Source organism: Sphaeramia orbicularis, chromosome 16 (assembly GCF_902148855.1).
Source record: "Sphaeramia orbicularis chromosome 16, fSphaOr1.1, whole genome shotgun sequence".
Taxonomy (NCBI): Eukaryota; Metazoa; Chordata; class Actinopteri; order Kurtiformes; family Apogonidae; genus Sphaeramia; species Sphaeramia orbicularis.
This window is the reverse complement of record NC_043972.1, coordinates 40,865,014-40,937,102: the sequence shown is the minus strand read 5'-3', so window position 1 is coordinate 40,937,102 and position 72,089 is coordinate 40,865,014. Positions and strand designations below refer to the sequence as shown.

The 72,089-nt window shown below is 38.5% G+C and overlaps 1 protein-coding gene across 1 annotated transcript; it reads right to left on the bottom strand.

Annotated features, from left to right (window-relative positions):
• Positions 1–49,533: 49,533 nt before the first annotated feature.
• Positions 49,534–70,931, bottom strand: stk40 (serine/threonine kinase 40). Its single transcript, XM_030158278.1, has 11 exons — positions 70,722–70,931; positions 65,687–65,811; positions 65,148–65,233; positions 64,339–64,482; positions 62,506–62,730; positions 61,436–61,488; positions 55,870–55,985; positions 54,489–54,633; positions 54,212–54,331; positions 53,906–53,990; positions 49,534–53,091 (listed from the first exon to the last, which is right to left on the bottom strand). The coding sequence occupies exons 2-11, from the start codon at positions 65,802–65,804 to the stop codon at positions 52,873–52,875; spliced, it is 1,311 nt and encodes a 436-aa protein (XP_030014138.1). The 5' UTR covers positions 65,805–65,811; positions 70,722–70,931; the 3' UTR covers positions 49,534–52,872.
• Positions 70,932–72,089: the final 1,158 nt, after the last annotated feature.

Sequence of the window (72,089 nt, the reverse complement as noted above, 5' to 3'; positions counted from 1 at the left end):
TTAAATCAAATATAGCTGTAGTTTTTACAGAAAGAATATGTGAACAAACCAGATTTGGATGTAGAAATTATGTATTTCTATTGTTTTTAGAAAATAAAACTGTAAATTGAAAAACAATTTGGTGCCGTTTAAATTGTAAGACTATAATGTTGAAATAACAGCCTATTTTTTTTTTTTTTTTTAATAAAAAAGTTATAAAAAAGTAAACATTTAACAATGTAACATTTTAAATTTGTAAAGGAATGGGTTGATAGAGTTGGTAGAGCAGCTTGTCCAGTAATCAAAGGGTTGGTGGTTCGAATCCTGGCTCAGACTGTCCATATGTCAGACCATATGTCAAACCCTAAATTGACATGGTGGTTTTGGATACCATGAAGGTGTATAAAATGCACTGAATAAGTGCAGACCATTTACCATTTAAATCCAGTGTTAAATCTACATGTTTAAAATGTTAAATCTACATGTTACTCCGTAAATATGTTTATAGTTGGATGTGTTTTTTACAGTATTGTTCTGGAAACCACAGCTGCCAGTTTTTTTCCATAAAAACAACAGTGTACTTTTCCCAGAATGTAACCACAGCCATTCTGGGTCACTGGCAATCTATAACCCCAATTTGGTTTGAATTCAACCAATAGTTTTGCTGCTACAGACATGTGAAATTTCACCCAGCATAAGTAAATGGGGAAAAAAAAAAGATTTAAAAAAAATGTATTTAAAAAATTTGAACTTTGACCAAATTTTCCCAAAATGTAATCAGATCTATTCTGGGTCACTGGCAATCTATAAACCCAATTTGGTATGAATTCAACCAATAGTTTTTTTCTGCTGGAGTGTTAACAAACAAACCGAACCAAAAACAATACCCCTTGCCTCCCCTTCGGGGGGAGGGGTAATTGGAGTCACACAATCCTGGCATGTCACGGTGCTTGGTGTTTTCTATAAGAGCTCCTCATCCCGCAGAGGTCTCACTCTGAGGATATCTCGTTTTTTGCTTCATTGGGTGAAACGTAATAAACATCTCCTGAGAGAATGAAATTCCAGGGCTGCAGCTGCAGCGTCTGAGCACAAAGCAACAGAGAAAGACTGTGTAATATCCCCCCACAGACGCTTCACCTCTTTCACAGCACGAAATCCACACTCGCTGCTTTTTCAACCAGATTTCTTCGTGGATTGAACACGAGGAGCGGCGGCATCGGCTGTAACATGAGGACGGAGCCAGTGCATTAAGGGGAAATTAAATGGAAGGACAGAAATATGCTTTTAAAGTCCAAGAAAAATGTCTCCATACATTGGACATTCCTCTGTTTGGAGTCCAAACCAAACAGCTCCCTCTGATTAGGTTTCTGCATCGACTGTTAATTAAATATAAAGACTTGTGATTTAATACAGGAGTTGTAAAAATAATCAGGTTTCATTTGCTTTTCCAGCTTTTAAATGATATCCGTATGGCTGCAGAAAAGGGTTTTACACAAACTAAAACTGAAGCAGTGAACACAAACTTAGCTGTAACGGACTGAATATTTTATATCTAGAGTTAAATGTTCTGCTGTTTGGGAAGTTCAGTTTAAACCCACAGATAAGTGTCTTTTATGTAAGTGTTCATCTTTGTTTGTATTGTATAACACCTTTGTCTTGCTTCCTCTTATATGACATTTCTTTTTTGTCTTTTACATTGTTGTCAAGTTTTATTTTCTGTAATTTTGGTCCTGTAGCATCTGTTATAACATTCTTTATCCTGCATTGTTCTCATTTTGTTTCACTACATTATCTTCATCTTTCACAATATTAAGTCTTGGGTCATCTTTTATGTCTTATTGCATCTTTTAGTTTTCATTTATTTACTTTTTTGTCCTGTTTTGTCCCTGTAACCTTTCGTCTTATTTTGTGTTTGATATTAGTTTTGTCACATCACATCAAAGCTCATAAGAATTTCATCTTGTTTCATCTTTTTATATAGTTTATTACATTTCCATTTAGAGTCATCTTTCTTGATATTTTTGTCATGTAACATGGATGGATGGATGGATGGATGGATGGATGGATGGATGGATGGATGGATGGATGGATAGATAGATAGATAGATAGATAGATAGATAGATAGATAGATAGATAGATAGATAGATAGATAGATAGATAGATAGATAGATAGATAGATAGATAGATAGATAGATAGATAGATAGATAGATAGATAGATAGATGAGCTATTTTACAGTGAGATTATGTGTGGCCAAAAAAAAACTTGTTTTACCTTTCACAAATTGTTGCATCTTTTTTGCCTTTTTTCTTTTCTTCTTGTTTGTCTTTTCATCATTTTTGCCTTGTTTTCATCTTTGTGTGTCTTGTACAAGTAACTGTCGTTTTCCCTCCCAACTACAAATCAAAAGGGATTAAACTTAAACTACACAGAAATCGTTTCCATAGGGTTAATTATCAGTATTGACTGACATGAAACTGTTTTTTTATGATGACATGTCCCTATTTTCATCCGTCATAGACAGCAAGGTTATAATAGTTTTGGATTTATTTACTTTTGACTTTTTTTTCTCCTCTATTTCAGTTAGTTTTAATTAGTTTTTAGAGCAGGTTTGCTAGTTTTTATTAGTTGTCGTTTTTTCTGAATGCTTAGTTTTAGTTTAGTTTAGTCAGTTTTAGTATTAGTTTCAGTTTTTTCATATATTTTATCTTCTTCGCCATCCTATTCAAAGAAATAAGTGAGGTTACCCTGGACACTTTATTTGGGGGTCAGGTTAGGGCGGCTCTGACTGAGCAGAGATATAAACATATGTACAGTACCATGGACAAATTCCCTATAGCAGGTTGGAGGGTGTTATGTAGGTGGGGGTGTGATCCATACTCAACGCCACTTACGTGAAAACGAAACTGAAACTTTCCATACTTTCACCGTTGGCCTCCTGACTTCTATACCTCTCTTATACCGATGATCTTAGACGAAATTTTCACATGTTCTATCCTATATCAATATTGACAAAGACGAAAACTAAGGGAATTTTATCCATAATTTTTATACGTTTTGGTTAGTTTTGTAAGCACACAATACAGTTTCAGTTAGTTATCGTTTTTTTTCTTTTAATTATACTTTTTATTTATTTCAGTTAACAAAAATGTTTTTTCAATTTTAGTTTTTGTCATTTCGTTCGTTTTCGTTAACAATAATAACCTTGATAGACAGAGCCAGTGGTTGTGTGTGCTTGGACGGCCCAGTCCTGGTCTGGAGGTAATGTTTAGCCTGGAGGCTCTGTGAGGCCAGAGAGTGCAATCTGTTAGACTGCTGAGTTCACCCCAGAACACCCCAGCGGAGAAAATAAACTACAGACTCACAAAGTATTCACTTTAACCAGCTGGCCAGTGTGTGTGTGTGTGTGTGTGTGTGTGTGTGTGTGTGTGTGTGTGTGAGAGAGAGTAAGAGAGATGATGCATGCAAGTGTGTAGTGGGAACAATAAACACAGCTTGAAGCCTTGATCTCTAAACCAGCGGTTGTTGTGCCAGTTTTAATATGTACTGGAGCATAAACACAGCTGACACCTTGTCAAAGCTGGAATAAATCCACAGAGCAGCCATCACACAATTTGTTCAATTTGCTTTCCAGATAAACATGGAGATTATGAGAAATAAGCAAATAAATATAACAATGCATTATATGAAACCATAAAGTACAAAGAAAGCCACTGATTTTCATGGGATATTCAAAGACTTTTTTTTTTTTCATGCTTTCTCACACACTTGCCTTCGTGTTGATCCGTTTCCACTCACTTGTAACTGAACCTTAAATACCCGCCGTGGACAATAATCTCTCCCAATCCTGTCCGAGGCCCTGGGCGCCTCCCCCTGGACCAGGTGTTTGGAATAAAGGCCTCTTTGCTGCTGCTGCTGAGGTGGCCAGTGTATAGAAGAAGCCTAATAAATAACAGAGAGGCCCTTTCAAAACCTATTTTACAGTACAGTGATTCAATTACAGCAACGAAAATGTAATTCTAGGCTTTAATATAAAGAATTACCAGAGGTAGAAAAGATACTGCAGACATTTCACATTCTGTTTCAATGCATTCATACTGTACGTACATATACATTTCAACACAGGCTAAAAAACACCTGGAAATAACAAAACATATGAAGCCATAATATGGATACTTAATGTTCAAGACCAAAAAGCATGTTTGAGCAGATGTAAAACAGTTAAAAAAAAAAAGTTGAAAGTTTCATTTTCTACATTTACAGTTGTTTCTGATAATAAATATGCTAAAAACTTCAAGTCTGTTTTTTCTTTTTTACTAAAACACACTGTTTTAAGCATTTATTATTTATAATAATAATTAAGGGCCGGATATTAAAAGTTAAGTTCATCCTGAAAACAAAGGTGCAAAAGAATTGGCAAAAAAAGACATTTTCTGACACTTTTATTGCAAAGAAAATATGAAGACACCTGTTATCATGGCAGTCTTAAAAGGGTTCAACACAGTAAAGAAGTCTTGTCACCCATGAAATACTACAAACCAAGAAATAAGAGTTTTGCATGTGAAAAAATACCACTTGTTGAATGTTTTGAGTTTTTCCTCCACTCATTTCTCATTAATATTTCTCTTTCCTTTCCAGTATGTACTTTTTCCATCATTTCTGTCACATTTCGAAAGGCCTTTAATAAAAGCCATGTTCCCAGAGTTGAAATGGCTCTGGCATTTGATTTTTATTAACACAGGAAGAGATATTATCAGTGTAATGTGTGTAAGGCTTCTGAAACTGCTCCTTTATCAGTGTTATTTCAGTCTACTTTGCACAGAACACCTCCCAAAAAATAAAATCATATAGGTTTGCCGCCACATTTTTCAAATACATTCATTATCTCAGGGGTAAATGATAGCCTGTCAAGAACTTCAGCCGCTGCTGCCTTTAAAAAGGATTGTAAGAGGCAGAACCCATTTTTAAAGGAGGAATGAAAGGAGCAGGTCTTAATTTTCTAAATCTAAACAGAGCCTCAGTGCACACCCTGTGAATGTGCAGTAATTCATTCTGTCATCCATTTCTGTCAGGATGTTTAATGATTTTCGTGTGCTTCTTATGAATAATACATGGAATACGGCTTGATGCATGGACGGAAATTGTGATAACGGTGTGGTAATTGCATTACCGTTAGCAAAGTTTGACAGGAGATATTAAGTTTTATTGCATTTTCACATGAAACAGCTGCAGAATACAAACAGAACATAAAAGCACTAAAAACTGCTTTAAGACTCAATGTCATAACACAGTCCAGACTGACTCCTGAGTAACCGATGTTTTATAATTATGGGCAGCCATGACCGAAACCCCCGACGACCCACGGAACAAGTAGCAATGCAGCCGCACAGGTAGCGACCACAGCCCACCTCCAAATATAGGCATGATGTGGAGTGATGACGGTCTTCTCTGTACAACTGTTACAGCACCGCACAAAAACATGAGAAAGATTATGACATTAACATAAATGAGATCCATGAAGTTAACCCTTCGGTATCCTGTCCAGCAAGGCCCTTACTAAGCACCAAGTGTGCCTTTTTCACACACTTGTGGAATAATGTCAATAAAATTTTCATACAGTTTATTTTTAATTCTTTTACACTTTTTTTCTATTTCATCAACTTGAGCCATAAATAAAAATACCAAATACTCAAGAATTGTCTCACTTTTTAACCCTTAGAAGGCCGTGTTTGTAATGTAAACAAACCATTTTTTTGGATGCAAAAAACACAAAAAATGATTTTTTTTCAATATACCACATAAAAAGTGGATCACATATTATTTGATTTTTGCAGTCTGGCACATGTCAATGATTAACAGCAACATTGGTTAATTTGCATTATTATTTTTGGCGCTAGGTCAAATGTACAAAAATACTAGCATCTGTCCCTAAGTGAACGAAAAATGCAGACCAATAAATCAAACTATTAAATATTATAAATTGATTTATTTTTCTGCTGTAATTTGATTTTATTTTTGTAACTCAAGGTCAGCCCTAATCATACATATCAAATAATCATTAATTTTACATTTTTTTTAACCCTTTAACCTAGATCAGGGGTGTCAAACTCATTTTAGTTCAGGGGCCGCACTCAGCTAAATTTGATCTTAGAGTAAAATTCTAATATAATAATATTTAGATAATGTCAACTCCAAACTTTTCTCTATGTTTTAGAGTGAAAAAGTAAAATTACATTATGAAAATGTTTGCATTTACAAACTATCCTTTCAAACAATGTGAATAATATGAACAAACTGAAAAAAAATTGTTATTTTAATAATATTATGCTTCAGGTTATCATTTACACATGTACATTGTAACTTACAGATCACAGTGGATCTACAAACACACAAAACATTTAGTAACAGGTGGAATATTATTAAAATTGTACTTACTTCTCTTAAGACATTTCAGGTTATTCAGATATTTTTGCAATATTATAGTTTGTTTTAGTGTAAATACATAAAACATTTATATTTGCAAAGAGAAAAAAATGGAGTTGTGAGTATTTATAGGTTGACCCACCTGAGATTGAATTGGTCTGAATGTGGAACCTGAACTCAAAGGATTGTTAATATCTTAGTATAATTTTTGCATTTCACAAATTCATCCCAAGGGCCGGACTGGACCCTTTGACGGGCTGGATTTGGCCCCCGGGCCACATGTTTGACACCTGTGACCTAGATAGATCGAAATCAACTTTCTGGAACTAATTGGACATGTAGGCTATTGTGACACAAACTCCCACTGACTCACATGGACTTATGCTGCAGCCACTCACCAGGTGGAGACTGCGATATTTGGGTTCTACTGTCATGGAGCTGTCATTGTGTTTACGTTTGTATAAAGTCTACGTTCACAAACTTGTATGACAGGTTTGCTAGTATGAGGCTAACTTTCATTTCTGATTACTGGATGATAACGGTATAACAACCTTCCTGTTATTTTAATACAGTGGTTCTTAACCTGGGGTGCACACCCCCCACAAGGGGGACCAGAGATCCCGGGGGGGCGTGAGGCTTTGTCTGCATTGAGGTTACAAGTTGTGAAAAATATATTTGTGCATGCTAAAGAAAAAATACTTATACACCCAATAAGATAATTACGATGGTGTATTAGGTCCACATAAGAGAATAAAAATGCTTGTCACTATGAGAATAAAGTTGTAATATTTTGAGAAGTCATTATATGAGAATAAAGACGTAGTTTTTTTTTAAAAAAAAATCATTATTTAATGAGAATAAAGTCGTACTTTTATGAGACTGAAGTTGTAATATTTTGAAAATTCAACTGAGTTTCCGGTTTTACAGCGAATGCAGCAAGCGAAGCAGCAACTTTCACTTCTGTTGGACTCCAAAAAAATCAGTTTGGTTCTTACGACGAAACAAACCCAAAAGAGTGCAAACTTGCATCAAAGTCCTTAGACTAATGATAATGTGTTGATAGGGGTTAGACTCGGTATTTGGCCGTGCATAAACCCCAAATGAAAGTATAACTTCACAAAATGTTCCAAGTTCTACATTATTCGATGAGTGGGTACGACTTTATTCTCATTATATTATGACTTTATTCTCAAAATATTATGACTTTATTCTCCTTAAATAATGAGTTTTTTAAAACTACAACTTTAATCTCATTATTTTATGACTTTATTCTCAAAATATTCTGACTTTATTCTCAGTATATTATGACTTTATTCTCAAAATATTCTGACTTTATTCTCATTATATTATGACTTTATTCTCAAAATATTACGACTTTATTCTCATTATATTATGACTTTATTCTCAAAATATTACGACTTTATTGTCATTATATTATGACTTTATTCTCATTATATTATGACTTTATTTTCATTATATTATGACTTTATTCTTAAAATATTATGACTTTATTCTCATTATATTATGACTTTATTCCTGAAATATTACAACTTTATTCTCGTAGTGGCAAGTGTTTTTATTTTCTTATGTGGCCCTAATACGCCGTCGTAGATAATCAAAAGTCTGTATGAACCGACTTAAAACATAATTTGTCCAAATTTAAAAATATCAAGCTATTTAGTAGCCACACCCTCTTGACCCCTGAAAATTCGTGACCCCCCCACAGCCAGAGCAACAGTCTCGTCAGGTCAGGTCTTTCTTGTTGTCACCAGTGTTGTGTAGGTTACTTCCAAACTGTAATACATGACAAGTAATTGGTTACCTTACAATATTACTGTCTCAGAATTGTAATGCGTTACATGTCTCCTGTGTTACTTTTGAGTTACAAACAGACCGTCATCATAAATGGCATGTGTGCAATTGAACCCCCCCCTGCCATACACACACACACACACATACACACACCTACACACACACACACACACACACACACACACACAAAGTCAACTAATAAACCCCCTCCCCAATACAACAGACAGGAGAGCCTTGGTATGCATAAATTTGCACACTGAAGTACATGTGGACGGATAAGTAATGCTACAGTCTATGATGTTCGAATTTCAGCTGGTGCGCTTGCATTTTTTTCAACATTTTACACGTTCAAACAGGGGGCGCGGTGCTGAGGACGCCAAGAGATGAATCCACAAATAATCCAATCCAACTTTATTTGTAAAGCACTTTAAAACAACTGCAGTGGACCAAAGGGCTGTACAGAAGAATAATTAAAACCAAAACAGAAGAATAAAATACAGAATGGATTTAAAGACATAGAAACTGTACAAAAAAGAAAAAAGTGCTATACAGGAGAATAAATAAAACCCAAATAAAAGAATAACCCCATTTGAATTCCATGCGACCCCACGTGGGGTCCCGACCCCAAGGTTGAAAAACACTGCTGTGCACATTGAGCTCTGTGATGCTATTGAGGCACTGGGGGTTTCGGTTAGCCACAACCAAAACCCCCAACGTCCCGCTAGCAGCTGCACAGGTAGAAACCACAGCACACCTCCAAACATGGGCATGATGTGGACTGATGACAGTCCTCTGGAAACTTCAGTCCATCTCTCTACAACTGTTACAGCACCGCACAAAAATATGAAACTGCAAAACAAACCAGCAGCCACGATGGGAACGATCCCAAACCAAACCCCTGAGGAATTTCCATCTGGGCCAGCGCGTAGACCGAGTTTGGTCCAGACTTGTTTCTTCTTCATGGGTGCCTGGCACCACTCGGTAAAACCTGGTCTGGTTTTTAGTAAGTGGCACTCCACCCATGCCTCATTGGGTTTGAGGATACTGCCGCAAGAATTACAGCCTTATATGAATGTTTGTCACCCAGTATCGACTAAGAACCACTGTGTGCACCCACTTCATCCTGACGGAGCAGGAATAGACCTGAGAAGGCAGTCAAGCATCGCTCTGGGAAGCCTGTAATGACAACCTCCAGCTCTATTTGGCTTTCTGTGGGAGCGGTGACGGCTCATAAAGAAACAGAAACAGTAGGTAAAGAGAATATGACACTGTAGGAGGTGGGATTTTTGTTTCCTGTTCTGACTTTTCACTTTTTCCCCTTCTCATGCTCTAAATTTGGACATGTCTGTGGTGTAAGCGGATGTCAGGGATGTTCAGAATGCACCGGTTTGTAATCAACATGTAACACAAGAACACACAGCTGCAGAGTGCACACAAACACAGGACTGTCTTCAATTAAAGGTGGACGCTGCAAGGTTGAAATTCCACAGCCTCGAACCAGTCCGTTTGCAAGATTTATCTAATGAACTAGAATCGCTGTATGCATTAAATTGCTGTCAATAACATGTAAAGTGTCAGATTTTTTGTTCAATATGATGGAGTTTAGATGAACACTTGAACACTATTGTTGAATTTTTATCTTTTGTTTAATTCAGTGATTTTAATAAAAGTTTTTAAGCAATAGACAAGAGAATTGGGCAAGTACGAAGTGTAAAAACTTTTTTGTCAGTTATTTTATTGCACACATGGATAAAAAAAGAATACAGCTAACCATCCTAAAACTAAATCAACATAATGCTGAATAATGTTAGTCCAATACATCACAATTAACTACCCAAATCATAATGAACTAGAAAAGCACTCGGAGAGCGCAGACCTCCCCCAAGGCAGATCAGCGCCCCCCCCAGTCACCACCAAATTGTAATCCTTTGTTCCCTGTGCCAGTATCAACATTTGCTAATTCTGTCAAACACTTGTCATTGTTATTATATTAACTGCCAAGTTTCATTTCTGATCATCCAGTAATCAGAATTGAAAGTTAGCCTCACACTAGCAAACCTCTCATACAAGTCTGTGAACATAGTTATACAAAGATAAATACCATGACAGTTCCCTGAAAGTAAAACCCAACTAGAAAAGCACTCAGAGAGCGCAGACCTCCGCCAAGGCAGATCAGCCCCCCATGTCATATGAGCAACCAGGAACCACTTTAGTGACTCTGAGTCTAAAGAGCATCACACAAGCACCACAGTAATAAAATTTTCTTTCAATTTTTGTACAAAACTTGAGAAAACACCATTGGAGAATCCATCTTTACATACATTCCATCTTTCATTGTACCCTCAATACACCAGATTAACATAGACAGCTGTTAAACAAAAAAAAAGTTAACATTTTATCTCCAAAACAAAAACCTAGAACACAGGTGTCAAACATAAAACCGAAGGGTCCAATCCAACCCATGGGATGAATTTGTAAATGTAAAAATTTCACTGGAAACAATCATTTTAGTTCCTGTTCCACATACAGACCATTTCATTCTCATTTGCCTCAGATCAGTGAAATACTATCATAATAACCTATAAATAATGACAACTACAAATTTTTGTCTTTGTTTAAGTGCAAATAATTAAAACTACATGAAAATGTTTACATTTACAAACAATCCTTTTACACAAAATGTGAATAACCTGAACAAATATGAACAACCTGAAATGTCTTAAGAGAATTAAGTACAATTTAACAATATTCTATGTGTTACTAAATGTTTTGTGTATTTGTAGATCCACTGTGGTCTGTAAGTTGTAATGAAGAATGAGAAGCTGAGGCATAATATTGTTAAAATTGCACATATTTTTATATCCCTGAAATTGAGTTTCGGGGATATAATCGTTTTACCCTGAATGAAGCTGGATATCCTTTGTGTGAACTCAATAACTTAATAACTTTGGTTGTATTTCTTATCTCTTGATAACCAACATAGGGGACCCATAGTGACAGAACCCTATCAATTTCAGCTTCTCCATGAGTATTATAAGTCATCCAAATGGGGGTACTTTAGAAGAAAATAAGTTTTTTTGACATAAATCAAACAATAATAGGCCGATTGAGAAAAAATTTGGTTCATGTTGATCATCTTACAAATGTCCATTTTCTGTCTACCATCCAGAGTTCATATGGTGTCATTGTTATTCACTAGGTGGAGTTTTGTGGAGAAAAATTGGTTCTCTGACCATTATTCTACCACTATAAGGTCAATGTTGCTCAAATTGAGTTCATATCGATTGTCTAACAATTATCGTGAATAGATTTATATATAGCAGAGGATTAGGGGAATTTTGGGGAAAGCCTTGCTGTTGGACCCCAACAGCGTCAGCCTTGTTCTTACTAAATTTTAGTTTGTTCATATTATTCACATTTCAGTGTTTCTATGAAACTGGGTTCATTTTGGTACCTGGCACTTTACCAGCTTTTTAGACCCAATAATAAAAGGGAAATTTAGACATACCCCCCAGGATGTACCTAATGATGACCTCAGAAAAATGCAAAAAAAAAAAAAAAATACTCTCTTGCTCTGAGCCATCCCAAAATTAATGAATTTTTAATCAAATATTGGGGCCAAAAATAGGAACAAAACTGGGACAGGAAACGCTACCTAGGTGTCAGTGCATTTGATCTGGAAAACATGGCTTGAAATGGTCTTATATACCGCTATAAATAAAGACTCTGTGTTAAATTTGACGATCCTAGTGGTTTTTCTAATCCAGACATGAGGGCTTTTCATGAATCTCAGTCTCATTCCAGGTTTTGTGTTTAATCCATCGTGTCCACTGGCATTACATGCAGAACCTGCCCATTTAAACAAATATAAATCGCAAGTGATTTTGCAACAGCAGTCATTTTTGTGAAACACTCTGCCTTGCATAATTAGTGTAATTCCCAAAATGTACTTGTGAGAGAATAAAAAGATATTCAAAAAAACAGTAGCGCATAATTTTCACACTCTTTTTACCGTGTTACATGTTGATTTTTGTATAAAAATAATATAAAAAACATAAAAATAGTTTCTCTTTTATCTCAGTAAATAGCAATTTTTAAAATAGACCCAAAGTGCTTCCGAACTTGCTTCATAACATTAGTCTACGTCTGGTTTGAATATTTAGCCCCTCTGCCCTGTTTATAGGGACCAGTTTCATAGAAGCAGAATTTGTAGATGTAAACATTTTCATAATATAATTGTACCTTTTTTCACTCAAAAACATAGAAGTTAGATCAGTGGTTCTTAACCTGGGTTCGATTGAACCCTAGGGGGAGTCAGTCTCAGGGGTTCGGCGGAGGTCAAGACACACACTCGACAACAGCAGATGTCACACTGATTTGCAGTAAATATCCATTATTATTGTAGCCTGATGGAAATTAGGTGATGGGTGTGTGTTAAAATGTTACAAATGATAAATAGCATAAATACAATAAGTTCATTATTGGAATACATAAGGTTAAAAATGAAAACCATTTCAGTGTGGTAGTATTAAAAAAGGTCATGTCTTTGTGAAAAGGTATGCAATTTGTTGTGAGTTCATGCAGCTCACTCTGTGAGTTTGTTCTTTGAACACAGTGATGTTAATGCACGGTTCATTTTGTGCACCAGTAAAACATACCTGTGTCCTGAATTTGAAAAAAAATCATATTTTATTTTTTAATAAAGAAGGGTTCGGTGAATGCACATATGAAACTGGTGGGGTTCATTACCTCCAACCAGGTTAAGAACCACTGAGTTAGATATAAAAACTTTGGAATTGACATTATTTACATATTAAGATGTTATTATTTTACTGGTCTGGCCCACTTCAGATCATATTGAGTTGAATGTGGCCCCTGAGCTAAAATGAGTTTGACACCCCTGACTTAGACCCTATTGGTTATGACTTTTAACCTATTGTACAGCCATATGTCATATCTAGCAACTGTATCTATTTTATCATACATTAATTCAGTTTATTTCACTCCATTTAGTTCCCATTCCTGCTCTATTTGATCTAAATTCAGTATTTTGAGGAATAAAACATTGTCCTGTAATGTGTTGAGTGCATGTAGATGTAAAGTAAAGGGCTGTTATGGTAAAATCCATGTTTGTGCATTCAGGATTACACATAATTAAACCATAAACTATACAAACAGAGCACAAAGTGGTTGAGACGTGCACTCTCGCCGTCTCTCCCTAAAGTCATCTGTTTCATCCTGTACTTTGATGTGAGTCTTAGTGATGGGTTTCCACAGATTAGCCCGAGCTCTGAAGTTTGACTCTTTGATTGGACACAATATTTACAGCACACACACACACACACACACACACACACATACACATGGAAAGAAAAAGAAGTGTCTTTGCTAAAGCAGGCTTTGAAGGAGCTTCTAGAGGAAATCCACAGGCTGTTCGTTATCAAAAGACATGACAGGATGAAGGAGTGGGAGGCACTACAGAAGAAGAGGAGGATGTGAGAGTCTGAATTTATTCAAGGTTTTGGTAAATCTGGTGTCTTTACTGGCATAATGACGAGCTTGTGGCCTTGTGGTTTCCTTTGTATCACGCTGCTGGTGGGCTTCAGTTTCCATGTTCTCCTGTGTCAGGTGAAATCGCTGGGTTTCTGTAAATGACTCAACCCACACACCTGACACTAAAACGCATCTTTTTATGCACTTTCACACAATAAGTGAGTCATGTGAAATGCAGAAACATAATCATGTAGCGATGGCGCTGGTGATGAGGATCTGTTCTGCACTGTTTTTGCAGGTGTTGAAAGCTGTGGATGCAAGTCAAACCCTCAGGCCTGAAGAGGTACTTTTAAGGAATAAAACTTCCACTGTGTTCTGCTCTACAGCCATCCTGTATATTCATAAAAATAGGACTAATGTCCCTGTATCTCACCAGCATGTTCTGTCAAGAATCAATAACAAGTTGAATTTGCGAGTTTTGCCGCAATGTTAGAGTACTGTGGTCTTGATACAGAAGAGCAGTCTCCCAATAGAAGTGGGTGGTACTTTGACTGGAGGAGAACTCAACTAATTAAATGAAAGTCCACATATGACTTCCTATCAGTGATCAATAGTAACTATATTGATATCTGTAACCATTTACGTTAACAATCAAAATATGGATCATTATAAGTAAAGGCACATTTGTAATATTTGAAAAAACTTAAAAACCACAATTTCTCAAAACTGTGATCAAACTTTGTAGACATTGTACCAGTTAAGCTACATATAAATTTTTAAATGAATCCGACCAGTTGTTTTAAGAAGATGGTTGAAGAACTTGCTAACAAAGACGACGATGACAAAGACAAGAAGGATGGCAATGACGACAAGGACAATGATAATGAAGATGACGATGACAAACGCAACAATGATGACGAAGACAACAACAAAGATGATAAAGACGCTGAAGAGGAAGACAGAGATGACAGAGACGAAGATGACAACAAAGACAACGACGAAGACAAAGATGACGACAAAGACAGCGCTGAAAACAGCGACGAAGATGGCAACGATGACGACGACAAAGACGCCGATGATTACAACGACAGTGACAAAGACAACAAAGACAACCTGAAAAGCACTCAGAGAGTGCAGATCTCCACCAAGGCAGATCAGTTGGGCCCCCCACCCCTGATCACCACCAAAATTTAATCATTTCTTCCTTGTGCCAGTAACATTTCCTGAAAATTTCATGAAAATCCGTCCATAACTTTTTGAGTTATCTTGCTAACAAACAAACAAACACGCAAACATGCACGCACGCACGCAAACACACAAAGCAAAGTGATCACAATACCTCTTGGTGGAGGTAAAAATGAAGATGACATAGACGACGATGACGATAACAAAGATGATGAAGATGACGATGATGACGATGATGAAGATGACGATGAAGACGATGATGATGAGGACAACGATGATGAAGACAACAATGATGATGAGGACAACGATGATGACGAAGACAACAGCAAAGACAATGAAGACGGTGAAGAAGACGACAGAGATGAAGATGACGACAAAGACAGCACTGAAGACAATGACAAAGACGGCAACGATGACAACGACAAAGATGCCAATGATGACAACGACAATGACGAAGACGACAAAGACAAAAATGAAGATGACAAAGACGATGATGATGAAGGCGACAATGACGAAGGTGACCATGACGAAGGTGACCATGACGAAGGCCACGATGATGATGAAGACAACGCTGAAGACAATGACAAAGACAACGACAAAGACGACGAACATAATGACTATGACGCTGAAGAGGACGGCGATGAAGATGACAACAAAGACAACAGCAAAGATGGCGACAAAGATGGGGACAAAGATAGCAACAAAGACGGCGACGAAGACGGCGACGAAGACGGCGACGAAGACGGCGACGAAGACGGCGACGAAGACGGCGACGAAGATGCCGATGATAACAACAAAGATGAAGGCAATGATGAAGATGATGATGAAGACGATGATGAAGAAGACAACACATGACAGCTCACAGCCTATCGGCTGGTGTGCCATAAATACCAAAAACACACTCTGCTCTTTTCATATACATTTTAATGCTATAGAACAGACCCTTGAGATGCATTATGTCTGTCTAAGAGACAACAGACGACAGATATATAACAATAAATGATAATAATAATGGGTTAGTATTTTTTTTGGCATCAGTGACGTCTGAAACAGCCTCACTAGAATCTAAGTGGAACCCTAACAGATCTGCAGTTGGAGTCGAGTACAGTATGTGATTTAATAATGTGTCTGTGCTGTTTATGTCTGTGTGTCAAACAGGAATGTGGTGTGAGCTCTAACATCATCAGGGACACCGAGGTGCAGACAGACAGCTGAATTCACCCCAGCTTTTCCACAGCTTTAACCGAGTGGCTGCAGTTGTTTTTGTGCTGACTGTGCTGAGTGGGGACAGCTGTGAGTGTGGAATCACTACTGATGGACACGGGACGCTTTTTTTTTTATTTTCCCCAAAATAAAATTCCCACTACCCGCAACTGGTCAATGTGGGATTGGTGTGAAAGTATGTATTTGGCTCAGTGGTGGAACAAGTATTCCGATCCAACCCCCTTCTTACTAGAACACCACGCTCTTGAACATTCCACTGTACAATGACAAGATGGGCTTTCAGAACCGTCATGTTCAGTCCAACCCATTTTAGTTCAGGGGCCACAGTCAGACCTCCAGTAAAATAATGACATAATAACATATAAGTAATGACATTTCCAAGCTTTTCTCTAAGTTTTACAATGGAAAAAAAAAAAAAAAAAAGTTTATTTATGCAAACTATCCTTTAAAAAACGGGAATTTTTTTCAACTTCAACTTTATTATTTGTTCCTTGAAGGATGATTTGTTATACAGCAGTTACACAAGTGTTCACAGTTAACAAACAATAAAACACAGTAAAATACAACAAAAACAATAAAAATATCACACAAACATAAAAAAAATCTGTCAATGGAACAAGTGAAAATTATCTTGGTAAAATTTCTTAAAATAAGATTTTCAAGATCTATTGTCTAAACGTAAGTTCTTATATCTCACTGAAAAGTTACTCTTTAGGTGATTATGTCTTATTTTAAGTGTGATGAGATATTTTGATTAGAAATGAGAAAAATACACTCAGTGAGATTTTGATGTTTTCCAGTGTAGTATCCATTAAACACTGCACAAATGCCAACTCTGTGTAATAATTACCCCATTTGAAGCTTATATTATCGCTGGTATGTTAGGGTGTTGCTGGATTTCTCTTGATAAGGAGAAACAACAGGATGGAGATGGATTAACGTTGGAAAGCAGACAAGTGTTAGAGTCCAGCCTCACAGCTGCATCCTGAGTCCTGAATCCTAGGTGACCAGATTCAGAAGAAGATGTGCTGAGGGAAATGGTTGTGAAGCAGAAGCAGATTCAGTGGTTATTATTCAGCTCTTTTAACCCTTAAAGACCCAAATATTCACAGCCAACCAAAAGCATCTCCTGTTCAACCTCTAATATTGTCAATACATGTAAATAATTGGTGTAAAATACAGTTTGTCTTCTTTTCATTGTCATCAGATGTGGTCCATTTGGACATTCAGAGGCTCCGTAGTGAGCGTGGAAACACCGTCATCTCCTGAACCCATGTAGTCTGACAAATAACATTGGATGGAGACACTTGTTTTTTGTTCAGCTATTGATATCTTTGATGAAAAAGTCACCTTTTCTTCAGTTTTGTCAACGTTACTCTGAGTTTTTATGAACATCTACATGATCAGTAAATTAAAAATAGAAAAATACCTGATTTTCACTGAAAAAACAAACAAACAAACCCCCCCCCCCCCACACACACAAAATATAGAGGATAAAACTATGATAAATGGTGATAAATTACTTCAGAAAATTTAGAGAAAAATCCATTTGGGAACTGCCATCAAAAGTAACAGTGGGTCTTTATGAGTTAAAGAACTCACTCTCATATTGAAACTTTTGAGTATAAAAATAGTAAATGCATTAACTTGGCTCAAATACATCAGTAAAAAGGAATTTACTTGACATTTGAACCTTACATTAGTGTCAGCCCACAGACCCAAACATTCCCAGATGACTAAAAGTATCGACTGATGTTAAATGTTTAATACCTGTTGATCCCCTAATTCTATCAATACATGTAAATAATTGGTGTAAAATACAGTTTGTCGTCTTTTCATGGTCATCAGATATGACCCATTTGGACGTTCAGAGGCTCCGTAGTTACCATGGAAACACTGTCATCTTCTACAACATTGATTCACCGGTAAAACCCATGGAGTTGGATTAATGACAGTGGATGGAGACACTTGTTTTTGTTCAGTTCTTTATATTTTTACTGAAAAAGTCACTTTTTCATCAGTTTTGTCTGTTCTGATATAATAACCCTCAACTTTAATCTGAGCATCTACATGAGCAGTAAATTAAATATAGGAAAATACATGATTTACATCAGTGGTTCCTGACCTTTTTTGGCTCGTGACCCCATTTTAACATCACAAACGTGGCGACCCCAGACATTCAAAACAAAGACTTTTTTTTGCAAAAATTAATTTGTTTTTGATCATGTAATAGTTTTCTATACTATGTCGCAAATAAACGTTAATTTTAGACAACATTTAGTCTATATAATGTATATTATTATGGATGGAGGCAGAAAATCCAGGAGTAGATTACTGCACAAAGTGAGAATTTGATTTTCCTTGGTCAGGATATGTACAGTCAGTCCACCTTGGATTTACAAGGCTGATAATTAATACTGAACAAACAAGAACTCAAACTATGAATTATGAAAGAGCTGCAGCATCTGAAACCGACCACAATGAACATTTGACAGATAAACAGTACCACAGTGCTTCAGTTTCAGCTTCACAGTTTGTCATGTCTTTTATGGATTGGGATTGTCTCTGTCAACTCACCATATATTTTTTATTAGTAAGTTTTTATTTTTTATTTTTATCAATTACGAGAAATTTCAGGCAACCCCATTTGAATTCCAGGTGATCCCATGTGGGGTCCCGACCCCAAGGTTGAAAAACACTGATTTACACTGAAAACCCCCCACAAAAAATAGAATAGAATAGAATAGAATATGGCAAATGGACTGAACTTATATAACGCAATTTCTATACCTTAATGGTGCCCAAAGCGCTTTACATTCTCACACACATTCACACACCAGTGGGCGGCTGCTGCTATGCAAGGTGCTGCCAGACCTACTGGGAGCAATGTAGGGTTCAGTGTCTTGCCCAAGGACACTTCAACATGTGAACAGTCGGAGCCAGGATTTGAACCACCGACCCTTTAGTCATTGGACGACCCGCTCCACAAACTGAGCCATAGCTGCCCAGTTGAATAGAATAAAATAGAATAGAATAGAATAGAATAGAATAGAATAGAATAGAATAGAATAGAATAGAATAGAATAGAATTACACCGGTTGTGCAAGGATATTCCAGGTGGTCTCTACACTTACATCTAAACACCAACACAGTAAGGTATAGACATACTGTATATTTGAAAAATATAAGATATATAGTTGTGTGCAATTGAAATATGTACAAATTAGAGATAGACTGTATGAAAGGGTAGAATTTTAAAAGACCTAGAACTAGTTTTGTTGCTACCTCCAAATGCAGAGGGAATATTCTGGTGTTTTTCCTTCATGGTTCCAACTCCTGCAGCTTTAACACCATAACATCTTTCACAGATATAAACAGTGATGGTCAGAGGCAGAAGCATTTGATTTTGTATTTTCTCTGATTGAGTCTCATATGTCCTTTCCCCGGTGCTCCTTGTCTTCCTTTTTGCTTTCAGTATTGACAGCAGCTGTCAGTCCAGGTTCACTGAGGGCTTCCTTTGGTTTCTGCTCCCAAACTGTCATAAGTCAGACAGATGTGTATGTGCAGACCCACGACAGCACAAGTTTCAGCTACTTTGCATGAAAACCTCACATCTCTTTTCATGCACACCAATACTCTGATCAATATTGGATTTTTGGAGTTGTCAAGTGGTTCAAGTGACCGTGTAAATAGTATAATCTGATATGTTTTATCAGATAACAGCAGTAATCTGATTATGACAAATCGGATTAACACACCTAGATTTCTCCCCTATACGCCGATGTCTTTCTGCATGTACACAGGTTAATCTGATTTATTTCATTCTTTTACATCTGTGTGTATGTAAAAATAATTAAAATCATAGAGACAGAAAGTTACGCAGTCCAATGTGAGCAGAAGACGACAGGAAGTTTGATTCTACCGATAATCCGATAATGGACTGGAGCGTCTAAACCAGGGTTTTTCCATTATCGCATTTCTTAAGTGCATGTAAATGCGTTAGATCTGATTATCACAATTATCCAATTACTTCCAATTATCAGACTTTTATGGTCATGTTAACAGGCTCAGTGTCTTGAGTGAAAACAGCCTGATGCAACCATTTTTTCAGGGACATTTCAACATGATATCATGACTCTCGTAAATACACACACCACTTTTAATTGCTGTGTTATCTGTACACATTATAAGCTTTCAGCATGTATGTTCCTGCTGTTATTAGCCCCCTGTCCAACTTAAATCGATGCATCAAATACCACCATACTGAGGGTTAGGGTTATGGTTATGTGAACCGGAGATCTTGGCGTAAATTTACATGCAATCAAATGCCGTTGAATAACACGCAAAGGGTCGAAAATGCGTACATATATAGCACGCCAAATGCCATAAGAACTGACGTGACATACAACGCTATTTCATGAAATCAGCCTCAACATTTTGAATTGTATGTATTTTTTAAATAAAGTTGTGAAACTCCTGTTCAAACAGAAAACAGAAAACCCGTAGCTGGGTCTTTGGAGGTTGAAGTGAGACCTGTGAGAGCATACATATCCTGCAGCACTCACTCTCTTGGCATCATTCTTTACCTTTTTTGTGGTTAGTTTCCAACTCACAGTGTCCTATTCAACTCCTAGTGGAGGGAGATAACCACCCACCCAGACCCTGCTGACTTTTCTTTTTTCTTCATGTTGAAGGACTTACTTTTGGAGGATTTGTTTGGATATTCTCTGTATAAGAATTATAAGATGAGATTAATTTGTGCTATTCGTCAATAGTTTATTTTTTTGTAGACGGGAACTTTACTATGTGTGAATTAAGAGGCTGAATTAGAGCTACGCCTTGTGATGACTTACACTGGCAGAGTTATAAGCCTTATAAGCCTGTGTGGAGTATAGAATGTCCAAGTTTCCTCATCATTGTAACAGCCCACTAAAGTTACGACTCCGTTAGGTTGGAAGTCCACTGAATGTGCTGTAGAATATTATATGGTGTTTAGATTAGATTACATTACATTAGATAGAACTTTATGGATCCTTTGGGCAGAGCCGTCAGGAAACTGAGGTTCCAAAAGCAGCACAATACTGAGTATACACACAAGTAATACCACAAGAAAAAAGCAAAAAACAAGCAATACAATAGCTATTAAAAAAAAAAAAAAAAAAAAAAAAAACAGTAGTGAAAAATTGCAGATTGGAAAATACTAGTAGAAACAAGTGGCAAAGTAGAAACAACAACAACAACAATAATAATAATAATAATAATAATAATGATATGCAGCTGTAAGAGAACTAAATTACCAACCGCAAGAAAACAAACATTGCACCCTGAAATAAACAACATTGCACCACAGAACTGTGCTGCATAAGTAAAACTGAACTGAATTGTATTTGCAGTGTTAGTTAGCATGTTAACATGTCATAGCAGAATACGTCACATATCAGGCACGTGCATACATAGGGCCCAAAGGGGGCTTGAGCCCCTGCCCTTTTTGCCTCTTAGAAAAAGTGCCATTTTTACTTTTAAAAGAAAACGGCTGTATAAAAACGCCACGGTTATCTACCGTACACATTTCCTTGTAATAGCACATCATGGTATTGTACGTGTGTTGAGTTTGATGCCGCAGAGAGAGAGAGAGAGAGAGAGAGAGAGAGAGAGAGAGAGAGAGAGAGAGAGAGAGAGAGAGCAAGAGAAGTACTAAGCCGCGGTCACATCTCCACTGTGTAGTTCCTGTACAGATGAGACAGGACAGTGGATTGACTCCAACCTTTGTGGCTTATCAAGCCAGCCCCCCTCTAACATTACTTGAATGTATTGAATCACAGCGGAAACAGGAGGAATCATTCACTCCGCTTGATTTTACTGACAATTTACATTTGTTTCCAGATACTGAGTTTCTTGTGCCTTTGCTGCTGTGAATGTTTCAACAGTAGGAACAGGAAACTCCAACAGCAGTCACAGTAGGACTGTTTTATGTGCAGCCTGGACTATTTTTTTTAAATGACAGCTGCGTTAATGTGCACCTTGGGAAAAATATCATATTAGCCTTAGCTTATCAGTTTGGAGGTTATGATTCGGTTTTGGGGGGTCGAGAAATTGTTCTAGTTTATTGTGTAGCTCATCTCAGGTCTCAGACTATGTTAGCTATGCTACATCAACAACAAATCATTGAGATCAACATGTTGACTGCAGTCCTGTAGGCATGCAGGCTGAACTACAGACTAAACAGGACTGTTTTTCTAGTATTTATTTCTATATTTTTGTCAATGTTCAATGTTTCACAGTTGAATGTTCATGTGTTACAATCTTTATCTTCAACAATACATAGCCTGATAAAAAGCCAATGTTTTATTGCTTTTTAGAATTGCAGCTGAATCGCATGTCCTCCAAACCTCAGTATTATGATACATTTTGACAATAATTTGATGACACAAGAGAAACAGCAATTGCATCACTCACAACTATACAATATACACAGCAATGTTGTTGTTGTTGCTATCTATGGCTATTTTATTAATTTTACATTAAGCCACATATTGTGTTATTAAGGCCTGAAAAAAATTTGGCGCACACATACTACCCTTTTGTGACTTTGAGCCCCTGCCCCTCTACAATCCTATGCACGTCCCTGTCACATATGCAATAATAATAAAATGCATGAGTACAATCATTCATACTCTTGAATTTTAGTACAAATTTGGAACAATATTATTTACCTCTCAGAAGCAGTGAAGTGCAAGTGCAAGTGTAAAATAAAAGAAAAATATGGAGTACAGAATCTAAAATTCATACTTTAATGCAGTCAAAGTACATAGTCACTGTCCACCACTGGTTTGGGACAGTGAACATTTTTAGCTAAAATACAGGAAAATCATTTTCATCAAGTACTCTGTTTTTAAATCAAGCTGAAAATGATAGTTTTTGCTGTATTCTAGTTGCATTTGAATGAATGAATGAACAAACAAATGGATGAAGCAAATAAAAAGAACTTTATATGATTGTAAGCGAAATATTTAGTGCAGTTTAAGTGTTATTAACACATCTATCTATCTATCTATCTATCTATCTATCTATCTATCTATCTATCTATCTATCTATCTATCTATCTATCTATCTATCTATCTATCTATCTATCTATGTAATTTTACTGATTTTTTTTAACAGGGACATTGTACATTAACTCACATTGCTGTAAATGTACCACAGTTAGCATAATGGTTATTTTTCAATCTGCAGTCCCTGGACAGATGTTAAATTGTCACCCTAAAAGGTAGTACAAGGTTATAAACATACAATTTTTAAACATAAATTTAAAATACACAAACACAGACAAGTACAATACAAGTTTTGCAATACAAAATTTACAATTAATAACACAAATTGGACAAAGTAAGTAAAAACTTATATATTAGAAAATACAATGTCTAATGCTGGCAGCTCCAATTATTAATGTACCAGTTTTTAGATCCATTTTGAATTCATTATAAGATGTCAGTTCTCTGATTGCCACAGAAATAGAGTTCCACTCATCCAACACTATGGGAAAGAAGTCAATACTTGTTTAGTCCCAGTCCTGTTCTGTTTACTCTGAAAATAAAGATTCTGATGCATCCACATCATTCTCACAGGTGTTACTTTTCTTTCAAACTCAAATTTATTGAGACAAACACTGTTGTTAATGAAATGTACTCCATTCATTTTGGGAGTGTCATTAGTCACTTTCCCATTGACCCTCCAATTGTGCAAACATAACTTGCACATAAAAAGTTACTTAATGGAAAAACAATAATTTCACCAAAAGTCTAATTTTTCAATTAAAAGTTTTTGCGCTGGCAAGAGGTGGTTTTTCGGGCATAGTGCAAATGGTATATCACACAAAACTGCAATAGAAAGACCTTGTCGTGGAGGCGTAAACGACAAAGAAATTCGTGGAGAATGGTTGTCAGTCAGGCCTTCCTTTATTGTGCACAAGTGAGAAACTGACAAAAGAAGCTTCGCCCTCTCTCAGAAGTCAGTTCTGACCCATCCTGGAAGTCAGTCTAACTTATAGCAGCCTGCGCTAAGCTTAAATGTGATTGGTTAATATGATGTATGATGCTGTCGCTAAGCAGAAGAAAGAAAATAAGATACAAACGGACAGAATGTAAGACCTTGGAGTTGTTCTGGGAAGTTTTAGGGAGTTGGGTTATGCTGAATCTTGTGGTATCGTTAGAGACAAAGTAGCTTAAAAACATGCAGAATTGAGAAACTGACTGAGAGTAAACATTCATATCTAGGCCTGTGGTTAGAAAGAGAATGAAAACTGAAGCGCTATCATAGGTGTCTTATAAACTAATACAAGACTTATGGTCAGTATTAACAACCTTTTTTCGCAACTAGAGTCAGGTGAATTAAAAACAGATGTTGACGTACGTTATAACAAGCGAAGAAGAAGAAGAAACATGTCGCGGTATGTGTGGGCACACCAGGAAACCCAGTCATTTTTAATTTAGTACGAGATAGAGGGGTAACATATAATAATATAATAATGAATATATCTGTAAATCAACACCATATTTACGTTGGTCGCCATGTTTATGGAATGACTTCTCGTGTCATCTTGCAATAATAAATAAACAAATCATCACATTTGTGAATTAATGGAAAAAACAACATTACGCACTTCTGTTTTTTCGACATTTAATAAATATCGGTAAAGTTTTGCACAGATGTCCAATTGAAAAGCAACTATTGACAAATGAGTTCAGAGCTAACCAGGTAAAAAATAAAACCTCATACTGAGACTTTCTTTTCTCATTTGTACTCCATGTGAAGGTTATATCTTAAAATCTCAACTCTTATTACTGTTTTTTATTAGCTTACTGGCCAATAGGCATGACTGTCATCATGCGGCGTCTGGCGTCATCGGCGTCTGGCGTCGTCGTCTATCATCGTCGTCTGTCATCATCTGTCATCATCTGTCGTCCATTACAAAACTTTCAATCGTCTTCTTCTCCGAAACTACAATTCTGGTTGACTTCAAACTTGGTATACAGCTTCTTTATGATGATGTCAACACAAGGTATGGAAATTATTTCGATCCAGATCTGATTCTGGATTTGGTGCGACTTTAAAAAATTTTCCCATTATAAGAGATAGGAAGTGGATTGATACAACGAATCAGTAAGTGTCAATGATATCAAGTTGGAATTTGAATTTTTTACAGATCTGATTGGAATATGACCAAAACATGGGCTATTTCTGTGATATAATAAATACACATGACTGGGTGATAATCAATGGCATCTGGATACATTTCCCAAAGCTTTTAATTTGGCCGGTAAGCTACAGGGCCATTGGTCCTATTTTTTCTCATGTTAAAGGAATGATGTTATGATGTCATCACACACAACAGACTTTTCCATTTCAAACACAAACATCCCACCCATCACCTCATCAAATGTGCTATCTGTCAGGAAATCTGGCTGCACAGAGGTTTAAAATCATTATACAACACAAAACAAAGAAAACTTTATAATCGTAGTTCATAACAGCCCCATGGCCTTTTCCGTTCAGATTTCACGCACATGATTAGAGGGATCTGTTTTATCCTGTTGTGTATAAAATAAGACAATCTCCATCAAATTGTAATAGTATGAGTATAAAGTGAACATGTGAAGAAATAGCCTTGAAAGCAGGACAACAAAGCCTTTATAGCTTTCATTCACAGGTGGCAACAATAAATATGCACTGAACCAATGAGACAACAAGATGCAGCTGGTGCCATAAACATAGAAACATGGAGCCACAAGATCCAGCAGAAAATAAAACAGATCAGGTTTAATCCAGACTTAACTGATTCAGTGTGGAACTCATGAAATGCCTCCTTTACATTACAAACAGAACATGAGCATTATTCACTATATAAGCCTATTAAATGTCTTTGTCCAAATGCTGAGGTTGTTTAGTGAAGTACACATGTCTGTGGGTTATTAACGCCTGAATCTCTGTGTGTGGTCGGATATTAAAGATGTACTATGTGCTAGAACATGTGAACTGAATTATGACTCTATCACTGCTGGTGTTAATAGTACATTTTGCCAGACTACATAAATGGAAGAAAATGGCTCAATTCATCTCCTTCCTGTTACACAATCGTCTTGAAATTTGCTGAATGATGCTGAAGTAGAGGCAGATGTTTGGGTCTCATGTACATCATGAACGTACGCCCTGTCTACACTAATACACAGGGTTTTATAACAGGTATTGTCCTCTTTTTTGCAAAACACCTCTCTCCACCCTACAACACAATAAAAAAAATAGGACCAATGGCCCTGTAGCTTACCGGCCAAATTAAAAGCTTTGGGAAATGTATCCAGATGCCATTTATTCTCACCCAGTCATGTGTATTTATTATATTACAGAAATAGCCCATGTTTTGGTCATATTCCAATCAGATCTGTCAAAAATTCAAATTCCAACTTGATATCATTGATACTTAATGATTTATTGGATCAATCCACTTCCTATCTCTTATAATGGGAAAATTTTTCAAAGAGGCACCAAATCCAGAATCAGATCCGGATCGAAATAATTTCAATACCTCATGTTGACATCATCATACAGAAGCTGTATACCAAGTTTGAAGTCAATCAGAACTGGAGTTTGGGAGAAGAAGACGATTGAAATTTTTTCCCCATAAGAGCCCATGTTAAATTTTCCATAAGTTCCTGGATCCAGAAGAAGATCCTGATCAGCATGTGGCCAGTATGTTTTGGTCATCTCCCCATCAGGGCTGGACTGTAGAAATTTACACTGGACATAATTTATATTTACTGAGTTATTGCATCCATCCACTTCCTATCTCTTATAATGGGGAAATTTTTCAAAGTCGCACCAAATCCAGAATCAGATCTGGATCCAAATAATTTTACTAACTTTTGTTGACATCATCATAAAGAAGCTGTATACCAAGTTTGAAGTCAATCGGAATTGTAGTTTCAGAGAAGAAGATGATTGAAATTTTTGTAACGGACGACGACAGACGACAACGACAGACGCCGCATGACGACAATACATCAACAATACAACATGACGTCGGCCGGTAAGCTAAAAATGGAGTCCAATGGCCGATATTGAATAAAATCAATATATCAGCCCAATATATCAGTCTACCATTAGTTTTATGTATGTGGCCCCTGAGCTAAAAAGTGTTTGACACCCCTGATTGTTAATATCTTCAACGTAAGTTTTGCATTTCACAGATTCATCCTCCAAAGGGTCAGGAATCAGATTCTTTGGGGGGTCGGTTTTTGCCCACAGGTCATAGGTTTGACACCCCTGCCCTATAAGGTCCTCATGTAATATTAACCTTGTGTGAATAGGGATAAAGTCATGGGATATTTTGAATATAGCATAGATTTAAACTGATGCAGATTTTTGTTGTAGGGTCTTTTTAGGCTGAAAGTACTAGAAAAAACCCAAACTAATCCTCTCTGATCCTCATGTGTATTCTGATAGCTGTTTTCCAATTCTCTGGCCTTTTAGGACTTTTCAGAAGTCACGTGAGTTCAGCCCAGAGCTAAGAGTTCCACTTCAATACTTCACAAGTTTGATGCTCTCTAACCTTTGAACCAAGCCTGAAAAATAAGCTTCACAAAATACTGAAGTCTGTTACAGTCTGAAGAAAAATGTCTTTCCAAACTACAGTAATCGCTTCCATAAATGCACAGTTTTCATGAATCTTAACATTGCCTGTTGAACATCAGTCTTGTATGAACAGCATCAATAAAACACACACACACACACACACACCTCCTTGTTCACCTTGTGGCGGGCCGTTCTCATGCTGTTGACAGGGGAGACAAGGGCTCCCATTGACGGGGTCACCCACCTACTCCCACCCCCACCCCGAACCAGATGTTCAGAGTTAGCGGGCAGTTTGAAAATGACACACTCATTCTTGCGCCATTTTGGATTTCCCTCTCTGCTCCTGATGCCGGGTTAGGAGGTGAAGAGAGGGAGGAAAAAAGGAGCTGAAGTAGGACTTATTTAAAGCAGCTGATTCCAGCGTATGTGCAGGTTTGAGGACTTTTTAAGACACTTTCAAGGCGTCTTTGATCAAATTTAAGACTTTATATTAAGAAAAATAAGAGTACAATTGACCTCATAGTTATTGTCTTGAACCAGTCATAATAATAATAATAATAATAATAATAATAATAATAATAATAATAATAATAATAACTAGAAAAGCACTCGGAGAGCGCAGACCTCCGCCAAGCGCAAAAATTCCCCACATAATCGGTGATACAAATCCTACATTTATTTTTACCTCCGCCAAGGAGGTTATGTTTTTGCCAGGGTTTGTTTGTTTGTTTGTCTGTCCGTTAGTGTGCAACATAACTCAAAAAGTTATGGACAGATTTGGATGAAATTTTCAGGGTTTGTTGGAAATGGGATAAGGAAGAAATGATTAAATTTTGGTGGTGATCGGGGGGGGGGGGGGGGGGGGGGGGGGGGGTGGGGGGGGGGCACTGATCAGCCTTGGCGGAGGTCTGCGCTCTCCGAGTGCTCCTAGTTTAAAATAAAATTCGCCTTCTGGATCAGATCCGGATCAGCCTTTGAAATGTGATAGAGGACCCCATTGTCAATTCCTGAGTTAAATTTCATGAGTTTTGGTCAATAATTAAGCGAGATATTGGGAAACGAAAATTTTGGCCCCATTTACCACAATGTTAACGAAAATTTCAAAGTGATCCAGAATCCAGGATTTCTTCCGGATCACCCCCAAAAGTTAATCATTTCTTCCTTATCCCATTTCCAACAAACCCTGAAAATTTCATCAAAATCTGTCCATAACTTTTGAGTTATGTTGCACACTAACGGACAGACAAACAGACAGACAAACAAACAAACCCTGGCAAAAACATAACCTCCTTGGCGGAGGTAATAAAGACAATAACGCAACTTGGTAATAATTTAATAACATTTTGCCAATAGTGTAATAAGTTACTATGTTATGGGCAGGTTATTAGATTATTGATCAGGCATTAAAAAATCCTTTGAAATAATACATACATATGACTATTTCTTGGAGATAAAAGTTTTTTTACTCATCAAAAGTATGTATCGTTTTCATAGCCATTATATTCATTCATCATTAACTACCAAAAACAATGCACAGAAAGGAATGAAATATTATTCCTCCATACATGAAATTCTGAATTTACATATCTACGCAAATAAACAATATTCTAGACTAGAAGCACTCGGAGAGCGCAGACCTCCGCCAAGGCTGATCAGTGCCCCCCCCCCCCCCCCCCCCCCCCCCCCGTGGGCCCCCCCACGCCAAGGAGGTTATGTTTTTGCCAGGGTTTGTTTGTTTGTTTGTCTGTCTGTTTGTCTGTCCATTAGTGTGCAACATAACTCAAAAAGTTATGGACAGATTTTGATGAAATTTTCAGGATTTGTTGGAAATGGGCCCCCCTGTGGGCCCCCCCACCCCCGATCACCAACAAAATTTAATCATTTCTTCCTTATCCCATTTCCAACAAACCCTGAAAATTTCATCCAAATCTGTCCATAACTTTTTGAGTAATGTTGCACACTAACGGACAGACAAACAAACAAACAAACAAACAAACAGACAAACAAACAAACCCTGGCAAAAACATAACCTCCTTGGCGGAGGTAATAATTCTCAAAGTGGCTCCTGAAACCAGGGAGCTGCATAGTGAATATGAATATTACAGCTATGCCTTCCACTATATCTATTATTGATAAGCAAATGGCACAAAAACTGTTCTAAAAAAACCCTTTGATTTCCAAGACATGCAGTTCTGTTTATGTATTATTACATTATCGGCTGTTGTTATTACATTTTCAAAGGATTTTTTTTTTTTTTTTTTTAAATTCAAGGCCAATAAGGTAATAACCATCCAATAATGTACATTAGTAGCAAAATGTTTTTATGTTATTGGCTCAAACATATTCTGATATTATTGGCAAATTATTACATTATTAGCTTTATCACATTGACAGTGGCCGAAATCCTTTATTTAATTAACCAGGTAAAAAACCTTATTGAAATGACAAATCTCTTTTCCAAGAGTGACCTGGCCAAGAAAAGCAGCATAACACATACTTTCTGACAAGACAAGACATAATCAACACATACTACAAAAAAACTTACAATCAATAATTACAAAACAGTCATTTGTGCAAGTTTAAAAACAGTTACAGTTACCAAGCTCATTTATTTCATGCTCCTTTAAAATAGCTTTAAATTCACCTCAAGTAACAAGCTCAGATAAATTTAATAATGATTAAAAATTGGCAGGTATTATATTATATATTTTGGTCATTATTACACTGTTGGTTGCAGCAGCTGGCTTCATTGAAATCATTTCTCAGGGGTTAAAGGGTTAAGAATTAATAATCAATTTTATGGATAATTTAAGACAGGCGCATGTTATAGCATCATTTTAGACAAGGCAAGAATCTGGTGATACAATACAAATTACAATACTAGGATTACGATACGATATATCACGATATATCATGATACTGTTAAAAAGGCATTTTTTATTTGTTTCTTTTTTTAAATGATTATTTCCTTGAAGAATTGAATTACACCAGATTTATGCACAAATACTAAACACATTTTTATTTGATCAGAACAGGACTAATGCTATGTCACAAAATTATCCTGTGTTAAAACCTAAATTATGTTTTACAGACTTTATAGTTTAAGATCCTGTTCAAATGTTCATATTCTATTAGTTCAGAACTAACATTAAAATATTATTTTTCTGCAATCCCAACAAAGAAACTAACATTATTATTATTATTATTATTATTATTATTATTATTATTATTATTATTAATAATTTATTTTTCTTTTGTTTACTTATCAACCTTTTATGTACTAGTACTTATATTTTGTTGGTTGATTTTGTTTTGATTTCACTGTCTACATGTTCGAAATAAAGATTTCAATCAATCAATCAAACATTATTTAATAAAAGAGTGTTAAATAATAACAAATAACATATAAAAAAAAAAAAAGAACCTCCACAATATTTGCATTTGAATAAATACCGAAAAATATCCATATAGTACTTTTTAATATCGATACAGTATTGTGAAATGAAATATCACCATATATTGCAGAACCGATATTTTCTTTTTCCCCTTCTTCTAACCCATGATTTCTCTCTTGGCCGCCGCCTCCCCTGGTCTTCGTCAGCGTCTACCTCCTGAAATTTATGTCAGAGCATGTTACATTTCAAAGCAGAATCAAGCCATGTGTAGGCAAAGTATGCACGATTTGGAGAGCATCGCGACTATTCTGCATCACGTCAAACGCAAACCCACTAAAGGCTGATTACAGAACGTATGAGGGTCCTCGCCATGTCATCTCCGAAAGAGACGAGAAGCAGAGACGGGCTGTTTTGTTACAGACCAGGACAAGGTCACGAAGAAACACGGAGCAGATGTAAACAATCTGCTGCCACGGACTGATGGCTTTCACATGATTACGAGCAAAGAAGAGGGGTTAGGGCCGGGGTCTGCATGAGCCTTTCCTAATAATAATAATAATCACGTCCATATTATGAATCAAACAGTGATGACAAAATGCTAATACTTGGAACATGACGTTTTGTTGATATAATCATTAAATCTAATCATTACGTTAAGCCTATGTTTAAAACTAAAAGGGCTGGTCCAGTATTTCAATCAAACGTCCCATGCAATATAAGAAAAAAAGATAAATACATCCAGGATCTGTGTATTTTCATGGATCAGCTCCAAAATTTAAGGGGTTTCATCCTTGATCTGAGCCCTACTTTCAACAAAGTGTCATGAAAACTGGAGTAAACACACTTTCCATGATGCATATTTTAGAATAATACAGATGTAGTAGCAGAAAAATGCAATGTATTTTCAACAAGGTTCTCTTTCCACCCTCAGACCAGGGGTGTCAAATATGCAGCCTGCAGCCCAAAACCAGCCCACCAAGGGTTCCAATCCAACCCTTGGAATAAATCTGAAAAGTTCAAAAATTACACTGAAGACATTAAAGTGACACCATGGAATTTTTGCTCACAAGGTCCCCCTATAGTCAAGAAACGGCATTGTCTGTAACAACTGTCATAAAATCTGTATGTCGCTAATATTTGTGCATTTGTTGACAAACCATTGATGCCGGCAAATTTCCTGAGGTAAGACAATTAATGTGCATTCAACCATGTCTTCAGGCCAGGTAAAGTAGCCTTACAGCATTTTATAAAAACATTATTGTTTTTTTTTTAAATATCAGAAACAAAAAAAAAAAAAAAAGATAAATGAACAGATCTGTATATAACAGCCTATAACTGGCTTGATAAAAATGCAGATGGCTACTGCTTGATTAACTTGATGTATGGGCATAAACGGAAGGCTGTGATTTCAATAACACGACCTGAAACATAATAAGTAGTGCTGGGCAGCCATTAAAATTTTTAATCGCAATTAATCGTGTGAATTTAATCATGATTAATCACATAGTTATATGGGGGGGGGCCGGCATCAACAGCATGTATTGCCTTTCAGTGATATTTCAGACTCGAAGTACTCCAGTGATAAAAATAATCCCACATTGCAGTGCTTCCAAACAACTTTGTCCTTCTCAACCCCACTATCTGAAGACATTTAAAATAAAAATGTCCATGTAAAAGACCAGTACTTTTCTCCATGTTTATGTCCCCACCAGTTTATTTCCGCTTGTGAGTGACTGACAGGAGTCTTAAGCCCACTAATAAGTACTAATACTAATAAGACCATTAATATGTGATGTTCAGTTGTTAAAAGCAAGCAAAGGGGGCCCGCTAGTGGTCGGAATAAATTGCACTAACGTATGTTTTGTCCTTTCGGTGTTACCGTAGCCAGTTCAGACATAAGAAGGAACTAACAGACACGTTTCCTTCACTCTGTTTGTATGGCCCGAAAAATGTTTGCCTGTGAGTATTTTATGTTCAGTTGTTGTAAGAATGAAATGTATAAAATATCTCTGATGTGAACCTTTGTTGCTGGATAAAAAGACGTTGTAAATCTTAAATTAATCTGTAAATGCTAATCATTAGCATGTCTATGGATTTTCCCATTCAAGTGTAGCATTGAGCTAGCGATCTTTTTCCCATTAATTTAAATGTATAATGCCATGTAAATGTACTAAGGCAATGAACAGAACTCAGACATATTTTGTATGTATGATGCAGTTTTACAGTGAGTCTCAAGTAAAAGATTTGGACAGAAGTTTTGGGCGTCTGGCTTTTCTTGGTAAACCTTTTGTCTATCTGCCGAGCTAATCGCTACACGCACACAAGCAGAGGCAGAAGAATAGGAGTTATAATAAAATGGCATTAATGTGAGATAAAAACAGTTGTCGGTGTTATTTAATGAATGTGTTAACGTGATAAAAATGCATTAACTTGCCCAACCCTAATAATAAGCTTGAATGCAGAAGATTTTATAAAAGAATTTTAACGTACTAGTCCAACAGTAATAGGTCCAGTCCAGGTCTCCATCGTCCATGGGTGGGGCGTCCATCCTTTTCTTTCAGCTCACGCCTGCCAGTGAAAGCTGGACCAATATTCACCCTAGTGAGGCCTCTCATTTTATCCCTCTCATGCTTTCTTTTCTTTGTCTCTTTGGACAACACCCTAACCCTCTTTGCTTTCTTGGTGCTTCAGGCATGACCGTTAGCCTATTTGTAGCTTTCCTTCACTTGTAACTTTGTTTACCTGCCTCATTTTCTGAAGGTGGAGGGAACATGTGACGTATGCCGTGAATAGGGATGGGAATCGAGAACCGGTTCTTTTTTGAGAACCGTTTCCCAGTAGCTCGATTCCTTGGAATTGTTTGCCTGCCTGCTTAACGATTCCGCTTATTGAGTCTGCCTTCATTGCGCATGAGCGATGACATCACACGTATGCTGCATTGTTTTGGTCAGATTGTAGCCAACATGGTGTCAAGGCAGAAACGGTCCAAACAGACGACACCAGGTCCACTTACTTGGAACACTGTCAAAGCTTCCATGTCTTCAAAAGGGTGGAATCTCTCCAACCTGCTCAAACATTTGTCCACAGCATGTGAATCATTTACAGGTATGTCACGTATTTGATACTCTACTTAGAGATGCTTGTGAATGTAGCGGCAGAGTGAACGCCGGGCCAGTTCCGGTTCCGCTGTGGGCAACAAATGTCGTAACTCCTCAAAAACAAGTTTCCGAAGGTAAGAAGGGAAAGGAAATGAGGTGCACAACAACAGGAGATAAGCTGAATTGGTTCCACGTAGTAGAGATGTGGCAATAGAGGAATTAGTAAAGGGTCTTTAGTTTCACTTTCAATGCACCCCCCCCGAACCAGCCCAGCGTCATCTGTTATTATTACCTCCACCAAGGAGGTTATGTTTTTGCCAGGGTTTGTTTGTTTGTTTGTTAGTTTGTTTGTTTGTCTGTCCGTTAGTGTGCAACATAACTCAAAAAGTTATGGACAGATTTGGATGAAATTTTCAGGGTTTGTTGGAAATGGGATAAGGAAGAAATGATTAAATTTGGTGGTGATCGGGGGGGGGGCACTGATCAGCCTTGGCGGAGGTCTGCGCTCTCCGAGTGCTTCTAGTTATTTGTACATACTGTGTATGTTATAGTTTCTGTGCAGAGATGGAAATATACAAGACAGTTAATGCAAACACACCTGTTTGTACTCTTTTATTCCCTCACCCAATGAGAATCGATAAGAGAATCGATAAGGAATCGGATCAATAAGCAATATCGATAATGGAATCAGAATCGTTAAATTCTTAACGATTCCCATCCCTAGCTGTAAAGCAGTTAAATTTTGTAGTTCTTTTTGTGTAGGCGTTCGTACCTGAGACCAGAAGACGCATAGTGTCAGTGCAGGCCACACAGATTTAGCTTTAACATTAGCATTAAAATGAACATTAACATAATTCATTTTAGTTCAGGTTCCACATACAGACCAATATGATGCCAAGTGAAATAATAATATAATAGCCTATAAATAATGACTCCAAATTTTCTTCTTGGCTTAATGTAAAATAAATAATTAAATAAATTACATTATACCCATAAATAAGAACAATCCCAAATTCTTCTCTTTGTTTTAGTGCAAAAAATAACATTAAATTATGAAAATATTTACATTTATACGGAAGCGTATTGTTATTTACGGAAGCGTATTGCATTCACAAAAAAAAATAATTTCGGCTCTGTTTTTCTGAATTAATGAGATAATTATCTCATAATTACGAGAAAAAATAAGTTTAAAAAAAAAAATCGGCGCTGTTTTTCTGAGTTTATGAGATACTGTTTCCTGAAAAAAAAAAAAAAAAGCTCTGTTTTTATGAGTTTATGAGATACTGTTTCCTGAAAAAAAAAAAAAGCTCTGTTTTTATGAGTTTACGAGATACTGTTTTCCGAAAAAAAAAAAAAAAAGCTCTGTTTTTATGAGTTTACGAGATACTGTTTTCCGAAAAAAAAAAAAAAGCTCTGTTTTTATGAGTTTACGAGATACTGTTTTCCGGAAAAAAAAAAAAAAAGCTCTGTTTTTATGAGTTTACGAGATACTGTTTTCCGGAAAAAAAGAAAAAAAAAAGCTCTGTTTTTATGAGTTTACGAGATACTGTTTTCCGGAAAAAAAAAAAAAAAAGCTCTGTTTTTATGAGTTTACGAGATACTGTTTTCCGAAAAAAAAATAAAATGTGGCTGTGTTTCTGTGTCAGTGGGACAGTGGTCCCTGGTCCAGGCAGGAGCTCCTTCTATCTGTGCTGCTGAAAGCCTCTCGGGGGAGCGTGAAGTTGTTTCCGTTCTCGTAACCGGTTCCGATTACGGATCATGGAACTAGTTTCGTTCACAGAAATCAGAACCAAGCCCCGCTTCGTGCACGGATCAAGCCCTTCAAGCACACCGGCGCTCGGAGCCTGTAACCCGGCTTCCTGACAGGGCACGACCGCGGTGATGGGAGCTGGCATTAATGAAGTCAAATAAAATGACATTCACCAGCATTAAAGAAAATATACACAGCAGAAGAGTGCAAATGTGTATTCATTTATTTGTCGGACCTGATGGAAAGCATTAGTCAGAACTAGATCCATGGAGGAGCGGCTTGGTGTACCGGTTCGTCCCCCCTCCAATAACTTTCCATCAGGTCCAGGTGGACAGCTATCCGCTCCCCGGTGTGTAAGCCGGACTGGAGCGGGTGGACGGAGCAGCTCAACTCGACAGAACCCCGGCGCTCAGAGCCTGTAGCCCAGCTTCCTGACAGGACAGGACGCGGTGATGGGAGTTGGCATTAATGACTACCACTACTACTAGGACTCCTGCCATGGGGCAGGTGTCCTGTCCCGGTGCATTGGGCCGACCAGGTGAACCAGTGTTTTCCATGGCTGGTGGTCCTGTGCCAGCTGCTCTGCGTCCTCCATGGTAACTCCATGTTGTCGGAGGTCGCCTGCAATGACGTCGAGCCATCGGGTGCGGGACTTGCCTTGTGGTCGTTTCCAGTCTGCGGCCTTTGGGTCAAACTGAAGGATGGCTCTTGTTGGATGGTCAGGAGGGAGGCGGAGGACATGATCGAACCAGCGGGGGTGACGTTGCGCGGCCAGGCTGGATGCTTTGGGCTGGCGTGTGCGGGCTCCAAGCACCTGATTGGAAACCCGCCGGGTCCACCTGATGTTTTCGATGGTTCTGAGAGCCCTGCTATCAAAGCCACCTATTCTGGCAGCCAGAGTCTGGTTTAAGGGCCATGTTTCCGAGCCATAGAGCAGGATGGAGAGGACGGCAGAGTTGTAGATCCGGGGCTTCGTCCTGCGTGAGATGGTCTGGTTCCGCCACAGTGGTTTCCAGAGAGACATCAGAGCTGATGCTGCCAGGGCCCTTCTGCGGGTAATCTCTGGTTTTAGGTCCCTGTTGTCTGTCATCACCCCAGATACACAAAGCTCTTGACAGGTTCTACAATGTCATTACTAAGCTGCAAGGGAGGTGGATCTGGCCCATCACCGACATGCGTGAGGTTGGTTTTTGTCCAGTTCACTTGGAGGCCAAGCTTCTGTGCCTCTTCACTGTAACTGCCCAGAGCATCTGTCAGCTGACTGTAGGATGTGCTGAGCAGGATGGTGTCAGCAGCGTACTCCAGGTCCTGGCATTAATGAAGTCAAATAAAATGACATTCACCAGCATTAAAGAAAATATACACAGCAGAAGAGTGCAAATGTGTATTCATTTATTTGTCGGACCTAATGGAACGCATTAGTCAGAACTAGATCCGTGGAGGAGCTCTTGGTGCCCCGGTTCACCCCCCACCCCCATAGCTTTCCACCTGGACCTGATGGAAAGCTGTCCGGGGGTGGGGGGTGAACCGGGACACCAAGACGCATATTTTCTTTAATCATGGTGAATGTCATTTTATTTGACTTCATTAATGCCAACTCCCATCACCGCGTCCTGTCCTGTCAGGAAGCTGGGCTACAGGCTCTGAGCGCCGGGGTTCTGTCGAGTTGAGCTGCTCCGTCCACCCGCTCCAGTCCGGCTTACACACCGGGGAGCGGATAGCTGTCCACCTGGACCTGATGGAAAGTTATTGGAGGGGGGACGAACCGGTACACCAAGCCGCTCCTCCATGGATCTAGTTCTGACTAATGCTTTCCATCAGGTCTGACAAATAAATGAATACACATTTGCACTCTTCTGCTGTGTATATTTTCTTTAATGCTGGTGAATGTCATTTTATTTGACTTCATTAATGCCAGCTCCCATCACCGCGGTCGTGCCCTGTCAGGAAGCCGGGTTACAGGCTCCGAGCGCCGGTGTGCTTGAAGGGCTTGATCCGTGCACGAAGCGGGGCTTGGTTCTGATTTCTGTGAACGAAACTAGTTCCATGATCCGTAATCGGAACCGGTTACGAGAACGGAAACAACTTCACGCTCCCCCGAGAGGCTTTCAGCAGCACAGATAGAAGGAGCTCCTGCCTGGACCAGGGACCACTGTCCCACTGACACAGAAACACAGCCACATTTTATTTTTTTTTTCGGAAAACAGTATCTCGTAAACTCATAAAAACAGAGCTTTTTTTTTTTTCCGGAAAACAGTATCTCGTAAACTCATAAAAACAGAGCTTTTTTTTTTTCCGGAAAACAGTATCTCGTAAACTCATAAAAACAGAGCTTTTTTTTTTTTTTTCCGGAAAACAGTATCTCGTAAACTCATAAAAACAGAGCTTTTTTTTTTTTTTTCCGGAAAACAGTATCTCGTAAACTCATAAAAACAGAGCTTTTTTTTTTTTTTTTCGGGAAAACAGTATCTCGTAAAATCATAAAAACAGAGCTTTTTTTTTTTTTTTTCGGGAAAACAGTATCTCGTAAACTCATAAAAACAGAGCTTTTTTTTTTTTTTCAGGAAACAGTATCTCATAAACTCATAAAAACAGAGCTTTTTTTTTTTTTTCAGGAAACAGTATCTCATAAACTCAGAAAAACAGCGCCGATTTTTTTTTTAAACTTATTTTTTCTCGTAATTATGAGATAATTATCTCATTAATTCAGAAAAACAGAGCCGAAATTATTTTTTTTTTGTGAATGCAATACGCTTCCGTACAATACGCTTCCGTAGGTTTCTATCCAGATGCACAGTTTAACTGAGTTTTCAGAGAACAACATAAAAAAAATAAATAAAAGAAAATGCACATTCATGCATATTTCCATCCACTCCAGAGCTGATTTATCATCATCATCATCATCATCATCATCATCATCATCATCATCATCATCATCATTGTTTTAAAGTTTGCCCTTCAGATGTATTCCGTACAGTAACATCCAACGTCAGCTCCTGATTTAAGAGCTGCATTTGGACAAAAACCTGAAGATGGCTGACAGCTTTTTCATCCTAAACTGAACTACTGCTCTGGCTCATATAACATCATTTTAAACTCTTCCCTGATTTGTCAAAGATTCAGTCTAGCATTTCCTTCTGCAGGTCTTCTGCTTCCATCTAATATAGCGTCTCTGTTTGTTTCTTGTATTGACCCATAAAGGCATCCACCACCAAACAAAAGCATCTACTGATCTAAAATGTTCAATAACTGTCATCTGTTATTACCTCTGCCCAGTGGAACGGCGGAGGTAATGTTTTCATTGGGGTTTGTCTGTCTGTCTGTTTGTTTGTCTGTTAGCAAGATAACGCAAAAAGTTAAGGACGGATTTTCAAGAAATTTTCAGGAAATGTTGATAGTGGCACAAGGAACAAATGATGAAATTTTGGTGGTGATGGGGGGGGGGGGGGGGGGGGGGGGGGGGGGCTGATCTGCCTTGGCGGAGGTCTGCGCTCTCTGAGTGCTTTTCTAGTTATTTGTGCATACAGTATCTGTTATATTTTCTGTGCAGAGATGGAAATATAAAAGTCAGTTAATGCAAACAAACCCGTTTGTACTCTTCTATTCCCTCACCCAATGAGAATTGATAAGAGAATCGGATCAATAAGCAAAATCGATCATGGAATTGGAATCGTTAGATTCTTATCAATTACCATCCGTACTTGTTATGTCCTCCAATAACACACTAAGATTGAAAATTTCAATTTCACAGTATTTCTTTTTTTTTTTTTTTTTTTAAGCATTTTATTTATTTATAATTTTTTGGTGCGGATTTAAGTTACATTGAACATTTGAATATTCAATTTCAGAGGCATGAAGCATGTCCCATTCTTCCCACCCCCTCACCCTCCCACTCCTGGTCCTACATAACATACTTAACCCTTTCGTGCATAGAGGTCACTACAGTGGACAGCTACTCTACAGCTGTTCTCTTATATATTCATGGGTTTTGTAGTTTTAATTCCATATCAGCCAACACAGTGGACGCTTAAATGCATCATCCCATACACTGCAATTCATACATTTACTGTAACTTTGCTGTCCTTGATAAACCTGATCTGCAGTAACATGTTTGAGTCTAAATCAATTGCTTGTAGTTCTTAGACTGTAATTAAAAGTTTTCTTAAACAAAAAGGGTTTTTTTGCATACAGGGTGGGGAAGCAAAATTTACAATGAACATTTAGTTGTTTTTTCTCAGCAGGCACTACGTCAATTGTTTTGAAACCAAACATATATTGATGTCATAATCATACCTAACACTATTATCCATACCTTTTCAGAAACTTTTGCCCATATGAGTAATCAGGAAAGCAAACGTCAAAGAGTGTGTGATTTGCTGAATGCACTCGTCACACCAAAGGAGATTTCAAAAATAGTTGGAGTGTCCATAAAGACTGTTTATAATGTAAAGAAGAGAATGACTATGAGTAAAACTATTACGAGAAAGTCTGGAAGATACTATTAAAGAAGAATGGGAGAAGTTGTCACCTGAATATTTGAGGAACACTTGCGCAAGTTTCAGGAAGTGTGTGAAGGCAGTTATTGAGAAAGAAGGAGGACACATAGAATAAAAACATTTTCTATTATGTACATTTTCTTGTGGCAAATAAATTCTCATGACTTTCAATAAACTAATTGGTCATACACTGTCTTTCAATCCCTGCCTCAAAATATTGTAAATTTTGCTTCCCCACCCTGTATTATCTCCATGAAGTGAGTAATAACTAGTATTAGAGTATGTTAAAATATGAGAAAACATCAGATTAGCTGCATTAAAAAAATGTTTTTGTAAGACTCAGAAGTTAAAATTATGTTGAAGGAATGTCAGGTTTAACAATTGAGTAAATTACAGGGAATAAGTTAATTCAGGTATTTGTTAAAAAAATATATATTGACAGTGTTTACACAAATAACTATGTACATTTATGTTGTAGAATAATTATTTACACATATACACATTTAATTATTTTCATTTGTTGTCTATAAGCAGCTAAAATAACTTGTTGAATGTGCCTTTCTAAATCACTTAACATTTACTGAGCTAGGTACTGTTAGTTCCTGATTGGCTGGTTTGGTCATGTGAGATGTGGTTTCAGGAAGTGTTGTGGTTGCTGTTACGGTACGTGTAAAGTAAAGCACTGTTGAAAGGAGAAATCCATCTCCATCCTGCAGTCTCATTTTATAAAGAATGAACTATTAACCACCAACGAACCCTCACGTTACATTTTTATTTCATAGTTTTCACACAGTTTATCACTTTCTGATATTGTGTTTTGAATACGTTTCTTTACTTCAAAAATTAAACACATGGTGTCCAGCTGAGTGGACATTTTTGTAACTCCATAAAAAATAGGTTCATTAAAAAAATTTCAATCACATTTTTTTTTTCATGCCTAAAGAGGAATAAAAACACTCAGGGAAAAAATCTGAACTAAGGTTTTCATAATTCATGCATCAAAGGGTTAATGATAGTACTAAAAAAAATAGCAAAGTACTCATAAAACAAAAAAGGTAAAATAAAAAAAAAAGAAATAACTATGTAAACAAGAAAAGCACTCGGATAGCGCAGACCTCCACCAAGACAGACCCCCCCCCATCACCACCAAAATTTTATCATTTCTTCCTTGTGCCAGTATCAACGTTTCCTGAAAGTTTCATGAAAATCCGTCCATAACTTTTTGAGTTATCTTGCTAACAAACAAACAAACACGTACGCACTCAAAACAAAGTGATCACAGGAAATAATGTCAGAGTATTTCTATGAGTGAGACCTATAAAAAGTTAAGAAGTTTTCATATTATCCATCGTCAGACAAATGCAGAGAGGTAAAAAACAGAACGATAGATGGAGTGGAAGTCTAAAGTAGCAGCAGAAGTACCTCTCATTTGTCGTCGTGGGCCTCAGTCGATGCACTGGAGCGGGTCTTTGATCACGGAACTGTAAGACGCACCATGTGTCCGATGCCACAACAAAGTCCTGGCTTCTGCTGGCACCAGTTTAGAACCACATCTGAAGTCACTGTCTGTTACCGAATTAGACTGTGTGGGAAGAGCACGGAGACGAGCGGTTTGTTTTTTATTGTCTTAAATGTAGGTATCATGTTAAAGCTTCACTGGTAAACAGAGATTTGACTCATGGATTTGTTTAAGAGATCATGACAGGAGGCCCAAAGAACATGAAAAAGGAGATCGAACAACATCATCTGGACACATTGCATGTTTAATGGCTTTAATTTCGTCGCGTTTTCAGACGTTCTGGGTTGTTATCTGGGAGTTAGACCGAAGCCAGTCATTTTATGGAGGAAACAGTCCCTTTTTTTTTTCTTTGCTCATCTGGGTTCTTGTACACACACTCTGTTTGGAAGCCGTGACAGTTTGCCAACAAAAATGAACTGTAAATGCAAATCAGGATGCTGCTAATCTCATCTTTTAGGAGTCTTAGAGGTATTAAGTGGAAATATTTGCACAGTCCTCAGGCTCTATCCAACACCACCGTCCTCTGAGTGTTGGCTTTTCTTAACACACACAGGAAAAAGGAAATGTAGTTTTTCAGACCACTAGCAATTTTATTGTCATGTCATCCCAGCGGTTGTTTGGTCGATCTGTCCAACACTGTTTACTGGACATTTGGTTTCATTATCATGGTCCTTAGAGGATATGTACGTCTCAGAGTACTGGAGCTCCATCCACCGGTCATGAAACTTCAAGTACACATTCATGGACTGAGGAATAAAGAGTGGCCTCATGGGTAAATAATTGGGTTTTCTGTAATACTGCTCATAAGGTAGCAACACGATCACTATTTACCCCAGTGGTTCCCAACCTTTTTTGGCTCATGACCCCATTTTAACATCACAAATGTCTGGTGACCCCGGAGACATTTTTTTTTGTCAAAATTAATTTGTTTTTAATCATGTAATAGTTTGCTATACTATGTTACAAATAAACGTTAATTTTAGATGACATTTAGTCTATATAATGTATATTATTATGGACGGAGGCAGAAAAGTCAGGTGTAGATTACTGCACAAAGTGAGAATTTTATTTTCCTTGGTCAGGATATCTTGGATTTACAAGGCTGACAATTAACCCTTTCATGCATGAATTATGAGAACCTTGGTCATTATTTTTTCTTGAGTGTTTTTGTTCCTCTTTAAGCATGAGGAAAAAATGATGCAATTGATTTTATTTTATGTTTTTTTATGAACCTTTTTTTCATGGAGTTACAAAATGTCCACTCAGCTGGACACCATGCATTTAAGTTTTGAAGCAAAGAAACATTTATTTAAAAATCATCATCAGAAAGTGATATACTGTGTGAAAACTATGAAATAAAAAATTTTTTAATGCTGCTAATTGCTAAATTGCTACTGTTTTCTCACATTTTATCATACTTTAATATTAGTTATTACTCATTTCATGGAGATAAAATCCTCCTGAGACCCAGGAAATTGACAGTTTTAGCTTTTTACATTAAAAAATTATCTTGATTGGAAACTGCATAATGCAACAGTTTTTTCAGATATATTTTTAAAATTATTTTTATTCATTTATTGATTTTTTTTAATGGAATGTCCTTGGCAATGCACAGCATTCTTAAAGTAAAACTGTCAAACTTTTGCCCCTTACAGAGGACAAAATGCATTGCTGGGTCTCAGGAGGATATGCAAAAAAAAAAAAAAAAAAAAAAAATTGTTTGTTAATTACAGTCTAATAACAATTAGCAATTGATTTACACTAAAACATATTACTGCAGATCAGGATTATCAAGAGCAGCAAAGTTACAATAATTGTATGATTTGCAGTGTTTTGGATGATGCATAAGCTCCACTGTGTCAGCTGATATGAAACTAAAACAACAAAACCCATGAATAAACAATAGAACAGCTGTAGAATAGCTGTCCACTGTAGTGACCAGTATGCATAAAAGGGTTAGTACTGAACAAACAATAACTCAAACTATGAATTATGAAAGAGCTGCAGCATCTGAGACCGACCACACTGAACATTTGAAAGATAAACAGTACCACAGTGCTTCAGTTTCAGCTTCAGTTTGTCATGTCTTTTATGGATTGGGATTGTCTCTGTCAACTCACCATGTATTATTTATTAATAAGTTTTTATTTTTTATTTTTATCAATTACTAGAAATTTCAGGCAACCTCATTTGAATTCCAGGTGACCCCATGTGGGGTCCTGACCCCAAGGTTGAAAAACACTGTAATAACCTAATAACCAACTACAAACTTTTCTCTTTTATTTTAGTGCAGTGTTTTTCAACCTTGGGGTGGGAACCCTACGTGGGTCGCCTGGAATTCAAATGGGGTCACCTGAAATTTCTAGTAATTGATAAAAAAAAGAGAATCCTAATAAAAAAATATTTTTTTTAATGATTTAACATATATTTCATTGTAATTAAAACACTACACACTTAATAAAAATCCAGTTCAAATAAAAAACCACAGGATATAATATCTGAGGGGGCATATCTTGATCGACCTGATCATGTGTTATATGCGTTATATGCTTCAACCTGCCTGGACAGTCGCAATCAGAAAACAGGACCGAACAGAGAATGGAAAGATTTCTTCACCCGCCTGGCCCCGCCCAGACATCCGCGAGAGAAAAATGTCTCAGTTTTGAATGTCTGGGGTCGCCAGAAATTTGTGATGTTACAATGGGGTCACGACTAAAAAAAGGCTGGAAAACACTGGGTGATTATTGCTGCGTTTCCACTACATGGATCCAGCTCGACTCTGCTAGGCTCGACTCGGGTACCAGGTCCTATTCCTGGAGACTGTTTCCATTACAGGATACTACAGACTTTACAGTACCTGGGCATCATAGTGATGCAGTGCGTTACTTCTGTCGTCTGCTCAGAGAGTTGCTGATAAACTCGCTTGTTTTGTGTTGTCTTGTCAAGCTCATGCTGAATTTTTATGTCTGAACCTCCTCGACCGACCATGGTGTAGTTTTGGGCTGTTCTCATGTGGATTAACCTACTGCTATATTTACTGTCCACTTCCACATCTGTTTTTTGTAAAACGGCGGGTCACAGAGAAAACTGTCTGACCAATCAGTGGTCTGCAGTGTTTACATGTTATGTTTTAGTATCTGGTCCCCAGTCCTGGAACCTCGGTGGAGGTGATACCAAAAAAGTAGTACCAGGTACCAGATTCCAGGCCCTTTTTCGTAATGGAAACGCAAAAAGGCCGAGTTGAGTCGAGTCGAGTCGATACCATGTAGTGGAAACATGGCATATGATAGTATTTTCCTGGTCTGATCCACTGCAGATCATATTGGTCTGAATGTGGAACCTGAACTAAAAAGATTTTAACACCATAGACAACATATCTTCAGTGTCATTTTTGCGTTTCAAGAATTCATCCCATTAGCCAGATTGAACCCTTTGGCGGACCACTTTTGGCCCACAGGCCGCATGTTTGCCACCTGTGTTGTAAATAGTCACCTGTTTTCTTTTTGACTTGTGTGTTTGCAGAAGTGTGTGTCAGTCCCACTGCACTAAACACAGCTGCAAACACAACCCCACACACCCATAAACACATACGGTATTAACTGTAAAGAAAATACAACCATCGATGTCTGATTTCTACTCCATTTGCACCACTGAAACACACTGCTACCAGATAAACACAAACACTGCACACACACATCTGGAAATGAGCGTCCCTGTTTATCCTTTGTCATCTTCATCCAGCTGGACGAATGAAAAAAGGCCGTTCTTCTCCACCGAGACCACAATACGCAATGTTCTCTAAGGTGATTAGGCAAGAACATGGCAGAAGACTGACGTAGCCTTTCATGAACAATCGTTTGTTTGAGCCACATGTGAAGTCAGGACGGAGCTCCTCCAGGACAGATGGTTGTAGTTTATGGGGACAAAAGCATCCGACGAACTTTGACCCCTGAGATCTTTGGACTTTTCCTCCTCAGCTTGAGGGAGAGAGGGGGTGGAAGGAACTCAAGAGGAGACACAAGCCAGAAAAAAAACCTCCCAACAGGGTGGGAGGGGTCTCTGAGAGCTTTTATTGTTTTTCTAAGTAAACACAACAGTTTTTCTGCTAATCATCATCTGCAAATGTTACATCTGTACACTGACTATTTCCATTTGGATCATCTTTCTTTCTTTCTTTCTTTCTTTCTTTCTTTCTTTCTTTCTTTCTTTCTTTCTTTCTTTCTTTCTGTTTCTTCAATGCAAAAATCTAAATCTTACCAAGTGTACTTTTCTCATTTCTTGTCAAAATATCTCATCACATTTAAAATAAGACATACATTTTTTTGCTTAATTCAAGCCAACGGAACAAGTGAAAATTATCTTGGTAAAATTTCTTGAAATAAGATTTTCCAGATCTATTGTCTAAAAATAAGTTGTTATATCTCACTGAAAAGTTGCTCTTTAGGTGATTATGTCTTATTTTAAGTGTGATGAAATATTTTGACTAGAAATGAAAAAAATACACTTGGTAAGATTTAGATTCTTTCTTTCTTTCTTTCTTTCTTTCTTTCTTTCTTTCTTTCTTTCTTTCTTTCTTTCTTTCTTTCTTTCTTTCTTTCTTTCTTTCTTTCTTTCTTTCTTTCTTTCTTTCTTTCTTTCTTTCTTTCAGTTTCCTCAATACAAAGATCTAAATCTTACCAAGTGTATTTTTCTCATTTCCAGTCAAAATATCCCATCATACTTAAAATAAGACATAATCACCTAAAGAGTAACTTTTCAGTGAGATATAAGAACTGATTTTTAGACAAAAGTTCTTGAAAATCTTATATTAAGAAATCTTACCAAGATCATTTTCACTTGTTCCACTGGCAGATTTTTTGCTTGAATTAAAAAAAAACCAAAAAAAAACAAAACAAAACAATGGAACAAGTGAAAATGATCTTGGTAAGATTTCTCGAAATAAGATTTTCAAGATGTATTGTCTAAAAATAAGTTCTTATATCTTGCTGAAAAGTTACTTTTTAGGTGATTATGTCTTATTTTAAGTATGATGGGATATTTTGACTAGAAATGAGAAAAATAGACTTGGTAAGATTTAGATATTTTCTTTCTTTCTTTCTTTCTTTCTTTCTTTCTTTCTTTCTAAACACATGAATGCAGCTGTAACATAAATCTAAATTATCAGCTGAAAAAACTGACCATTTTATATGGTTTTCAATAATAAACTTTGATTTCTAATGTTGTAAATTTACTGTATGTGTGTTAATAGTACTTTTATTTAGGTAAAGGATCTGAACACGACTTCTAGAATAGAACAGGCCTTTATTGTCACTGTTACAGGAACAATGAAAATCCATTTAGCAGCAAAAACACTTCATGAAAAAAAGACTATAAAAATATCACAGAAAATACTGAAAAATGTAGGCAATGTATAAAAGCTACAAGATAAAATATTATACATATACTACTTAAATACTAATATGTACAAAAAGCTAACTCTATACTGCAGATGAGACATAAATATGGGTGTTTACAGTATATACAGGCAGTGTAGGATATATACAGGTAAGATTAACCCTTTCATGCATGAATTATGAGAACCTTACACTGTTAAAAAAAAAAAAAAAAAAAAAAAAAAAAGTGAAAAAAGGGTAATATTCCGGCAGCTGGGGTGCCAAAATAATACTGTTAAATAATGGAAAATAACCATCTCATAAAAATACGGTAATTTTCCATAATTAAAATACAGTTTCTTGCCCTAAGTTTACATGAGATTTTGCTTTCTTTTTTTTTTTTTTTGACTTTTTAATGTTTAATGAAGAATATTTACATGTGTTAAAACAATGAAATTACCTATAAATATATATACAAATAATTTTTAATGAGACTAAGTTGTACAATCCACTGATAAAAACTGTATTTGGACAGTTTATCAGTGTTTATACATGTTATACATTCACAAAAATACATTTGTTCAACATTTTTGTTGTGAAACCTCCCATAATTACACAAAATATTTGTCAATTAACAAACAAGTCTGGTTAAAGTTACAGAAAAAATACTTCTTTAATGGTTAATTGTCAGTAATTTTTATCTTATTTTATCTTTTTTTTTTCTTCACAGTATTAAACTTTAAATGAACAGTTTAGTCTCATAAATAGAAAAGAAATATTTGTGAAATTATGATACATTTGCAAATGTATTTTAAAAATGGAAAGTTTATGGTTATTCACAGTTACAGTTTTTTCATGTTATTTTCCATTTGACGTGTAAAATCACAGTCTGTTTTTGTCATTTCATTGCTATTTTCCTGTATCTTAAAAATACATGAAAAATCTGTAAAATGAACAGTGAAAATTCTGTTAAATTACAGATTTTTTGTTCCAGTGTAGTTGAGATTTTTTTTTCCTGAGTTTTTTTAATTCCTCTTTAGGCATTAAAAAAAAAATGCGACTGAATTTTTTTTTTTAATGAACTTATTTTTCATGAAGTTACAAAAATGTCCACTCAGCAGGACACCATGCATTTAATTTTTGAAACAATAAAAAAAAACAAAAAACATCTATTTAAAACTCATCAGAAAATGATAAACTGTGTGAAAACTAAAATAAAAACATTTTTCATGCAGCTAATCTGATGTTTTCTCACATTTTAACATACTCTAATACTAGTTATTACTAACTTCATGCAGATAAAATGCAAAAAGACAGTAATGGTATGAATGTCAGTGGATGGGATGGTGCAAAAGCGTCCACTGTGTTGGCTGATATGGAACTAAAATAACAAAACCCATGAATATTCAAGAGAACAGCTGGAGAAGAACTGTCCACTGGAGTGACCACTGTGCATGAAAGGGTTAAAAACAATGTGCATGTGGCGGTTATTCAGAATGGGGCGGGGGGGTACATTTAACTGCCTGTGGGTAAAAACTATGCTTGAGTCTGTATTAGTCCTGAGTGGGGGGGGGGGGGGTCTAGGGTGTGAGGAGTCATTGGTCCACTACTATTTCAACACCCTATTATGACAGCTACTGTTTAACCAAATGTAGTTTATAAATGTGTTCAAATTCAGTTCTGTTCTGGATCAAAAGCTCCTACAACATTTGCTGATGCCATTATCACAGAAACACCGTCCAGCGTCTCTCAGACCTGCTTACGATGGGGTTTCCATGTGTAACTGTGTGTATTTCTTGGCAGGACCGCCACAGTTTCTAATGAAATTAATGCTCTGTTGGAGGGGATGTGTTTGCACTCAGAGGTTTGGTGGGGGCAGCCCACAGGGGTCTGCAGTCAGCAGGAGGCTTCCTGTTTGAGCAGGTCTGGTCCAGAACCTGGTCCACTGCCAGACTATACAGACACACAGACTTGATTATTAAATATTGTGTTCTGTCTTCATGTAGGTCTAGTCATGTAAAAGCCCAGACAGACAAACCCAGCACAACATGAGTAGTATGTGCTGCTCCTGATGCTCCTGCTTTTATTAATTTGAGAAAGTGCACCACCTACTGGCCACGACAGGAACACACTTGAACACAACACACATGACCAAAAAAGTATGTTTCCATATCAAAGTTTATTGCTGACATGCATGTAGAGATCTGATGAAGTAGAAAAATATGTTTTTTATACAAACGTGTTTTTCATCTGTACAATTAACGCAGTTTTATGTTTCTAGATGCCCATGTCTGACCAAAGCAGCTTAACGACACATTATCCCACTGGGTTTTTAAACTACACATTTCATATTCCTACACCAGGTTTCCAGTTAAGAAACAGTCAGCAATACATTAGTTACCTACTGAAGACTTTAGAACCGAAAATTAGCATAAAAACTCTGCCTAAAAAAATAAAATAAAATAATAATTATAATAAAATAATGAGAATTTTACTAGTTGTCCAATTGAGGAGGAGATGTTCGTCTTCGAGGGGGGGGGCGGAATTTCTCTTCGGATTCAGTTGCTCTGTCGCGCCTTGCGGGTTGAATATCATGCAACAGTCACATTTTACACAGTTTAACCTCACACGATTTCCATGCTTTTCAGTCCACGTTGCAGTCTACCAATACAGCTCCGTATAACAAACATCACGTGTGGTACAATCCACTAGCTAGGATGTGAACACCTTTTTGATTTCGAAAGGGAGGGGATGGGGAACGGATTAGAACATGTACATCAACGGTCTATTGGACTTCTAGTCACTACTCCGCACATTCTGGACTCTAGTGGGCCACATGGAAGATAATGGTGTTTAGACACTATTTCCACAGACGATCACTTATTAAATGTCAGGCGGTGTCGACAAAAAAAAAAAAAAAACACCCCTTTTTTTCTGGTGCTAGACTACTACAATACTGCTGTATACCCATGGAATTCACATTGAGGTGGGAGAAAGCCGGCGGCTCTCGTTGTGTATCATTTCATCTCAGCGTTTGCGGTGGCTGACGGCCGACGTGGCCCGTGATACGACGTGCATGTGTGGAAACAGCCGAGTTGGTGGAACAGAACAATATGACCGGTGCAGTCATGATGGTACAATATTTACATACTGACCAGAGAGAATAGCCTTGTGTGTGTGTGTGTGTAAGGGGTGGGATTTTGTAATGACGGGAAAAAAAAAAAAAATCCCTCCCGTAAAAAACAGGCTAAAGTGAGAATATCCTTTTGTAAAAAATAGAACTATGCAAAAGTCAGTCTCCATATTAGTTAGTGTAGCTTAATTCAACCACTTTGTGGCAAGATGGCAAGAAAATTATTGAAGAACTCAAGAATGAAAACAAAGATGCTACTTTAAAAAAAAAAAAAAGTGGCTGAAAACAAAAAGAAAATGTCAAAGTCTGTTAAATTTCTTAAAGCTGAGATCACCTTGGGGCTCGTTTCACCGCCGTTAAATGAAATTAACTGATTGTGATACGAACCCCAGTGGGTTTTGAGGGGGGGGGGGGGGGGTAAAAGTCTACACAAGTGAATAAATAAATCGACATGAAATTACAAGAAGCTAAGACATTTGACAATACTTCAGAGCCTATGTTCATGCAATCAGTTTGAATATAAATAGGAAGTCTAGTCAGCCTAAAGCTAGTACCAATATGTGAAGGCAAGTTGCAGTACACAGATGCCTAACAGTCACTGGTTAATAGCTTTGCCATGGTTTGAAGAAACACTTTGATGATGAAGAAGAAAAACAAAAAGGACAGCCAAGAAGACCCTGCGACTAAACTGAAATCTTATGAATCTGTATTTTCATTACAGTAACGATTACCAGTTGTGTGGTACGTTTCAAGAGAGGGCTTGAGAATGGTGATAGATAAGGTATTTTTGCGATTCGTGAGTAGCTGAAACATTCAGTCAAGCCCTATCTTAGAAAAACAAAAACAAAACAAAACAGAAAAACCCAAGCCTGCTCTGGTTTTCACAGTGACAGCCACTGAGGCAGGCCAGATAACAGAACACAAAAGATCAGAGGATAGCTTAAAGGCTCGGCGTCTGTCAGAGGTTAATAGCGTTGACAGTTTTACGCGGACCCTTTGATTTTGCCTGGCCTCAGATGCCCATGTACGCTCTCACAGATACTGCAGACGTGTATCAAAGAATGACAGTTCACATTCATACTGAAACAAACACTTGTCCCATGGTCTGTCTTGACACAGAGAGAAAACAGGGAAAGTTGGAATACCTGGAAGCCGATCAATTCTGAATGAGGCTGCGGGTACCGATTCCTTGGCTGAGAGAAATTTTTTTTTAAGACATGATTTTTGGCAATAGAAACGTGACAGTGTCTGATCTTTGCTAAAACGACACTGAGGAAGCGTTACCATCAGTATGCCTTGGCAGGGACGATCCGACAGTGTTTCCCATTCAGTTCTTGGCATTGTGATTTCCAGGTACCTCACGCTAGCTGCCTAGATGCTAATAACAAATTTCCACAGGGATGAGCTGAAGCAGGAGACAATGCTTTCCGCCAATATCAAAGGATGCTTGTACACAGGCTTTGATATACATTATCTTCAATGCCAAAGGCAGGGATAAAAATGCTACTTATTCAGGTAAATATGATAAAAGCTTATTCAGATTTTTCAAAACCACTGAAAAAAAAAAAAAAAAAAAAAAGGTTTCAATCTATTATCACTCGGACAGAAAACATTAATGCTTTATGTCACTGGTGGCATCAATTGTTACAATCCCTTGTCTCAAAACAGTGAGCATGGTTTACTGACAGAGAAGAGAGACAGAGAGGTAGATTGATTTGAAGTCAGAGTTACAGACAGGACCAGTCTGATACGGAGAATGGGAGAGTGGAAGAGGAAGGAGTGAGAGGAGAGTGGAATGGAGGTATTGAGAAGTGACATCTGTGATCACGTGATCTGACTTGAGGCAACACCATTAGCCACTAGGAAGAGAAGGGGTTGCTACATGGTTCTGGTCCTGTATTGCTCAGGGGATCCAGAGTTGATGGGAGGGGGAGGCGTTACGGTGGAGGGGGGATTAATAGTCTTTTGAACACTGCAGGCGAAGCTGCATGTCGACCCCCACCCCCCCCACCCTGCCCTGTGGGTGACTGTGCCTTCAGGTCGGGTGCACAGTGACGTTAGACTGTGGGTGTCCTGAGGGCAAGGAGCCTTTGGTTCGATCCGTCTCCAGGCCTTTTCCAGATTTCACTGGAAGATCCCAGACGTGGGGAGTCAAGTTCTGGGCTGGCAGTTTATTCTGGTTGCCCTCTTCCTGCCTGTTTCAGCTTAGCTTGCCCAAAGCCCACATGTGAACGGGACCCTCGGCACCCTGCTTTGAGCTGGGCCCCCCTCCGTATGCAAGTTCAGTTTCGGGGCTGGTCTTCCTCAGTCCCCTCTGGACTCCGCAGGTCTTTCCGTCCTGGGGAACCCACAGGGGCTGAGACGGGTGACTATTTCCGAAGGAAGCGTTGTGCCAGGATGGCGGCATCTAGTGGGCTTACAGGCTGGGCGTCGTGACCGAGGCGCCGTACAGGTGGGATGCTGCCAAACTGGCGCTTGGTGAGAAAACTCTTGGCCTCATGAATAGTGTTCTTCTCTTCAGCCAGCAGCAGCTGCTGCCGCATGTAGTTCTCAAATTCATACTGTGAAGACTCTTCTATCACCTTGGCCTGCAGAGAGAAAATATATTCAGTTCAATGTGCCAGTACTGAATCTGCACTGAATAAAACAGAGTTAAGCCCAGATCAGACCAAATATTCACACTGAGAAAAAAAAAAAAAAAAAAAACCTTCAGAATCATGCAGCTGCACTGTCTAGGCTGAAGGCATCGCCTACTACTTAGCTTGTCACCAGTAGCTGGTTTTAGAGTGGAGTGTTACATAGTGGATGTTTTTCTCAGTATTTATGGGCTGTAGATCACCTCTCACCAAGAAGAGCAGACTTAATATGAACTGTTCTGTCTATAGTTAGTGTTTTCTCTGCATAGGTGACAGCTGCTCTAAATGACAGAACTACTGCAGGAATATGTAGGAGAAATTCCAGACCCTGTTTTTAACATTTTAGCTGCTTTTCCCGCAAGTAGAAATACAACTGAAGCGAGTACAAGAGCTACAAAAAGGCTGGACATTAGAATGGTGGCACAGAGTGAGGCTGCTACGGAAATGACCGAGTGTCTCATCTAGTTGTATTGGTGTGAACTGGCAGGTTTTCAGAACGTCGCAGACTGGCACATTACAAATAATTTGCAAGTTTCAAGTTATCTCTTTGTAAGTCTGGACTCCTGCAGACCTAAACTGTACTTTCATCCTCTCACAAAATAAACATGCACAGTTAACATGCTGCAGAGGACCCAGCCAGCTGACAGCTACACTTAGTGGTTTATTTGGTGGTGAGTGACATGAGTTTATTTAGCTCAGTACATTTTTACTGCCAGCTATTAGATCACAAATGCAGAATCAAATGCATTTATCTCACAGATCTTACCTCTTGCAGATGTTCAGGGTGATTGACCTGATCGTCAATGTCTGGCACCACCTGCAGAGGCCCACTCAGCGACGACACAGACTGCCTGTAATTTCACAAAACACAAAAGAGATGAGCACAAACGATTATTAGCCAGACAATTTCCAATGACATGCGAAATTGTTAAGGTGACTGCAGATAGAAGGGATGAGTGTGTTGACTGAAATAGCCACCCAAAGGCATGATTGAGTACAGTCTGTGAGACAGACTAATAGACTCAACACATGTGAAGTAATAGCTTAAAAATCCAGCAGGGGGCAGACTTACCAAGAGGCAATGATGGCACTGAGGGACTCCAGCACCTCTCCTGCAGTGAGCCTCTGTTGAGGGTCAAGCACCAGCAGCTTACGAATCAGGCACACTGTGTTCTCCGACACTCGACCGTCCCTGTGAAGAGGTGGAGGCAACAGGGACGAGGGGTTTTATTAGAGAAATATGGTCCCAAAGAATTGGCCCTGTTCTGTTCAGAATGCGGCTGAGTGACTGAAAATGTTCTTGCATTTTAGAGGTTTGATTCGTGATCGCTTTGAGGACGGGTACTCACTCTGGGATGGAGTACTCGGCAGCCTTGATCTTCCGGAAGAGTTCTTGAGGTATGCTGTCGTAAAAGGGGAACTGGCCGTACAGCATGGTGAACAGGACCACGCCGAGAGCCCACATGTCACTGGGTTTACCGCGGTATGGCCGCCCTGAAGGCAAGAATAAGAGGATTGGTGATGAGATCAACAACAAAAAGAAAGACACAGAATAAAGAAAATGTACTCCATGTTTGTTTAGTGCAATGATGCTTTTTGCCCTGCGTGACTCAGGGGTGATCAACCCGAGTCTGATTCCTGCCAATCCACTCTACGACTAATGATTAACAAGGTGAACAAACACAAGAAATGAATAAATATATGACTTTTTTCCACTATTTTAAAGTAGGAAGTCTTAATATAATTCACATTAAATCAGCCGTGGTCTGGCTGTGAAGGGTGTGAGGGTGGAGCTTCATGGCTGTGCATGACCATAGGCAGTGTTGTTAGAGTCAGGCAGGCGGCAGCAACAGCAGCAGGCAATTATGTTAAAGCTTGTGACACACACACACACACACACACACACACACACACACACACACAAACACTGAGACAGGCGGGGGATGGGATGGGAGGGGAAGGGGGTAGATGGGAGTAGTTTCCCTCCAGTGAGTCATCAGTGCGTGAGTCACCGAAGCTCTGTTTAATTGTGCGCCTGTCACGTTATGCTGATATACACGCCCGAGTTCCTGCTACAGTTTGAACACGGTTGAAGGTGAAGAATTTCTGTTTGAGATTATTCTTTTTCGCCGTCCAGAGGTGATGCTGTAGTTTAACGATCACATTCACTTTGTCTGAAGACGGCGGAGATGCGTTGCTACTGTTAAGCTTTGCAGTGCTTATTTGTCAAAGAAATGTTTCACACAAAGAGCTTCCTCTGTAGACATGAGTAAAAAAAAAACAAAAAACACATCATCACAGTGATTGCACAAAAAACCTATTCCTAGCCTTTGCAAATCTGAGATTGCAACATATGTTCTTTTTTGTTGCTTAATTACCGGAAAATCAAACAACACTGACTGCTAACTTTATGCAGCGGTCTTTGAAACAATCCCATCAGTCAAGGTGAAGTTCCTATTATACATATTGTATTATTTAAAATATGCAAGATCGTGGCATTTTTCCTGTTGGTGCACTTGACGGTAAACCCTGTTTCACACCTAACAGGGGAAAGTCAAAAGCACCGAGAGGGCTTTTACACCAACGTTCTGTTTGGAAAGGCACAGACAAACAGACAACCCTATGTTCCAATTCGAGGAAGAAATATGATGCGCTTTCGGACTAACTGGAAAGTATTTTTCATGTACAGAAAGCGAGATCCTGCGTGTAACATATGGGTTTTTCACTCACCACTTAATACATCAGGGCTAATGTAGGCCGGACTTCCTCTCTGATCTTTCAGCAGGTCGTCTTCGCTCACCAGGTGCTTTCCCAAGCAGAAATTGGTGATGGTGATCCGGTGAGTCCTGCGAGCACACACACACACACAAACACCTGATGAATACCTCATTTACTACAATCAGAGTCAGTGTAGGCTAATTCATAATTTTACTCAATCAAATGTTTTAACGCTAACTGATCTTCATAAATGCGTGTGTTGCATGTGAAACACTGTGCAAAATATGACATTAAAAAAAAAAAAAAAAACAGGCTGCGGGGAAAATTCACTAGCACGCTTTGGTGTAATGGGTCAGTGAACATTAAAAATACAACAGTATCTCATGACTGCCAGATGCAGAGTATAAGGACAGAGTCGTGTTAGAAAAAGTCTATCATCTCAGTATACTTGCAGTAGCCAATCACAACACACCTTAACAGACAGAAGAATTAGGTTTGTTTTTAAAGCAGCTCTCATGTAACGTGCAGACATGAATGGAACACATGAACAAGTCTCTACTCATTTATGCCTGTTTAATATTTATACATGTGCATACAGTTACATTTGCATGTTTAGGACTCAGGTATGTGTGGGAAAACGGTTCATTACCTTTACATACATTGAATCAGGTTCTGCTTTGAGATGCTTTTATGGAACATTGTTGTATAAGTTTAGCACCTTTTAAATTACTGATGGTGTGTTTTTAGTTCCGTGTTTTATGTATGGTTTTAGAACCGAGTTTTATTATGTGTATTATGTATATATTTTGTGTGGATGCATGGATGAAATCTCTATTGTCTGTAACTTCTGCTGCTGCTGTCTTAGCCAGGACACACCTGCAAAAGAGATTTTTAATCTCAAGTTTTATTTCCTGGTTAAATAAAAGGTTAATAAATAATAAATAACTACTTTTTTTTGTCATTAAGGCCAATAACCTCAAGAGTCTGCAGCAGTGTGGATTAGTTGCAGATGGTAATGTGTAATTTTCTTGTAAATGTGCTTATGTTTTTGAATGTTTTTGAGCCTGTCTCTAAAAGAAGTGCTCTACATTAGGTAGGTTTATTATTATCAACATCATCATTTGATCTGATAACCTTCCAAGGACGAGTGCAGCCCAGACACTCTGGCGCTTCACGGCCTAAGAGCCACAGTTGTTACCAGCCGTGTTTGATGGTTTCTGCAGAAACAATGTGGCACTATAAGATTTTACTCTGACTCATCAAGGTAAATTTAGTTTACTTGTGGCAGAGTGAACCTTAACAGCATTAATGCTAAGGGAATACAGACTGTGCAGCAGCTCTGTGTTCTTTAGAGAAGAGAAAATAAAAAAGCCACACTTTGACAAACATATGACTCAACTTGTGGCTTGGGATAATTGTCTCGATGACTAAGCCTGCTTGATGATGGGCTGGCAAATGAATATATAAAGCTCGAGAAGATTTAAAATATGTACACAAACTTGCAGCTTCGAGCGCACCCACACAATCACTCCCATGCTGAACACGCACACATGAAAATACACTCCAAAAGCACATGAGCGCATACAAAAGCAGCCACGGTCTGGAGCCTGAGTCCTCTCTGGATCACGCTCCTCACCCACATCCGCTTTCTAAAAAGCCTGAGGTCAACAGCTTCCCCTATTCTCTCTCACTTTCACACCCTGCTCTGTCGCACACTCATGGGCTCCAGGCTCACGTCTGGAGCCCATTCCTGTCAAACACCCAATTTTCGACCAAACGCTCAGATCTCGATCTTCCCTCGGAACATCGAGTCCACATCATTTCCAACTACTTTTGCGATCCAACCTTTCAACTCGGCTTTTGTGATCTAAGTTTCTATATCCATACAGTGGCCTTGTGAAATGCACAAGGACGGATGGGAGGAACAGTGTGCAATGCTTCAAGGACCCTCGACATAAAAGCTTCCTTTATGGTGGAGTCTGTCCTTTTGTCTGTGTGCATCACGACCAAGGCTTCTATTCTTGCGCCGGAGATTGGGTAAATGAAATTGCATGTTTGCCTCGTGAGGCAAGGGTCCCTGAGGACTGAGAGAGACCGCACCATCGCTGCTTCCTGGTCATGTGACCCGAGTAGTCAGGAAACCAGAAACCTAAATGGTCCCCATAACTCCCTCCCTACGACATTTTGCTGAAAATACACACAGCTGATGAGAAAGGAGGTTAAACACAGGGCAGTTCTACAGACACAAGCCGATTTCATTTCTCACAACTGGTAGGAAGTGATGATCTGAAGGGGTTTACTAAGACCCTACATCTATTGTAGTAAATTGTGTAAAGCAAGTATGAGATACCGCTGCATGATAGCTTTTTCAGTGCTGCATAAGAACAACAAAAAAAAATCTAACTTTAGGTTAAGAATGGATTATGGACTGACAATGTTGACGTCTCAAAATAATGACACTCAAAATGACTCTGTATCTCTATATGACTAGAGATCTCAAAATATGGAGTTAGTATCTTAGAATAATACAAAACACCAAACAATGAGTTACACAATGAGAATCTCATTATGGATTTAGCATTGCAAGATAGTGAATCACTGTAAAATCATGACTATTATCCCAACACAATGAGTAATTGTTTCAACATAAGTTAGCGTCTGAAATGATGTTTTGATATCTGAAAATGACTAGGCATCTCAAAATAAGGTTTTAAAGGGGTCATATATTGCTAAATGCACTTTTATTAGTCTTTGGTACGTTTATTTGTGTATTTGTACACTAATAGTTCATAAAGTTTGAATCTGAACCCTCCAGGAGCTGCAAAGCTATCTTTATATTCATTTTGGCAAAAATTGAGTGGATTTCTACAACCCATTTGAATTCCTGCTTAATTTGTTACATCTGTAACTAGTTACGATGCAACATTTGCACATATAAGGTCAAGACTTCCAACGAACATTTCTCCAAGTATGTACATATGTTTTAAAATGCATAATTCCATTTAAAAAAAGTGAAATATCACTCCTTTAAACCTTGATGAAGTCTCTGTCCATGGCTGTATCAAAAGATGTCAAAGTCATAACAGCTCAGCATAACTCTCCACATCCATGTAGATTGATTTATAACATCCTGCTTTCATAACAGCTGCTTCCGCAGGAGGAAATCACATCATTCTTGCATAAACTGCTGAGCTTGTCGATGGCATCAGAGCATTTCCCAGAGAAATGACAAACAGTATTGGGGTGGAGAGAGGGGATTTTGGGATTGGCCTAGCCTTTAAATTGCAGTCTTTCCTGTACTGACTGTACATTTATAAACACGGAGGGTGGAGAACAGGGAAACAAGGAAATTGCGACACATAAGAAGGTGGGAAAAAGTTAAAAGAAGTGACAGAGGAAAAGGTCACGGAGGCTGCAGGAAAGACTGAGGTGTTCCAAAAAAAATAGTGAAAAGCGGAGTAGAGGGTAAATAAATGATGACGATGTGAGTGCATGTGCATTAGTGTGTGTGTGTGTGTGTGTGCTTGTGTGTGAGGTGTGAGTCAGCTCTGAGCTATGGGGCCTTTGGCAGGCCTCTCCTTTGTCTCCAGCTGGGACGGAGTGTTCCGCTCGTCTGCTCCTCTCCTCTCCTGCCACCACCTCCTCCCCTGGTCAAAACACTCTGTTTCATCACCACTACCCTCATCATTACTACTGCTGCTGCTGGTGGGGGCCAGTGAGCTCTGACGTCTGAGGTGCAGAGCATGTATGTGGTAAAAAGATAAGCCAGGAACGTGACATCTCACGGCATGCGCTCGCACAAGGCAGGTCATGTCCAGGACGTGACTGAGTAGGCTGTGGGACAGCTCTGTGATTATGCCCACTGGAGTGTGATACAAGCCATAGAAGGTGTGTAGGAGCACTGCATCAACAGTGTGTGCTCATTGCAGGGGATTGCAGTTAGTGGAAGCTAAGTGCAAAGCTAAAAGTTGGTGTATAAAAAAAATGTTAATCCACAGTTTTACCGAAACATGAAGACTATATGAAGACTACTATTATTGTTATCACTTTATTATAACTTTTATCCGGTGATTATTAGACTATATAAACTATCTATCTATCTATCTATCTATCTATCTATCTATCTATCTAGATAGATAGATAGTCGCAGAAAAATAATTAGACCATCAAAAGTCATGAAAAACAATGGTTATGCAATAAAGTACTAACTCCTGTGTGTATCATGTGACTAAAACAGACAGAAAAGAAAACATGGAATGCCTAAAAGCACTGTTTTTGGCAGTACAATGCCATAGCAATTGATGTAAGAACTGAAGTGAATTTGGTTATTATCAAGAAAACATGGAAAAATGGATAGATATCAGCTCTGAAAGTAAACTCTTATGAGCTATTTTTGTTATCATTATATTTGTCCAAACAAATGTACCTTTAGTTGTACCAGGCATTAAAATGAACAAGAAATTGAAGAAAACAAGGGGTGGTCTAATAATTTTTTTCCATGACTGTATATACACATACATATTACATTATTTTTACATAACTAGTTATTGCTGTTATTTTTATAACTACTTTGCTACTTATTGTTTCTTCTAGTACTGTGTAATGTGCAATTGCCTGTTTTTTTCACTACTTTTTTTAATAGTTATTGTTTTGCTATTTTTCTTGTGGTATTTCTTGTGTATGTATATTCGGTGTTATGCTGCTATTGGAACCTCAATAAAGTTCCATCTAATCTAATCTAATCTAATCTAATCTAATCTAATCTAATCTAATCACTATAGTGACCAATGCACCATAAAAAGAGAGCAGAATAAATTAGAGATTACTTTAACAATTGACTACCAAAGAAATGTTGCAGCACTGTGTACATGTAACACTAAAGACTAAAAACTTTCAAATTTCACAACTATAACTACTCCAATTTGCCATTAGTCATGTTCTTCCACTTGAAATGCGTCTTGTTGGATATTCATCACACTTCTGCTATTCAGAGGTTTTCTTTCATAGATTCAACATAAAATCTGGCTGAAATTTCTCCAACTTGGATAAAATCCCAACAGCAGTTCTGTCTCACGGCGTCCACATTTTCCCCTCCCACGGCCTTGTACATACGATGTTTGCAGTTTTCCATTCAACGCGACCTATCTGAACTGCAGCTCTTTGTGACCTCAGGTGCACTCCCGCGGCTCCTGTGTGTTCTGTACTATCCCTCGCTCTGCCAAGAACAAAGCGCTGATGCATTCTTTGCTCCGTTTTGTCCAGTACATCCTCTGTTTCCAAAAACCCATCCATGGGGAATGAATCATCAGCCTTTAATCAACACACAGACCCAGAGTCGGGCAATAGAGAGGGCTTTCTGTTCCTGTGACTTGTTTCACTTTTAGTCTGAGAATGTGACCCCTCGCCTGGGTTTAAAGCCACTGAATGCATGCTGCTGAGGCTCTCCCTCAAACACGTGTACCCTGAGACAAAATGACTTACTGGCAGGCTAACGTGACCCGCTCTAATGAGTGAGCTTAGCCAACGCATAACTGATTGACATGGCAGAGGAAATGACTGACTGGTTGGCTCATCTTACCGTTTGTTCAGCACCATATTTCCCAGCTTCAGGTCTCTGTGTACAATGTTTTTCTGTTGGCAGGAAGGAGATGGGGAGGGAAAAAACATTAATTTTTGGTTATATCATGCTTTGTGAATCATTCATATCAAAACAATCAGTTTGTTTCAGGGAGTGGCATGAGCATAGGAAGTGAGTAATCAGAACGGATGGTATCTATTACAGTCCAAAACACTGTAGTATACAGACTTTCAGCTCTGAAAACTGGACGGTATTTTCATAGCTTTTTTGACATATGTTGTGCTGCAGTATGACAGATATCACTAAAGCTGCAACTAAAGTTTTTATATTCAATCAATTAAACCCATATTGTAAAATGTCTAAAATTAAACCTGGTCTGTTATATGCTTTGTTTACTTTTGCACTTATATTTGAACACATGAGTACAATGGTGCTCAAATTCAGTCACTGTAAAGACAAGTTTCATCTGGTCACAGATCAGTGGTGTCACATTTGATACTTTCAGTTTCACAAGAAAGAAATGACATAAGCATCGCGGCAGAGATTGCATATTCTGTCTTTGTATCAATCATTTTCTGACTACTTGACTAATCTATTTGTTAACTTACAAATAACAAACAATAATGTTAAAGTATATTCTCCCAATAACATAGGCACTGTGGTTGTTTTTGCCTGAATGATAGTGTTGACCAATTTTAAATGCACTTGTAGAATCTGCAAAAGGTTGCTCAGAACAATTTACAATGGAATGATACTGGAAAACTGTTTAGTTTTATGGGTCTATTTATAAAAACAAACTAGGAGACTGTGATGAGTTCTTGTGGTAGACCATTTCAGTTTTACAAAGTGTGCAGTGGAGTATTTTATTAGGTCTTGGTTGAAAGAATGCTCATACTTATGATGATTAAATTCAGGCTTTTGTGATTAAGTCTTATTCTCAGCATGGGGTTTGGTGGCAGCCACCATGATTGGTGAAAGGACTGACAAGTATTCAGCGTAAATGTTGGTGAGTGACTGCAACTCGGCTTCAGAGTGCACATTAAGTTACACTAATTCCATCGTCAGCTCACCTTATGAAGAGCCTCCACCACGCGCACTACGTCGTAGAAGATGACAACGGCCTCGCGCTCACTTAGTCGCTTCTCCTTAATGACATAATGCTGGAGGTTTATGAGGTCCGCTGTCTTGTCACTGAAATCATGAGCGCAGAGGCAGTCGAGCACGAGGCAGATCCGCTTTTTCATCTTGCGCACCTTGTTCGCCTCCACGTCCTCCACTATTTCATAGGCTCGATCCTGGGAAACGAAGACAAAGAGAGGTATGAGCTAATGTTTCGGGAAGGTGTTCCTTTTGTTGGTGAATAGAGCCGCTGATGTAATGTATTTCAAAGGCACTTTCCAGCAACAAATCAATACAAGTTGAGGCATACATGAATGCATCAAAGTGAAACGGTTTCTGTAGGATAGCAGCTGATGAAGCTGATTTATTTGGCTTAGACATAGATTCAAGCAGCGTGGAAGCCATCAATCAACAGCAAGTACGTAAGTGATGTGAATAAGACACATCTCCCCTTCCACACTGGGTGGTGGAGGACAAATAACAAAGGTCATTCCTCTTCTTCCAACTCCAGAGTCACCACTTCCTATTGATTTCTGTATCAGGTTGTTGATTTCTGTTTCAGATGCAGTCAGCACCTCTGAAAGCTTTCATTATTAACTGGTTCTCTCACAGTAGAGATGCACTATAATAATCCAATCAATATCGCAGGCCTAAATGAATCAGTGTGCGAAGCTTAATGCTGCTATTCTGAGAGCACCCGGTAGAGTGGAGCAGACAGGATGTGAAAGAGAGACAAAGAGGGAAAACACAGAGAAAGAGCGAGAGAGAGAGAAAGCAGATGGAACAATAACAAAGTTAGAGGAGGAGGCAGACGGGAAGGCAGGTGAGGGAGGGGGACTCATTGTGAATGGATGGGACAGTGAATAGAGAATGACGGCATATAAATGTGGCTTTTAATGGTACTCCCACTTCTCTATTGAAACAGCTCTGATAAGGGACAATACAGGCAGCAGGCTCAACTAATGACACGCTTACCTCCGCTGTTACAGAGCTGAAAACAGATTGCTGCTACTTGTACAGTATGTGCAAGGTGTCCGTTTATTCTTACGTAAATACACAATGACAAACGTCTCTGTGAGGGTGATATTCTTTTCATCGTTCTCCAGAATAGAAACAGACTACTCAACCACATGTGACTGAATAACACAGGACAAAACTAACAACATGTGCAATGTAATCCTGTCCAATCTTGTGGACTTTTCCTGCTTTGTTCATCTTTTTAGCTGGTTTGTGTGAACAAAATGATTGTTTGGAGCCGTCTGTGTAGGTTCTCAGTTGCCCAGGTCATCGTTCTTCTTGGTAGTTCTTCTTGGTTCAACTGGTTTAGCTCTTTTGAAAAGAGCTAAACCAGTCCAGTTGAACCAAGAAGAACTACCAAGTAGATTATTTAGAGCCTTTTGATCAATGGGGGTGTATAATCCTTAAATCCTTTAAGGTGTCCATCAAAAAAAGTTCTATCCTTCCTGGAAACTAGTCACTTCGCTTAATCTTACCCACCTATGGGGCAAACATGCACAGAATGAACAGATGTATTCCAACCAGAGAGAAACAATCGGATTACGTGTATACATGGTTATTAGGCGCTAATACTTTCCTACTGAACAGATTATACAAAGGTTTATACTGGGTCTTTTAATTTGATTGAAAATTCCTTCTGATTGGGCTGGATGTGGCCTGTCTCTTCCATCTAAGGCACTTTTATTCCGACAGGATGATTATTGACATTATTCATGGACCATTAAGGTTCATGTAAACACAGCTAATGTGTGCAGGTCCCAATCTACCTGGAAAAGGCCGTGGTGGTGGACCACACCATCCTGGTTGTGCAGTAAAGAAAGAAGAGAGTACTCTGTGTGCAGCAGCATCTTCCCCTGCCTCTCCTCCTGAGTCTCCCCGGCAGAATCCGCCCGTTCTTCCAGTGTCAGGATCTGCAGTAAACCGCACAACAAAGCAAACATTAGAAGTCACAAGACAGCGACTCATTCAGGATCAAACAACAGAAAGAGAGCTTTAAGTATTAGAAGATTATCTTTAGCTCGGATACTAAACCCTTTAATGATGAAGTCATTTTCATCTACTTAGATTTTTATTTTAACTCTATTGCAGAATTCCATTTTCATTACAGTACATGTGTAGTAGTTAGAATCTGTACAGTGGAAAGGGCAAAGCAGCGGCTCATATCCCAATCTGAAGTAAACAAGCTGTGCAGCAGACACTGAGGCGCTGTAGTCATGGGTATGAGGGGAGGGCCGTGCAGTGACTCACTACATGGTCGTAGGGGTTAAAAGTCGACATTCCAGGTGGGGCACTACCTTCCTCCATTCCCTTCCCCAAGTCTACATGCTTTCTTGTATAACAGATACTGGATAGCCCCAATAAACAGATTGGCCAGCCATGGTTTGGTTGTTAGTGCCAGACTAAAACAGGGGGCCATAAAACAAACACCAACAAAGGAAGGTCAAAGGTTCGGACGTCTACCGGGACATTGGGACTTTATGTTGAATGATATGCTACTTTTTATTGAAGTCTGCGCTTGAGCCATTGTTGCTATAAGAAATAGCACCACCCAGCACGTGCGATCCATCAGACTTACTTTGAGCTGATAAAAGTCATCGGTGCCGTCCTTTCTGGCCAGACATTGCACTATGCTGGGAACTGGTGAGTTGCCCAGGCGAGGCCCTGCAAGGATAAGAAAATGTAACAGCTGCATGACCAAAAGGCAGGCTACATGCTGAAGTGTGTGCTTTCACTGCAACTCATTAAAGGCTGTATGTGCATGTCCCCATTAACACCCTTGGTGTAATGTTTTCCTTGGCACTCTGCATTTGCAAATAGTGGAGAGAGGTTTAAATGGAAGAGGAAAAAGAAATACATTTTCTAGAAGGGGGGGTACCTCACTCCAAAACAGAGTCAGACCTTTCTGGCCGATGTCATGGGGATCAGCAAAATTCCTCACATTCTTGTCTCAGGCGTGCATACACATAAAGACACCCCACAACTCTCACAACTCACAAAAATGCCTTTCCAGATTTTACGCAAAGGCACAAGCTTCAAAATATGGATAAAATCTGAACCAGTTATTTCTGATGGATGTCAGCATACTTTCAGGGAGAAGACTAGTAGGTTCCTTACCCAGAATGAAAGGCCCAGCTCTCTTTGCATTACTGCCAGAGATCCCAGGACATTGCAGCTTACTGGCCCTGCCTGATGTCTCTCCAGCCCCCCTCTCCGACGAGCGCCGCTTGGACATACTGGAGCTCTACGGTGAAATAAATCAGATTAGTAAGTATGTGGGATAAAGATAGCCAGGTTACGAGGTTGCAGCGTACATGCTGCTAGGACACAAGCTGTAAACAATGACAGAAATAGCACTAGTAATATTAAATTAAACAATGGTACATTTAAAAATAAAGTCTAAAAACCTAGTCCCTTGCCTGGTCAACAGTACTAGTGGCGTTAGAGTAAATGGAGGTAAACTTCAGGGCAGCTCCTCCCAGCCAATTTTAAAAGTCCCTCCCACACATTTACTAACACCTAAGTGTGTGAAGCCATTATAGCTCCATTCAGAATGATGGCTGCTGGTGTGAAGGCCAACACCTCAGATTCAATCTACCCAACAGGCAATGTGAATATTCCACAATCTGAAATTTAAATACTTAACACAATACCTACTACAGGAGTATGCAAATGCTAGGAGCAGCACAAAAACACAAGCATTTTCAATTCTCAGTACTGAAGCACATACCCATCTGTAGCTTTTCACATTGCCGTAGACATGGGTTTAGAAAATCCCTCCACTCTTAATCTGCATGTTTTATCTGAAAATCTGTACATGGAGCTTATCTATGCAGACCTTCCACTGAAAGGGCATGCGTGTTCTAACATGGCCGAAAAGAAGAAATGCCAAGCCCTCCCTTTATGATAAGGAACTAGATTCACATGCCAGAAAAACTGTGACACAGTGTGACACATCATTACACAAACTACTTTAACCGTCACAGCAAATCTGCCTCCCAGAATTCACAGAGCGGAGAGCGAGGTATGCTTTGTTTACTGATACTAAGTTCCTATGTGATGAAACCTCTTCTTTTTCCTGTAACAGGGAAGTAGTGCTTTCAACTGAGAGAAATGATTCACCCTGCTGTCGTCCACAGTTTCGATTGGGCAGAAATGCTTAAATGTCCAGGTGATGACACCAATAAAGTCTGAAATGTTCCCCTGAACCCCTGAGAAGCATCACAGGTACTTAAAAAAGACTCAAAGACATGAGGTCCACAAGAAAGGCAACAGATAATCTCAAGTACGGGAAGTGGAGTGCATATTTCAGCTAGCTACACAAGACGGGTGACTCAGGGTAATAAAATTTAAAGCTATTCATGAACCGCACAGTGAGCAGCAAACTGATTAAGACCAATAACTTTAAATATATAATCCGCTTACATTTTTAACATCGCATATTTAATTTTTTTGGGGGGTTGTTAATGAATTTGTGTTTCAAAAGTAACTGCGTGCCACTCGCCAGTTGGCGTTTTTGGGCAGAGTGGAGACAGGACAGTTGGCAGTCAGTATGCGCCGATATGAATTCTCACTTCCATGAGGCTTTTTGTGATCCTAGACAGCAGACAGTGTCATCATCATGTCTCTCGCCCATCTGTCTCCATCTCCACTAGTCATCACCCGCTGAGTCTGATGAGCTGAGGTTTTCTGACAGCATTTATGGCACAAGACGGAGTGACACCAGGTCACGCTGCCAATAGTAAGAGAGCATCTTACTCTTAGAACACTCCAAGAAAAGCGCTGCATAATTGAGTACCGCAATTCGTGATATCCCTAATCATTTCAAAATTTTCAGCCAGGCACAAAGTGGCTGCAAGAACTGACAACATCAATACAGCTCTGTGAGCTCTGCAAGTTGAATAATTTGTTTGCAGAGTGCTGAAAAGGCTGCTAAATTAGGTAGAATAATTAGACAAGATGCATTTCATTTATGATGATTCTCCCTAAGTTTAGATTTAAAGCCAGATATACTGTGCAATTTTGGTCTGTCCTATACAAAAGATTAGAAAATGAAGCAGTGTATGTGATCTTGGCAAGAAAAAAAAAAAGAGTTGTCCTAAGTTGCACATTTAGCCCTGATCTTAGAAGCAAACACAGCCTGGAACAAAATTCAGAAAAGATGATCATCTGACAGTGTTAAGTTGCTACAAGCTACAGCTCTGTAAAAAAAAATAAGAGACCACTGTAAAACTATCACTTTCTCTGATTTTACCATTTATATATATATATATGTGTTTGAGTAAAATTAACATGTTCATTTTATTTTCTAAATTGCTGAAAACATTTCTACCGAATTCCAAATGAAAATATTGTTATTTAGAGGATGTATTTGCAGAACATGACACATGGTCAAAATAACAAAAAGATGCAGTGTTTTCAGACCTCAAATAATGCAAAGAAAACCAGTTCATATTAACTTCTAAACAACACAATACTAATGTTGTAACTTGAGAAAAGTTCATAAAATATTTGGTGGAATCACCCTGATTTTCAGTGACAGCTTTCATTTGTCTTGTCTCTCCTCCATTGCTGTTGGATGACTTTATGCAGTTCCTGGCAGAGAAATTCAAGAAGCTCAGACATGTTCCATGGGTTGTGTCCATCCACCTTCCTCCAGAAGTTTTCAAAGTGGGCTCAGGTCTGGAGATTGGGCTGACCACAACAGGGTCTTCATCTGGTGGTCCATCATCCACACCTTTATTGACCTAGCTGCTACAAGGAACATTGTCCTGAGAAAAACTATTCCTCAGAGTTTGGGAACATTGTCAGAGCAGAAGTCCAGTAGTTTTCAATAGCATTTTTTGGATTCCAATTACTTTTGCAGTACTAATAGCTTTGTTTTTGCCTATTGTAAGAAAATAGTGATGGCCACAGTGGTGGTTTTTATACTTCTTCTTAATAAGACATGGATCAGGTGTTTATTAAGTAGAATAAGGTGTGTTTGTGTTGGAATTCAACAGACACAGGAAGAGAATGGCTGTCATACATGCAGACATGCTGATTTCACAGGAAACTGCAGTGGTCTCTTAATTTTTTCCAGAGCTGTATGTCTAACCTCAAACTTTCTTTGCAAACTTTTCATCCCACGTTTGCTACTTTTCCGGAGTCACGACCATGTCCACAGGCTTTCTCTTCCCATAGACTTGGCTTTTTTTTTTTTTGTTCCTATAAATTCCACAATTGCAATATGACAATCATTAGTTTAGCTTCATTGTTTACAACTGGGGTGGCACAGATAGACAAGCGCTGATGGCATTTAATTTGTGTGCATATGCATTGTACCCAACAATGTAGCTGCCGATAAATTTAATGAACTGCTAAAGAACGAACACACACTCTTCCTTCTACAGGCACATATAAGGGCAACAAAAAAACATTCTGATCTATAGCTGAAATTCTGATTCCAGCTTCTTAAATATGAATATGTCCAGGTTTCATGACATGGACCAAATAAGACCTATGAGAGCATGATCTTGGACTTTGGCAAACACTAACCATTTTCTAACACTTCACAGATCAAATAACTAAACTGTCAAAGAAGAAAACAATCAACAGATGAATCAGCAATGAAAATAACTCGTTAGCCGCAGCCCTATACAAATCCATGGACATTGGATGTGTATCACTAAACTGACTCATGGATGCAATTTGCTAAATAACATAGCTAATGGGTCAAAAAGCAATTCATTTACCTTCTGTACAGCTATGGTAGTACTGTGGAGTCAACCCCTGACACATCTTAAAAGCAAAGGTCAATGCAACCAACTAATGCACAATGACCTAAATGACATCAGCGTGATGACAGCACACAGCTATCCTATTCTGACACTGCTTCGCCTCTCTGCACAGCCAGTGATCTGGCAAGTAAGACTGCCTCTGCCTCTGACTGTACCAGAGGGAGGACAAGAACAGAAACAGCCTCTGAATCATATCACACAAAAGGAGGAGAGACACGCTGCCGGTGCCCACGAGAAATGTGGGCTCCTTAAATAGTATCAGAACAAAACAACCACGTAGGTGTCTCAAGATCCACCCACCAGACTCCACAGCCACTTTGTCTGGCTTTGCATTAACTGCCTGATTGCACAATCAAGGTGGACGGAAGAAAGATTGAGGACACTTTAACAGGTAGCAAACATGAGTGGAGTAAAACCATCAGGGGCAAGCATGGAGGCAATGAGATAGTATGATCTAATCCACAAAAATAAACATCAACAAAATAAATAAAGGAAGGAGTAAAGGAATTGGAAGGTCGTTTTGACACTAAATATGAATGATCAGTCAGTCATGTCATGCACTTACATACCTGTCCTTACTATAACTGCAGTTGTTGACTACATTACCGCATGCATTCCCAATGCCCTTGACCGCACAAATAATAAGTGGACACAAGGTCACACAGTCAGTCACCTGACGATAATAATTACAAATGCATACTGTCTGTCACACATTGTTTGGTGCCATTTTGAGTGCACAGTGTCTGGACACCGTTCAGCTCTGGCAGTCAGCGACTAGTGAGTAAACCAAGAGTCGCAGAGTAAAACGCTGACGTTATAGCTTGCAACTTGTGCAAAACCACTCCGCAGGCAGGTAAAACTTGTGAAGGACGGCGCTTCTACATTTTGTCCAGACTCATTTCTGACCCACAGGCATTTAAAGACACTCGTCAGACCACGTAACACAATATGAGTTCATATAGACACGTCTTACTGTGGTGAATATTTAGCTAACCACACACATTTTAAGTTAAGCGATCATGTTTAGACTAACACGGCTCAAAACAAACTCGAGTGCAAACACTTACAACAAAGCCGGGTGAATTCCTGGGCTAAAGTCGCTGCCACAGCAGCAGGCACACCGGCCACACAAAGGGGCACACAACACAACAAGGAGTTGTGCTTTCGATGCAAACTACAGACAGCAGCCCTTAGCTCCTGTACTACACCTTCAGCCTTTATGGACTACGGAGCTTTAAATGCCATTGCTGGAGAGCTAAGTGTGCTAACAAACCGAAGGCTAGTGAACAGCCGGGAGGCCATTTAAACAAAGTAGGTAAAATTACAGCTGGCTAGCAGTGCCAGACAGCTAACGTAGTCGCCACCTCGCTTACCTCGAGCCAAAACCGCCGGGTAAAGTCTGCGTCGTCTCGTTAAACCATGGACATTTCTTGGGTAAACGCTGTGGTGTGTGCGCGGGGCTCCTCGCTTAAACAAGAGCGACCACAGAGGGTTGGTTTCGGGTTGTTTAGCCTGTGTTGCCGAAATGAGCAATTAAGGAAAAGCCTCCGCTCTTCGCTGATCGCATCTTTCCACAGCGACAGCACCACCTGACAACGGAAATGACGCACATACTCATTTGATTGACAGCTGTGATCCACCAATGCCGAGCTCCGTCTGTTTTTTTTCTTGGTAAATGGTTGCGCATTGATGATGAAATTCTTTGCATAATAAAAGTTGCTAAATGGTCCAGCATTACATCATCGTTTTCTGGAAGGAAATTCTTTACAAAGTGGAGTTCGCGCTAGAAGACAAAACAGCGTCGACATTAAATATAAGTAATGACTCACAGATAGACATTATATCAACACCTATTTCATGAATCCGTAATATTTTTAGTGTTTGTGAGTCACACATTCTCCTCCTGTCTATTTCTAGTGAACTGTTACTTCTGCTGCTTCACAGTGCCACCAGTTCAACCCACTAAAAATACATTTCCACTCACTTACTCAGCAAGTATGATTTCGAGTGACATTTATGAAAAGCCCACCTATATTCCCAAATCAGACACCCTGATGAAGATTAAAATCCGCCCACATGTCCTAGTTTCTAACAGGTGGGCAGGTGTGACAGAGGGTAATTGAAATGGCAGACTTTTCTCTGGGTTGCTCTAGTCTTCCTGTTTGACTCAGCAGAGCATATGTCCCCAACCACATGAAACACTTGTCAACCTGTGGCTTTACAGTGTCCTGCCCACAGTTTCTAAAGAGGAAACTGAATCATAAAAATGCAGGATCTGTCACTGAAGTGTCTCTCAATAGTTTAGTTTTTTTTGGACATGTTTTTAGAAACTTTTTGTCTTTTGGTCAAGTTTTTACATTGATACATCTGCCTAACATATACTGTACATAATAAAAAAAAAAAAAAAAAAAACAGTTTGTGACATTTATGAAATGTATATAGGAAACCATTTCACAGTTCTAGCCATGGTTCAAAATATATGGTTACCCATTTATATTAAAAAATCATAATTATTTATTGTTTTACAGACTTTATCATATTAACAACCTTGCAGAGTGTGTTTTGCAGATGTATTTGTTTAGTTTTTGTGACCTAGGTAAACTCCAAAGCGCAGTCTATCAGGGTGACTGGCTCCAGTTCTGGTTTCTGTTTGTTTTGCAGGAAGGTTTGTATCCTCAGGGTGCGTAGTGTTTCTTGTCTCTGCTTTGCCAAGATTATTGGGAAGACCTCACCATAATCCT

Coding starts and splice junctions, on each gene's coding strand:
- stk40 (XM_030158278.1), bottom strand. CDS start 65,804: ATGTCCAAGCGGCGCTCGTCGGAGAGGGGGGCTGGAGAGACATCAGGC. Junction 62,731..64,338: donor ACCACCACGGCCTTTTCCAG/GTAGATTGGGAC, acceptor TTCGTTTCCCAG/GATCGAGCCTATGAAATAGT. Junction 55,986..61,435: donor AATATGGTGCTGAACAAACG/GTAAGATGAGCC, acceptor GTGTGCTCGCAG/GACTCACCGGATCACCATCA.